General features: G+C 36.5%; 1 protein-coding gene and 2 pseudogenes across 2 annotated transcripts; 2 read left to right on the top strand and 1 right to left on the bottom strand.

Annotated features, from left to right (window-relative positions):
- Positions 1-13,856: 13,856 nt before the first annotated feature.
- Positions 13,857-17,605, top strand: LOC126627781 (cyclic nucleotide-gated ion channel 1-like; annotated as a pseudogene).
- Positions 17,606-30,828: 13,223 nt separating this feature from the next.
- Positions 30,829-68,675, top strand: LOC126630317 (cyclic nucleotide-gated ion channel 1-like; annotated as a pseudogene).
- Positions 49,911-58,082, bottom strand: LOC126627773 (cyclic nucleotide-gated ion channel 1-like). 2 transcript variants are annotated; one of them, XM_050297323.1, is made up of 7 exons: positions 57,931-58,082; positions 55,267-55,729; positions 54,963-55,157; positions 51,371-51,687; positions 51,161-51,272; positions 50,922-51,047; positions 49,911-50,648 (listed from the first exon to the last, which is right to left on the bottom strand). In XM_050297323.1, exons 1-7 carry the CDS (start codon positions 57,981-57,983, stop codon positions 50,148-50,150), a joined length of 1,767 nt encoding a protein of 588 aa, XP_050153280.1. In that variant the 5' UTR covers positions 57,984-58,082; the 3' UTR covers positions 49,911-50,147. The 2 variants fall into 2 exon arrangements, with proteins under 2 accessions (XP_050153280.1, XP_050153281.1); XM_050297324.1 differs by having other exon boundaries at positions 55,267-55,665; positions 57,931-58,069.
- Positions 68,676-72,089: the final 3,414 nt, after the last annotated feature.

Raw genomic sequence — 72,089 nt, 5'->3', positions numbered from 1 at the left:
TTGCCATTTGCCTTGAAATGGGGGTACCACCATAGACAAATATCCAAACTAGACGCAACCGTTCATGTTCTCTCAATGCATTGATTTACCAAACACAAAACACACAGCCCTAAGATCCTGTAGTACGATTTGGATTTTTCTTACGCATGCATACACTACAAAAGTAATATAGTTATTTGAAAAAGGGACTCCGGCTTATCACTTGCAGCCATGTTTCCAATTGCTTCTTGTGTTTGATTACTTTTTCTTCTCTTACTGAAATCCAACCCAACCAACCCACCCAATACATATATGAATTAATACCTAACGTTCCTTACAAGCAGTGGCGAAGCTACGTGGGAGCAAGGAGTGGGGGCCGCCACTCCCCTCGCGGGAAAAATACGCCTGGAGGGCAGGTTCAGCCCCTTCCCTCGTCGGAAATCTGACTGGTTTTCACCCCCTCCCTGTTCCGGTGGTCTGGTTGCGCAGTCCTCTTTATTTTTTAAAACATCCAGGCCTAAACGACGTCGTTTTGAACTTGGTTAAAAAAAAAAAAACGACGTCGTTTTGATATTTTTGAAAAGGATAAAAAAATATGGGGGGACCGCATATCCCCCTACTGTCCTCAGACCCGTGCCTCAATGCCTATCCCCCTTTTCATTTTCAACTTTGCCTTTGCCAATCAGAGAGCAAAGCTTGCCCCCCAAATTTCCAGCAGCTGCGCAGCAACTTGGCAGCCAACGGACAGAAAACCAACCACTCTCTAAGCTCCAGCCACCGCCAGCCGCTCCAGCCAGTCTCCAACCACTCTTCAGCCGCAACTTGTAGCCTTCAAAGCCATTCTTTAGGTAAATTTTTTAATTCCCAAATTTATAATCCCTAACCCTAATTAATTATTTAATATGAATAAGTTTTAATTGGTATAGAATCATATGGTAATGCACTAATATTGTTATTGGTTATTGATTATTGATATGATTCTATGATTATTGATATGAAATTATGAAATAATTTTTTATGGTGAAAATTAAAATTTGAATTTTTGATTCTTGATTAATTAATTGAATTATTCCATAATGTATACAATTATTCTTATTCACATGCTTAATTGAATTGAATTTTTATTTATTGAATAATTTGTATTCTTATTGAGTTATTGGTATTGATTAACTGAATTGTTGGTTGGATTAGTTATTATGCATATTAGGGGTAATTATTTGGAGCTTATGCAATTGGTTGGATTAGTTATTATTCATATTAGTATAGTGTACTCTAGGATTAAGAGTCTAAGAATTTTTTTTTTCTTTTCATTTTACAGTTATGTAATGGAACGATACTATAAGAAACAATGCTTAAATCCTCCTTCAAACATTTTGGGTAGTCCTTCTCCTTTGAATATTCCGAGTAGTCCTCCTCCTCCTTTAAATATTCCAAGAAGTCCTCCTTCGAATATTCCGAATAGTTCACAACAAAGTGAGGCCACTGAGTTGGATGAAATCCTGGCTTAAGTTCGCCCCTCCCCCTGAGAAATTCTGGCTTTGCCACTGCTTACAAGTGAATAGAAATACTAACATAATGTAGCACTAAGTGGCAAAACCTTGTATAGTGTTGAAGAAAAAAAACACAAAAAGGATCCAAATTCATAAAATAATTAGTTTTGTGGGTCCCACACACATTGCACACATGTGTCACACACCGTCTTTACTTGGGTTAATTTTTGCCCATCACTCTCAAGTGATTATAATGTTCACCACCTACGTATTATTATTAGATAAGTTTAAATTTTAAAATTGTATCTATTCTTTATCCATATCTCAAGATTTAAATTTATCCAATAATGATAGAAAAAGTAATTCACGTCACTATAATTTAAGAGTGGAACAAAAATATTCCCTCATGATTCATGAGCTAGCTGCTCCAACTTTTTTTCTGGTCCAAAAGGAGAATGTATTAGAAAGGGTCAAACCCTGTCGAGAAAAACAGAGGCTAAAAAGCAATCTAGCCCCTATGAACAAAGCAACAAAAAAAACCAGTGGTTAGAAAGGGTTAGTGGTCCGAAAGAGATTATAACAAGACATACAGCGCAACTTCTGTCCAAACCCTAGACATCCCACTAAGTTCTAACCCAGAAAAACACAAAGACAGCTAGCCGCTCCAACGTGTAACCCTGAGCCCCTCAAATAATTAACAAATAATTCAATGTGTTCACGTTGGTGGCTTACCCTGAACCAGGGCCGGTCCAAACATTTTGGAGGCCCTGGGCAAAAATAAAAAAGGTGGCCACAAACTTACAATTACGCACAAGAAAATTTATATTTTTTATGTGATTTTTTTCTCTTTTTCGACTAGGTATTTGAAGGATTTTCAATAATTTGAATAAGTATTTTTCTTTGTTGGAGAATAAGTATGTCATGCATAAAAATACAAAGTTACATTGTAATACTTGGTCAAGTGATCATAAGGAAAAGAAGATTGTCATATGGTAAAAAAGTACTAGCCTCTCTGTTAGTTCGTGTGATAGGCTATTTTCTTATATCGTCCTTATATGCTTCTAAATTAAGGTATAAATAAAATTACATTCTTCATCCTTAATATTTAAGTATATAGAATAAGACAATAAATAAGCAAAGATTATTTCCAAAGGTTATTTTATGTGTATGCAATATAAATGAGTAAAATTTTCTTTCTCTACCTTCACACAAAAAGGGAAAATCAAACATGGTAAACAAGCCATCTAATAGATCAGTATTTGCATCGTTCTCTTCTTTTTCTACTTCTTATTTTTCGTTGCATCTTTGACTTCTTCCCCTGTCTTTGTTAATTGTGATATACAAGGTTCTGTGTCACTTAGAAGTAATCAATCAGGATAAATCCTAAACTCAATCGAGCAATACTTGATCTCTAAATTGTTCAAGCACATGACTTTGACAATGCAATTTTCTGACTAAAAACCTTGTGATTTGGTAGAAGAGAAAGTTCCAGTTTTTTCAGTTGCCTGAAGGTGATCTCATTTTCTAAATAATCTCCACTCTTACCAAATTAAATTGGTAAAGACATATATTAATTTGTTGAAAGTTGAATTTGAATGAATGTCAAAAACCTCCAACCCACTTTTAACTGGTAATTATAATTTATAATCAAAGGAAAAAAGAAATTAACAATCAAACCAAAAATTAGTAAAAAATCAAAGGAAAAAAGGAATTAAGAATCAAACAAAAATTAGTCAAAGAATCAAAGGCAAAAAGAAATTAACAATCAAACAAAAAATTAGTTAAAAAATCAAAGGTAAAAAGAAATTAAGAATCAAACAAAAATTAGTGAAATTTTACAAATAAAAGGGAGAGCAGGGCCGAGTTCGAGCACGAGACCTCAATGTTATTGACAAGCAATGAAACCAGCGCCTTTACCTACACTTCTTGGCAAGTTAACCAAATTGTTTTATATTTATATGCTTACAAAAACATATATAAATACACTACCCTAATAATTTTTGTGCCCCCGATTTTTTGAGGCCCTGGACGGTCGTCCTGGTTGCACTGGGCTAGGGCCGGCCCTGCCCTGAACCTCTCAATAATTAACAAATCATTCAATGTGTTTCACGTCGGTGGGTTACTTTGAACCCCTCAATAATTTACAAATAAACCAGCATGCTTTCACAGTACATCTACAGATTCTACACTATTTGGTTTCAAGAAGTGATACAACTGAAAGTTGAGAATTAGAACAATGTTTCTACATAAAAATTACTAGACCGTAATATTAAGTGGCGAGAAAATATATTCTAAATGAAATAACGGAATTCAATAATTATGTGTTACCAATTGTAAGGATTCGAATTTTCTCCCCTCTACTCGTGTCCCCTCTTTTATTGAGCCGTTCAAAGCATTTTCAAGTTAATTTAAAGTTCAAGATTATGCCAAAACTTACCATGAAAACAAAAAACCACCACTAATAAGAAGAGAAAAAACAAACAGAAAAGAAAAAATTTAAAAATTCGGCCACTAATTGGGTTTGAGGCCCACATGGAAGAAGATAAGAAAGTTTCTTGTTTCGGCTTGCAAGTCTGCTTCCCACAGCGATTCGTACCAGTCCATTCTATTTATTGTTGTCCAAGTTTCTATGTGTTTGTTTGTTGATACAGTTCGAATCAGTGTTAGTACTGGTTTGGTATTAAGGTACTTTTATAAAAAGTATGTATATTAAAAAAACTAAGTTTAAAAAAGTGTTTGGTAAACACTTAAAAAACAACTTTTTTTTACAGTTTTTGGTAAAAAAAAACTGAAAACGTGAAACTGCAAAAAATGAGTTTATTCTCACAGCACAGCAGAAGTAATTTTTTTTCAAAGCACAGTAATACCAAACCAGCCCTTACTATTCTAAGGTATTTATTTTGAGAACGTGACGACCAATGCATATTATCCATAAGATTATATTAGTTTAGATCTAAATCTTTAAAATATTTGACAACTTAATAAACCAAATCCAACTTAAAATCTATGAACCATTAAAAACTCATTTTCTTGTTTTTATTAAGTTATCAAATATTTTAAACATTTGAATCTAAACTAATATAATCTTTTGATTAAAATGCATTTGATTCTTATAGGTCCTCAAAATGAGTACCTTAGGTGAGCATGACTCCAGTTGGAATATAGGAATCTCATCCGTTTAGTGACGAGGCCCATACTTCAGCATTTGCCCGCCTGAAACTATCTACCATCCGCCATCTCAATTTATATTCATCTGCCATATATCTGGAATCTGCCTGTTTGCATGTCCGCTTGGAGTGGAGCCTACTTGTTCACGGAGCGGAGTATGCCTACTTGTTCACGTAGCGGAGTATGCCTACTTGTTTGCATGTCTACCTAAAGAAACTTATGTCTGCATCTACTTGTTGGCAATTTCATGTTGTGTACTGGGCTGTTGGGAAATAAATTCGTTACAAACTTGTCATTCATGAGATTCGAACTCAAGATTTCTTACAACTGAAGAGGAATATCACTAGACCGTAATACTAAACAACTATATATATTCAACTTGAGTGCAAGAGGCTGATGCATCGCATATTATGAAAGTCGAATCTAATAACTAAAACACTCGTAGTATTCAATGCTACGCAACTTTAAAATCGTACATGTGTCTCTTGTTTTGCTCACTCCTCATTGATTGTTTGCAAATTGCAATATAATGTCTCTTGAGATGGGTTGGGCCTCTCATTATTCCTCTAGTTATGGATTTGGGTTCTATTGTAAAATAATTTTTTTTACTCTTATCATATTTTTACATTACATTTGTACAATTCCTCTAATAAATATGAGACCTAAATTTGTCGGTGGGTACTAAACTGTAAGACCCGTGCATATTATAAAATGACTTACGTCATATAAAAGACATGCGTCATATAAAAAGACAAACTTGAATTCTATTAGAGCAATTCCACCCCAGTGGAATTTGCCCAGGACCCAGCACAAAAACAAGGCCAGCACCCTGTCAACCAAGTCCACCCCTCAATTTGACTGGTACCCCGCCCGAGCTGGGCTCTGGACCAGCCCAAAAGAGACTGAGCAAGAAGCCGGGCTGTTGGTCTGGCGCGTGCGCTTCACGGAGGCGTGGCGCGAGTGTCCGACAGGTTTTCAGAGCGCGGGCCCGCGTGACAGGCGCACTCAGTTCCCCCCCCCCCGAGTTGGCGACGTGGCTACCTTTGTGCCGTTGGATTTCCAACGGTAAAAAAATTTAAATTTTACTTTTAAAATAGATCGTCGGATCAACGATCAACGGTCCAAGTTTTTTTCACAAAAAAGTAAAAAAAAAAAAAAAAAAAGGCCCAACGGTCAGAAATATGACCGTTGGCCACGTGGCAACTCCCTGTCTCTTGGATTTGAATATTTTTCAAATCCAACGGTCCAGATTAATTAACTATATTAAAATTCATTAAAAATTATTTAAAAAATACAGAAAAATTATTAAAAAATACATAAAATTTTGAAAAATGTTAAATTTTTTCCTATAAATACCTAACCCTCATCTTCCACCTTTACACCACATTTCAATATTTTCTACACTTTCTATACTATCTACATTTCAATATTTTCTACACTTTAAGAGAAAAAAATGTCTTCGTGGAAGCTCATTGAAGATATTACGTTGTGTGAATGTTGGGTTCACATTACTCATGACCCGATTATGGGTAATGAGATGGATAAGCGAGAAATGTGGAGTAAAATTACGAAAGCGTTTTGCGATGTACATGGAGAAAACGCCAGAACTAGTCAAGGTCTTCAAGGTCGTTGGAAAAACACCATCTCTCATGCTTCCGGGAACCTCCGTAGTGGGACAAGTTTAGCGGATCAGGTGACAATATTTTTATTTATTTATATGCATTCCACTCACATCAATATTTTGATTTATTTAATTTCGTATGTAATTTTTATGTTATTTCTTATGTAATTTTTATATGCATTCCACCTACATCAACATTTTAATTTATTTAATTTCTTATGTAATTTTTATGTTATTTCTTATGTACTTTTTATATGCATTCCACCCGCATCAAAATTGTAATTTTTATTCAATATTTTGAATTTATTTATTTGTGTTACACCCGCATTTTTTAACACTATGTTATCCCACATTTTTATAGACACTACAAGCTCAAGCATTCTACAATTCAAAGAACGGGAACAAATCATTCACTAGATGGGAATGTTGGCAAATTGTCAAAGATTGCCCTAAATACAAAATTGTGGCAACTGGTCCAGAAGTTGTCATGCACGGTATGGGTCTACATAGTTCTCCAGAACCAGACATGACCGAACAAGAAGCCGACACATTTCAAGACACGGAAGGGACGCCTGAACAAGTGCTCGAGACCCAATCGAATCGTCAGTCCCTCAGGCCCGTAGGTAAAAAGGCGTCAAAGAAAAAAGGTAGTTCTTCCAAGAATGACTACACTAAATATATGGAGGAACTTGCTCGCCAAGGTGAACTGAACATGGCACGAGAAAAGATTAGAGATGAGGAAAAAGTTGCTGCTATGGCATAAATATTAGCAGCTATTGAGGCCCGTGATGCGGCGGTTGAGAGACAAAGAGAAGTAGTTAATTGAGAGAACGAGCTGGTTAGAGAAGCACTTCATCGAGAAAATGAATTGCTTCGAGAAGAAAGGATGGCTCAAGCAGATCGTGACACTATGAGCAAGTCTCTAGTAGGACTGTCTCCGAATTCTAAATACTTTTGGACATCGGAAAAAAGAGATGTCATGCGAAGGAGGCGTGCAAGAGATGCGAAAACAAGTCAAGGGGGTTCTAGCTACTTTTGTGATAACCAAGATCCTAGCACCACATATCCTAACTCGAGAGACTTTGTATAATTTTTATGTATTTTTTATGTTTGTTCTTTCTTTTTTCTTTTGAACTTTATTTAATTTCTTATGTTTTTTTCTTTTTTTAGGTTTGAACTTTATTTAATTTCTTATGTAATTTTTATGTTATTTCTTATTTATTTTTAAAACTTTATTTATTTTTATTTAATTTATTATGCAATTTTAATGTAATTCTTTATTTATTTTTAAAACTTTATTTCTTTTGTACTTTATTTAAACACATGAAATAAGATTACATAAACTCACCAAATAAATTTAAAAACAAAACACAAAATTACATAAACTCACCAAATAAATAGAATTACATAAACTCACCAAATAAACTTAAAAACAAAACACACTACATAGAATTACATAAACTTAAAAAAAAATACAATTTATTCTTCAACCACAAGCCTCATTCTAATTATCTTCGCCTTCATGCAATCCCCACTGGTGCTCAATCAAGTCATTCTGGCGGGTTACGTGCCAGTATGGCTCTTGCACATTAGTGTACAGCTGAATGATCAATTCATTGTAACGTCCATCGTGTTCCAACGGCTAGTGTTGCCCTGGATCTTTGGTCCCATCATGAGCACAATAGATACGTGTTCTTGAGTTGTTCATCGGATCCGGCTCATATTCATCGACGGCTCCTATTGCATTTATTATTTATTAGCATATATAAATTATTACAGATTGTTAACATATACCCAACACCCCTCTCCCCCGGCTGGAATAGCGGATGTCAATGGTGGGAGCTTGCCATCGACAGCAGGCAATTAGTATATTCAGAAACGTCAAAATCGAGACGCTCAAATTATGGGCCAAGAGTTCCATACACAACTCTAGCTGAGTACATATTGTATAGCTCTGGCCGCGAATCAATATTGTTGATATTTAGCCAGGGTAGTGTTTCTAAGTTTATATATTGGTCATGTGCAATCTAAACCTTATATAGATAGAGTGCTTGATGTTAGATATGTTCTGGGAAGCAAACAACAACAAGACATTAGCACAAGTGGTTCAAGTAATTAAGTCAACTGCAAGTGTTTTATTGATAGTTTTTGAATAAAAATAACATCTCGTACAAGCTCAACAATCCAATAATATTGGGCATTTTTCGGTTGGAACGGTTGGAAGTATTTTTGCTCACCACCATTTAGTATGGTGTATGCTCACCACCCTATTTATCACCATTAGATGAGTTTGAATTTCAAGATTTGTACTTATCTACTACACGAATCTCGAAATTCAAACTCATCTAACGGTGATAAATAGGATGGTGAGCATACACCACACTAAATGGTGGTGAGCAAAAATGCACTCTTTTCGGTTCCACATCTCGTTGGAATTGTTTCGGCATGTTAATAAATCTAAGAGTTGTTGACAGTTTTGCTTCTGTGGTTATGACTAGCGAAATTAACTTATACCATTGCTTCTGCCATTAATTTTGTTCTTAGCTTATACAACCAAGTACCAACATCAACTCTATCCCACAAAGTCAGGGATAGATTAGAAGCTGAATATATGATTTGATTGTAATTGATAGTAGTTGACTTTTTTACATAATATTTACTTGATTGTAATCCCTGATCATAGGAGCACAGTTGTGTAAATATGTATTCCAACCCAATGAATGAAATCGTATATATCTTGTTCAGTCATTCTTTACATCAATCAGTTAGAAGATAGAGTTATCTAAAATAACAAATTTACAAAATTGAATACATGTGATAATAGTGGAAAATAAGATTAATCCGAAGTGTTTATCAGTTGAAAAGTTGTTGAAGAATGCAAACTGTTTCTCAGCATATTCCAACTGTTTGGCAGTAGAGTTGGGCAGGAGTGATTTTCAAAAGTCTCTGGCTTATCAAGAGTCCCTCTTCTTATACATTTCATGGCGAATTACAAGGTGCCATGGATCTTAAAGTAGAGATATGAAGTCAGTAACAGGTGGCACATATTATCTGTTCATTTTAATGGGTTGAGTTCGGATCGGATCATATTACTAGTTCATTTTAAAGAGTTTGAGACGCCACGATCCGTTAAGATTTCGAGTATGTCACGAAAATGATACGAACATGCAAACACAATACAATTGCCAGGTCTAAGGCAGACAACTAGGCAAGGTCTAGTCATCATTTCTTAATTTTAAACACCTAAAGATTAATCTTGATGATATCGCTTAAGCCAGCATTAGATGTGAATTTTTGGAACACTGAGTGCAACAAAATACCTAAGACTCTTTCATTGTTTGATTGCTCACCTGTGGGAAAAGCCAAGCAATTTTCTCCACGAGGGACGAAAACATCAAATTAACATCAGAAAAATGTTGGCTTGTACGCTCACTTGGTTTCACACTTAGCAAACGAGCAATCTTCTACATATAGTCAAACAAATTTCTACATTATAGCAATATAATAACTATCTAAGTCAAATCGTCAACTGTTTTCAAAAACTAGTTAGGTCATCAACCAATACTCTTATCCACCAAGTCAAGTTTTCAATGATAAAATTAATCAAAACATAAAAAAAATGAAAAATAAGGGTAGAGTTATTCACGTACACTTGTTACTTTTGTCTATTATTTTTTCTCAATTCTTTTAATTTGAGGCCGAAAATTAAAAAATTGTGTAAGAAGTAACGTGTAAATAGTAACAACCCAAAAATAATTGAAATTCCGAGATCCCCTTTGGTTTAATATTTGTGGCTGTGGCTGCAAGTGTGAAAAATGCCTTACACTTTGACGCTATGTGTACTGGTTAGTGTGATTTGTACTGGTTAGTGGAGGGAGGGAAAACTGCAGGAGGGCAACCATGGCACTGAATTCTAAGTGATGCAGACAGTCGTGGGCAGTGTTGATGGCGGTGATAAAATTAAAAAGAAAACTAATTAAAATAGTTTGAAATTTTTGAATTTTAATGATAAAGATAAAATAAAGGGTAAAATGAATATTACTAGGATTGGCTTTTTAGTGTAAAAATATATTTTTTCGTTAAAGTAAACAGTACCGGAAACTTTTATTCAAAGTACCCAAAATTAAAACCGAGTAAATTTGGTATCATTAAATTACATGGCATAATTAAGAGCCATTAGATGAATTTCGGTGGCTATGATCAAAAGCCTTGTATAGTGTTTTTTTTTATTATAACAATATATTTTACAATAAGACAGTAAGAAGATGGGAGAGTTTGATTAGGTCACACAATGACAATTAATTTGATATCGAATTCGTCATTCACGAGATTTGAACTTAAGACCTCTTACTTATAAGTAAGAGACAATATCACAATACCGTAATACTTAGTAATAAAGCCTTGTATAGTGTTAAAAGAAAAAACATGCAAAGGATCCAAATTCATAAAATAAATAGTTTTAAGGGTCCCACACATGTGTCACACATCATTATTAGTTGGGTGCATTTTTGCTCTCACATTCAAGTAGTTGTAATGGTCACCATCTAGTTAAGTATTAGATGAGTTTAAATTTTAAGATTTGTATTTATCTCTTACACATATCTGAAGAAAATTCATCTAACAGTGATAAAAATGATAATACACATTACCATCATTTAAAAGTGATGAATAAAAGTATTTTCGAGCCAGCTGCTTCAACTTTTCTTGGGTCCAAAAGGAGAATGTATTAAAAAGGGTAAAATCACAACAAAGGAGGCTACAAAGCAGTCTAGCCCCAGAAAAAGGCTATAAACAAAGCAAGGAAAAAGACCAAACAATGGTTAAAAGGGTTAGAGTTCCGAAAGAGATTATAACAAGACATAAAACGCAACTTATGTCCAAACCCTAGACATCCCACTAACCCAGAAAAACAAAAAAAAAGACAGCTAGCTACTCCAACATGATCAACACCTTTGCTTCATTTTCCATGTTGGTGGGTTACCCAGAGCCCCTCAAATAATTAACAGATCATCCAACATTTTTCACGTTGGCGGGTTACCCTGAACCTCTCAATAATTAACAAATAAACTTGCATGCTTTCATAAATCTTGAAATTTAAATGAAATTTAAACTCATTTAATATTGATAAATATCACCATTATTTTTTTTAGGTTTTTATGTTTTGATTAATTTTATCATTGACAACTACTTAGTGGATAAGAGTTTACGTATATTGAAGAAATTCATTTGTTGGTGTAGTGGATGTTCGGCCTTTATTTTATTTTTTTTGAACAATCGATATTATCTATACTAAGAGGGTATGGGTGAGCTAAGCCTCACAATTGGCTAATAATAATATGGTTCAAATTCGTCTTTGACGATAATCGAATCTAAAACCTCTCACTAACAAGTGGAGAGAAATCTAAGGCTATCTCTAGCCGAGCCAACCAAATGGCTATAGGCCAAAACATTCCCTCTTTGAGGAGTCGGAAAGGCGTTCTCGGCTCAAAAGTGAGTGAGAAGCAATGAGTGGCATAGGGCACCCTTGGAGATAGCCCAATTGATGAGCCAGGAAATTGGGATGATAGACTTGCCAACTTCCTCGTCGAGCTTCGCAACCATAAGGTTGGTCACGAGTATCAGCTCCCTCTGCTTCTTCCCACGCTGATTGTGGAAGGATGATGGAAGATGGGTATGTCCGATGATAGCAGATTAGGAATTTGTTGTCTGACAAGTCCTCTAGGCCGAAGAAATATTTCAAGATTTCTTCGGCCGAGCGTGTAGGAATAGGGCGTGAGGCCAGCTCAAGACCTATTGCTTCGAAAGAATTGAAGCTTGGGACTTCTGGTCGCAGCGTCAAGAAATACACTTGTAGCCAAAGTTGGAAGACCCAGAGCAGGCCGTTTTGGTGAGGGTCGATTTTCCCTACAGAAGTATTGGCTAAGAATCGACTGAGATTGGCAAGGATTGCTGGGCTAAAGGCCAGGACATGACCACTGGCCAAGGCTTCGGCGACTGGCATGTTCTCGGCTAGGCACTCATTCGACTTGGCACAAAAAATGTACTTGTTGTACTAGTAGAATAAGAAGACCCGATGCTCCCCCTTCTTAAGATTTTCGCCTTCTGAGTCGGCGAAGTGGGTGATCAAGGTGTTGTAATTCAAAAAGTTCTTGTGCAGTTTCTGCGCGTCTTCTTTCGATGGCCTTTGGTTTCCTTTCATCAAGGCTTCGACAACACGTTCCTCGAAGACTGTCTTCAGATCCAGGTCAAATTTATACCCAGAGAGAGCAGTATCGATTGGGAGGCCGGAGGGAGATGTGCTGAGTATGGCCATAATATCCATCACCGTCGAGCCAATAGGGCCAAGGGGAAGGACCATCATGTTGGTGGTCGAGCATCAGAAGCTTAAGGTAGCCATCACGAGCTCTCGATCTAAGTTTATCTTGATGGTCGAGAGTTTGATGGCATAAAAAATGCCGAGAGATTTCCACTCATTGCCAAAGTATGGCTCCATTCGAGTGACCCAAACAGCCCAGGTCGCAGTGGTCGAAGGCCAGTCACCTTAGGGTTTGGCCGATTCCCATTTCGACCAATCGTACCCTTGGAACAAAGGTTTCAGGTAGTGAGCCTTCAACATCTCGGTGATGGCTTATGGGACATCATTCTTGAAAAGTGGGCCGAAAGTTTGGTGGGAAGCACTTGAATCACCCTCAAATTAGATGATTTTGATAATGTTCTGATCGGTGATGTTTTAGCACTTGTCGCATTCCTCGGTGAGCTTGTTAATGAAAGTATTGGCTGCCATTGACGAAGATAAGGGTTTTCTAGGTTTCAAAGTATAGTTTCTTTTTTGGGTTTTGAGAGCAAATGGCAATAGATTCGAGAGATTTGAAAGCGTAAAAATCTGAATGAATGAGAGTTGGGTATTTATAGGCATTTAGGATGAAGATCAGCTGTTTTATTTTAAAAGAACAAAGGGTAGATTCGACCACAATATTATGTAATCATGATGGATATTCAAAGAATCTAGATGAAGTGGTCGGAAAGCTCGCAGATTAAGTATGCATGATTATGTGTGACGGCGAGTTTTATAGCGAAGTGACATTTCAGTGCTTGCACGACTCAAGGATGGTATCTTAACTAAACTACTCCTTCATGCAATTTGCATTTTCACAATAACAATGTTATCCCACATCGACTACACTTATGGGGGTGTAGGGGTTCTTAAGTCCTTGGGGTCCTCCCACCTATTGGACTAGTCTTTTGGGTTGGGCTCTTACGACTTCGATTAATTATCATATGTTAACGACTTGGATTATCCAAATAGGTGTAGGAGTTAGTACTTTCTGCTAATCAAAAGCTAGATGTCTTCATCAAATGCCAGTTTAATCTGCATTTCTGACATGAAGCTTGTTATTTAGTATTATTTAATTTGTAAGGTTTGCATAATTTGTTTGGTAAAACAACAAGTACATTGCAAAAAGACTAGGGATTAAAGAAAATTAAGAACCTTGGTCAATACTACCTGCAGCTAAGTCATTATAATAAAGGAACTTAAACAGCTCGTCTAAACGAAACACTAATTAGTCCAGACCCACTGCATATTAATAAGTAGAACTTTGATTTGTTTTCGAAACGGGATTTTTCTGGATCGATAACATCATCATTTGCATGAAGCATCTAGCTATTTGCTGCAGAGAATGATACCAAACTTTGGTTTCTGCCACATGAATGCGCTCTCTCTCCCTACTTGATCTACCTTGTAAACTGAAAGCCTCCTAAACTTAGCCATTCGGGTCTCATTGCTGTAAGCTTCCATGTAGCTTAACTCTTTCTCTCTCTCTCTCTCTCTCTCTCTCTCTCTCTCTCTCTCTCTCTCTCTCTCTCTCTCTCTCTCTCTCTCTCTCTCTCTCAATTTGGTTTTACTATCAGGATAGCAGGGAATACTGAATTACTAATCATCACGGAGTATCATAAACTTGATTGAGTAGTTATGGCTAACAAAAGAGAAGACTTAGATGTGGAGAACCAGGCAGAGGGGTTAGTACTTCTTTTCCTTAAGACTGCAATTTTTTTTCTGTCATTTTTTCAAATATAAGTTTGTAACAAAACTGGGACTCATACCTGTACTGGCTTTGGCTGGTCAAAATACTTCATCGATCGTATGGTTGTAACTTGTGATTATGATCCATGCACAAGCTTCACTTATAAGTTGCGTTGGGACAATTTAACTCATTTGGGTTTCAATATCACCTTACGCTTTCAATTGCCGAGCATTTAGTTTCCTTCATTTCATCTGTGTGCCTGTTTTTTCCCTCATATGCATATCCTTATACATCACACAGCCGTTATGTATGCTTCACACTAAAGAATGCGCATATTAGCTTCCATACACTCCACTAGTTTTTGTATGCATCATAAACTCTAATTGTCTCCGAAACAGTGACCTACTGCATCTTTTATGTTGCAGTTTGTTCTTTTTGTGTCGTTTCAAGATCTGTTACAGGATATCGGGCACTATATGATGCCCTAATAAAGGGAATTCATGATGAACACGGGAAATTGAAATTCCTTCCCATATGGAGTATGATATTTGTAATGTCTTGGGTGATTGCCGTCTCACTAGATCCTCTGTTCCTTTACATTTTAATCATTGATGAAGATAATAAGTGCCTTCAAATGGACAAAAAGCTGAGCACTATTGTTCTTCTGTTGCGATCACTCATGGATATCTTTTTCGCTGTGGATTTTATATATAAAACTTACGACAGTGTTAAAGTTCAAATGCACAAAAAGTTGACGGCTAATGTGGCCTCAAATACCCCGAAACTTGTGGGTTCAAGTACTCTGCAGACTGAGACCTCCATACAAACCGGAGGAAATCTGGATCGGAAATCAGAAGGAAGAGTGTTTATTGAAGTTGGCTAGCAAAGAGCTCAGACGTCGTGGTTATCTTTCTCAATCATAAATGATTTCTTGCTCTTCTTCCCATCCCACAAGTAAGAGAAACTAAACTCTAATTTCTTTTGTGCCTATTCTTAACTAGCTAGCTGTAATTAGTGGATTTCTAACCCCTTTTTATTTCTTCTCTCCAGCTGCTAATAGTAGCTACTTTTCACAATATGAGAGGCGCTGAATATGTGGAACATAGAAAGGTTATGAATGTCTTCATTCTTGGTCAATATCTACCAATGATATATCGAATTCACCGGTCATCCAAGGAAATTCGAAAGACTACTGGAATTTTGTTTAAAGGTCTATTCAAATTTTTTCTCTACATTCTTGCTAGTCATGTAAGTATCACCTTGATTGTTATTTCATTATAATATTATGTATTCACTGTTGCCAGATGAAGCTTTCCTTAGAAACGTTGCACTAACGTTGGATTTTGTTTGCGCGTTTCGGATTATATGTACCCTCAAACTCTCTTCATCAATTATTAAAAGATAACTTTTTGTTTGTTTGATTTCGTTAATGTAAAAACTCATAGAATTGGCCTTCATAAGTTTTCCTTAATTGATAAATCATTTGATTATGACTTTGTTACTTTTGTAGATGCTTTGGGCTTTTTGGTATTTCATTTTTTATTCAACGAGAGACATCATGCTGGCACAGTGCCTGTGCAAATCATAGTCTAGATCCTATTGGATGTATGGACGCTTTCTACTGTGGGCGTCGAACTACAACATCGAGAAATATAACATTTCTAAACGAGCATTGCCCGTTAGAAACTCGACTTGATGTCTTACCACCATTTAATTTTGGAATATTTCTCGATTCCCTAAAGAATAACAACTCAAAGCGTATAATGTTCGGAAAGAAGTTCCTTTACTCTTTCTGGTGGGGCATGCAAAATTTAAGATTTGCGCATATGCAGTGACGATCAACAATTTTTTGAATTAATGAATAAAAACTTATCTAGCTCAGCCACAATATCTTTCTTATCAAGTAATTATTTATTTTGCAGTAATTTTGGTGCGAATCTGACAACAAGCACGTATATCTGGGAAAACTTGTTTGCGATTCTTATTTCTGCCATTGGCTTGCTAATGTTTTTATTTAACTTCGGCATTGTGCAGGTTGGTATATGTTTTTATTTTCTATCATTTTTCTTCAGGCCTTTTGCGTATACAATTATTTGTGAATGGATTTCAAATTATGTGAGATACCTAAGTTCTTTGCTGAAACATACCTTAGTGGTATGTAGCTAGCTAGGACATAGGAGATCATTGATCGAGCTTATTATTAATGAATTCTACTTGTGGTGAGACAGACTTTAATGATGAAATCAGAAGAGATAGAACGGAAGATTCGGATGAAGAAGCTAGGTGTAAGGGCGTGGATATCTAGAAATGAATTCCCTGATGATATCAAGAACGAAATCATGAATAACATAGAGCAAATATTGATAAAAAAACAAAGACGCCAATGTCGACAACCCATTTCTTATTCTTCCCTGGCAGACCAAAAGATTTGTAAAACGCTATCTTTTCATGGATACACTTAAAACAGTATGTTCTTCAAAATCCGATTTCTCTCTATCTATTAATTGCATCCATTTTCACTTCTATGTTGTTCTGATGATATATGTCATGTGTATAGGTAAAAATGCTTAAAGGCATGGATGAAAAAGTGTTGATGTTGATTTGGGACTATCTGATGCCAGTGACGTACAGTGCGAACAACTTCGTTTTTCGAATGGGAGATCTACTCGATTTCATGCTGTTCATTATCGATGGGACAATGTGGTCCTACGCGTCTAGGGATAGTCAAGCTGGGAATGGAACCTCATCAATGGCCATCAAGCCCCTAGGGAAAGGTCACTTGACTGTTTCGCCCAAGTTCCAGTCTCCAGCAAACATGTCAAAAAGTCTGACAAAAGTAGAAGCATTTGTACTCATGGGCCATGGCCAATGACTTGAAAACTGTCTTCTCCAGATACAAACAAGATTGGGACTTCCGCAATTGTAAAAATCCTGAAGAGGTGGCAATTTCTACCTTCCGTCGTCGTTTCTATATCAAGGCGCAAGATGACAATGGTGAGATCTTGCCATATACAGCAGGCAATTAGTATCTTCATAAACGTCGAAGTCGAGGTGCTCTATTTATGGCCAAGAGTTCCATACACAACCCTAGCTAGATGAGTACATTTTGTATAAGCTCTGGCCTCAAAACAACAGTATTATTGGTTGATAATTAGTCGTACGTTTCAATAATTAAGCATTGGTAGCCACAATACCATTTCTCTCAGGGATATGTTTATGTTGGTCATGTTCTGATACATTTGCAGTTAGGAGGTTTAAGTAATTAGTCTTAGAAAGCAATCTAAAACTTATATATAGAGAGTACTTGATGTTAGATATGTTTTGACATTAGCACCAGAGTATGGTTTAAGTAAATTAAGTCAACTTGCAAGTGTTTTATTGATGGTTTTTGAAACTTAGGCTTCTTTTATTTCACGTGATGAAATAATCGATAAAGCCCAACCCCATATTATGTGAGAATCCAAAGAATTTCAAAGTTTCTGTTTTGAATCTTTGATTGGACGAAGTTACAATTGACAGCGACGTGATAGTGAAGTTTGACTTAATCTTTAATTAAACAATACGGTAGTTCATTATTTCGACGTCAACATGATAGTTCACTGTTTAAGACCGCAACTGAGTTTTTAGTGGCTTACGGCAAAAAATTAAAATGTGGCCTTTTCCGACACAATATTTTAACAAGAACAATAAAATGTACAAATTTTTATCTATATATCCCTTTTCTGGGCTTACATATTAGTTTGACTAAAATAAATATATTAATTAGTTTGAAGGGTGATTGAGAAGGAGAAAACGGAAAGGAAGAAAAAGTGGGGAATGCAACTCTTTCTTTTGCGACTCATGACGGATCTCATTTTCCTAGTGCATATTATTTATCAATTCGTCAGGCCATTAAATCTGTCGACTCACGAGAATGGCAGTAGCTGAGAAATTGTTGTGGCGTTCCATCATTACTGACATTCTTGCTCTTCTTCCCATCCCACAAGTAAGATCATTATAATTAAAGTTTGATCAATTTTAATTTGGATGTTGTTATTATAACTTCAAAAAAATCATTCTGCACTCCTTCAAGATTTTTTTCTCTTATATTTACATGTGTAAAGTGCAGGGTGATTTTTTTGGAGCGGTAATAACAACTTCTTAATTTCTTTTGTGAAATATATGACTAGCTGTATTTTTAACTAGCTTTGTTTGTTTATCTTGCCCAGGAGCTCTTAGAGGCTCTGTATATTTGAAAAATAGAAAGGCTCTAAACTTCGTTCTTGTTGCCCAATATCTTTCAAGGATTTATGGAATTCACCTATCCTCTAACTAACTTACACCTACCTATCATCCTACTCATCCTTACCATTGGACTAACTAGAGTGGTAATTCACTTTAGGGGATTTATTCGATTGAAAATTTTAAAAAATTTAATAGATTTATAAATCCATGGATTTTTATGGAGTCTTAATTGAGATTTTGAGGGATTTTAATTCTTTTAATGAATCTAGGGGTATTCAATCAAGATTTTAAGTAATTCTCTGAAATTCAAGGTGTATTCAATTAGAATTTTAAGATAGTTTATTAAAATCCTTAGAAATTCGGATGTATTCAATTAGGATTTTAAAGAAGTTTATAACATTCCAGGTGTATTCAATTAGAAATCGATTTTAAAGAATTTGAGGAAGTTGAGGAATTAGAGGGAATTGGAGAGATTTTGTAGTGTATTTTAAGTATCCACAAATCTCACCTCTTCCCAAGAGATTTTGAGGGAATTGAATCAAAATTTTACATGAAATCTCTACGAATCAATTAGACTCCATAAAAATCCATGGATTTATAAATCCATTAAAATCCCTCAAATTCCCAATTGAATACACCCCCCTTAATTGACATGTAGAGATTTCATATAAAATTTTGATCAAATTCCCTCAAAATCTTTTGGAGATATGTGAGATTTATGGATGCTTAAAATGCACTACAAAATCTCTCAATTTCTCTATAATTCCTCAACTTTTTCAAATTCTTTAAAATCAAATTCTAATTGAATACACCTAGAATATTATAAACTTCTTTAAAATCCTAATTGAATATACCCGAATTTCTTAGGATTTTAATAACTATCTTAAAATCCTGATTGAATACACATTGAATTTCAGATAATCACTTAAATTCCTGATTGAATACCTCTAGATTCATTAAAAGAACTAAAATCCTTCAAAATTCCAATTGAATACACCCCGCAAACTGTTCCTCAGCATATTCCAACTGTCTAGCAGTAGAGTTTGGGCAGGAATGATTTTCAAAGGCCTTTGGTTTATCAAGATGCCATGGATCTTAGAGTGGGGATAAGGAGTCAGTAATGAGTCGGGTCATATTACCTATTAATTTTAACGGGTCAAGTTCGGGTCAGATCATATTACCTGTTTATTTTAACGAGTTTGACATGACCTAATCCCGTTAAGATATAGGATGTCACAAAAACGACAGAAACACGGTAAACATGACACAATTGCCAAGTCTAAGACAGGTGCCTAGGTTCATTTAGAAGCCCTTTATTTATTTATTTTTAGACGCGTAAGGATTAATCGTGACGGTGGCCAGCCACCTAGCACCTAAGCTGCGCTAGACGGAAACTCTTAGAACACAAAGTGAAACAAAATTTCTGAGACTCATTTCATTGTTTGACTGCTCACAAAAGCCAAGCAATTTTCTCCATGAGGGACAAAAACATGAAATTAACATCAGAAAATCTTCACTAATACACTAGTTTGGTTTCACACTTTTTCTTTATTTTACATACATCCTTGTAGCTTTTTGTCCATTGATCTTTCTCAGTTTATTTACTTCGATAATCGAAAACTAAGAGAGGTGTGTGAGAATTAAAAATAGATATGAGTACTGGTTGCCCTGGGGTTTTGTCATTTTTGCTTACCATCTTCAAATGAGATTTTAAATTTTAAACGCAAAATTTAAATTTGAAGGCTTATGTGACACATTTTTTTCAAACAAGCAATATTATTTATATTAAAGAGAGGGGGTGGATTTAGCCTCATAATGAGCTAACAATATTTGGTTCAAAATTACTTTTGGCGAGAATCGAACCTAAGACCTCTCACTTACAAGTGAAGAGGAATATTACTAGACCGTAGTACTAAGTGGCTTATGTTGCACATTGATCTTTTTGTAAATTTTGTTTTCTATCCGAATTGTCACATCCCGGACTCGACTCCATCGTAGCACGATATTATCCGCTTTGGGCCCTGACCACGCCCTCACAGTTTTGTTTCTGGGAACTCACACAAGAACTTCCCAGTGGATCACCCATCATGGGATTGCTCTCGCGCGAACTCGCTGAACTTTGGAGTTCCGATGGAACCCGAAGCCAGTGAGCTCCTAAAAGGCCTCGTGCTAGGTAGAGATGAGAATATACATATAAGGCTTACAAGATCCACTCCCCCTGGGCAATGTGGGATGTTACATATATGATTGCATTATTTACTTTTCAAAATTGTAACTAGTATGTTTAAAACAAAAGATAATAACAAAAATTATAAAAAGCATTCATTATTCACTAAAAATAAATTTGAAGCTGCTGTCAAATTTGATAGCAACTTGCTCTGCTGCCATTTCAAGTCATGCTACATAGGAATTGACATTCGGTTGGAAAACACTAATGCTATCTTTTTAAGTTGTTATTGATTATCACTCTATTTATTATCATTCACTGAGTTTCAATTTTTGATATCTGTATCTATATTTAAATTCATTTAATATTGATAAATTAAATGGTGAGTATCAGAGTGATTGAGTAAAATATTCGTTCATTAGCCAACTAGTCCCACTTAAAAGAGGAATCTAGAAAAAAAGGATAAATGCAGCCCCAGAAAAAGGTTACAAACAAAGCAAGGAAAAAGACCACACAGTGGTTAAAAAGGGTTAGAGATCCGAAAGGGATCGTAAGGTTATTTCTTCTCAAATTTTAGTCATGCATTTTTAAGTATTCGTCTATACGTATAAGGTCAGGTATTTTTTCCTCCAATAGTAAGGAACCTATAATTTTCACCTCCAATTTTATAATTTGTTAAACTTCTGTATTCCATTAAAAAAAATTATTTGAATTTTTTATTAGCACCTCACATATTATTGAATTCACACCACATAATTTTTTTTTTATTAAATGATATATATTTTTATATGAAATGACTAACCAAACCACAAAAACCAAATTAGTTGAAGTAAAACAACCAAATTAGTTGAACAAATAAATTCCAAGAGCTAAAAGCTTTAGAAAGTAATACTTTCACAATAATTTGAATCAAATATTTCCAAACCTTGGAACACGCTCTTAATTCGGTAGAGGCGTTCACTCTACAATTTGAAGCAATCCGCAAGAATGTGGTATAACCGTCTGAGTGAGTATTTGACTAGTTAGGGATATGTGAATAACGAACTATGCCCTTGTGTGTTCATTAAGAAGCCACATTCTGGTTTTGCGATTGTTGCAGTATATGTCGATGACATGAACCTCATCGGAACTCCTTAAGAGCTCACAAGAATTGTCGCGCACCTGAAGTTGGAATTTGAGATGAAAGATTTAGAAAGGACTCGATACTGTCTCAGGGATCTTGTCCAGCTGCTAGTGGTGGTGGTAGATTTCGACGTTTATGGAAGTGGATCTGGCTCTTTATTGGGATTGGGTCGGGTCTTGAGGCTTGGGTTGCGATCAGATCTGAAGGTTTTGGTGGGAAACTAAAGAGCTAGAGTGAGATAGAGAAAGGGAAAAGAAAAAAAAGGAAGGCTCTATAGAAGCTGAAAATGATACAAACTAGATGGATTGAGACCTCAACCATAGAGATGGATAGAGACCTTAGCCATAAAATACAAGTTGGATGGATGAAGTGGAAGAGTGCATCGAGTGTGTTGTGCGATCGTCGTATGCTACTAAAGCTCAAGGGAAATTTTTTATAGGACGACAATAAGGCCAACGATGTTTTATAGCACGGAATGTTGGGCGGTAGAGCATTAATACGTACATAAAATGAGTGTAGCAGAGATGAAAATGCTTCATTGGATGTGTGGGTACACGAGAAATGGAAAAATGATAAGATTAGGAATGAGGATATATGAGGTAAAGTAGCAGTAGTCGAAATTAAAGAAAAGATGAGAGAAAATCGGTTACGGTCGTTTAGACATGTGAAATGAATAGGTAGAGGAATGACTACCGTGACAGAGGTTCAGGACCGAAGGGGTAGATGAAGATCTAGAAAGACTTTGGAAGAGACTCTAAGAAATAACTTGAAGTACTTGGATCTAACGAAAGATGTGGCACAGGACCGAGCGCAATGGCATTCTAGAATTCATATAGCCAACCCCACTTAGTGGAAAAATGCTTTGTTGTTGTTGTTGTTGTCTATAGAAGCTGGAAAATCATGCCATTTGAGGAATCAGTAGAGAGATTGTGTTTTTTTAGGTTTGTTGTGTATGCTGATGTGGATGCTGGGTTTGAATTTTAAATTTAATTTTTTTTAATATCTATGTGGGCCCAAATTGACACGCAGCATCCAATAATTGTTCACGTGGGCATCACGTCACAGATTAACGACTGTTTTAACAAAAAACTTAACTAATATATAAATGTTTCCCATAATTATCGTTTTACGTACCACAATGAGACAAAAAACTTAATGTATAAAATGTTGAAAACTAAGAAATTTCATAGTATTAAACTAAAGATACCCTAAATTTAAAATAAATAAAAAAATCAATGCACGAGATTAATAGAGGTGTGAAAAATTACAAAAATATATGTTTGTTTATCATTTCGCTCAAGAATCTTGTCCGTTATCTCAAGAAACTTGTACAAGTGGTTAAGAATATTTATTTTATCTCTACACTTGAGGTACTGTGTTTGAGTTTTCTTCCCCAATTCTTCTATCCTTTGGTGTGTGGCGGGGAGTGTGTGGAATAGTTACCTAGCAAGGCTTGGGCCCTTCGTTTTAAAAATCAGGTCACTTTTGAACAGTATGGGTTTAAGCTTTTGCATACCATTTAATGGGCCCTAAGTTCACAGGTTGTTACCCTTTTTTCAAAGGGACAACGGTGAAGCCCATATATGAAAAAGGAAAAACACACGCAGAGCTGAATGAGATAACGCAAGAAGACGAAAGCAAGTGTTTGTCGTCGGTGACAGAAGTAGCATGGGGTCATTAGTTTTCTTTGATCCCAACAACTTAAAAAACTCTATGTATGTTTATTTGTGTATTGTATTTGACCTCTATAAACAGATAAGGCAAATTAAGTTACAACATCCTCCTCGTACTTCTTTTATTTTCTTCTATCATATTTGTTTTATTTTTCTCTCTTCTTGTGTGTGACTCTATTATGCGTACCATATGCTCAATGAAATACCTTAGTTGACAAGCTTTGGCAAATCTTCAACATTACTCCACCATATCCTAGATCCACTATCGACAAGCCTCTACAAATAATAATAGTTGTCGACATATGTTGGCATAAACTTTCGGCATACGTTGGCCTAAATTGGCAGCTACTAAGTGTTGGAGGAAATGGTCCGATAAAACTTTTTTGCTTGATATTTTGAGCCCATTATTTAGAGATCCTGACTCCGCCGCTGCTTGTTGTCGTCCAGTCTAAGCAGCAGCTCAAAAGTCAACAAGCAGCTCAAAAGTCAACAAATATGGCAGTCAGTCTCAGAAACGTACGATGCTCGTCTTCGTTCGATCATGCAGCGGAGCTAGTATTAGCCGCAATGTGTGCCGCTCATCGACGAATCCAGGAAACCAACCTCAACACTAAAATCACCGACACTGACTGACGCGAGGTTTAACATTTAATTGTTTATCAGCGGAATTTTAATTAAACTAATCTTCTTGCAACTTGCATTTTCACGATAGCAATATATTAGTTGTTTGCGTGTTCTGATTAGTGATTAATTTATATATTCTCAGTCCCAAGTCTTTTTATAATGTACATGTCATTTTACCTAACCAAGTATGCAAACCTTAAAAATTAAAAATGACCGAGTCGAGAATCGGACTGAAATTAATACTAAATAACAACCTTCGTGTCAGAAATGCAGATAGAACCGGCATTTGATGAAGACATCAAGCCTTTGATTATCAGAAAATATTCACTTCTAGACCTGTTTGGATTCCACTTAGCAACCACCGTATATCCAGCCACAACATATAGGACAGGAATATCAATGATACTACCTGCGGCTAATTGACTCATTAATATAAAGGAACCTAAAGAAAAAAAGAAAAAAGAAAAAAGAAGAATACACGCAGAGCTGAATGAAATGAAGCAAGAAGACGAAGGCAAACAGTACTCGTCGTCCTCCAGTCCAAGCAGCAGCTCAAAAGTCAACAAAAAATGGCTGTCGGTCTCGGCAACGTACAGTGCTCATCCTCGTCCGATCATGCAGCGGAGATACTATGCCTGCCGCCGTCTGTGCCGCTCATCGAGGGTTCCAGGAAACCAACCCGGACAATGACGGGAGGTTGGACTTCTAACTTTTTATCAGTGAAATCTTAATTAATCTTTTCTGCAACTTGCATTTTATAACCGTTATAATAAATTGGTTGATCGCGTGTTCTGATTAGTGATTAATTGTCATATGTTCACAACTTGCATTTTATAACAATAATAATACATATCTATTGATGCTCCTGTCCTATATGTTGTGGCCGGATATATGGTGGTTGCTAAGTGGAATCCAAACAGGTCTACAGGTGAATATTTTCTGAAATCAAAGGCTAGATGTCTTCATCAAATGCCAGTTTTATCTGTACTAGCATTCATGCACGCGCGTGATATTTTTGAATCACGGTGTGCTATTCGCTATTTATACGTTTTAAATATATTTATATGCTTGAATTGCTTCTATAATTTTTTTTATGACAAAAAGAAAGTCAAATTGAACCAAGTGGATTATATTAGACCATACTAGAAGAAACCCCCCAGTGTAGATAATATTGTTTATTAAAAAAAATCATTTGACAACTAATTGAATCACATTATTATGCGCGTACGAAAGACTTTTTTTATAACTAGGACTACACGCGCTAGTGTTTAAAATAGAAAAATAATATTTAATAAACAAGTGTGTGCAAAAGGTATTTTTTGAATCACAGTCCGCTATACGCGACTTACACATTTTAAATGTATCTATATGCGTGAATTGCTTCAATAATTTTTTAATTCATTATTTTCTTTTTTATTACCGACGCTATGCGCTCTTAAGATGTTTTGAACACAATCTTCATGATTTTTCTTATTTTTTATTATATTTTCCTTTTCCTTTCAAGTGGGCACCATCAACTTTCACTCATCCTTTCATTTTTTTCTTCTTTTCTCTGTTTCTACTTATATTATATTATATTTTTATGATGACAAAATTACCAAATTACCCTTGCATTATTTGATGCATTATTTTGAGTTTTTTTAAATTTTTTTGTTTAGGGGTATTTTTGTCCTAAACTTTTTGGTGAAGCCGGTGATCCCAAAAAGGCCTCCTGACTTTATATATAATAAAGAATTCTGACATGAAGGTTGTTATTGGAACCGGATCCCCTCCTGAGCATAGGGTGGGGATCCTCCTGACCAAGTCATCCGAGCCATTGAAAATTAATCAAACGGCTACAATAATTATAACTTTTGGAGACTCCCCCTGTTTGTAGCTGTTAGATCAAATTTCAATGGCCCAGATGGCCCGATCAGGAGGATCCCCACCTTATGCTCAGGAGGGAATTTGATTCCGTTGTTATTTAGTATTATCCGATTCCCAACGTGGTCATTTTTAATTATTAAGGCTTGCATAATTTGGTTTGGTAAAACAACAAGTACATTACAATGAGAGATTGTTCAGCGTGACCAGAACACGGAGTGATACACGACGTGTCACTATAGATATGATGAAATATATGTGTTAAAATTAGATGACCCATTATGTGGCTTAGCCGAACTCCCCCACCCGTTAGTGTAAAAATATTGATGTACTAAAAAAAAAAGTTAATAACTTAAAATATACAATTTCTCACCACTTATATAAAAACACGTAGTGTACTACCCGTATTCCGATCACAATAAAAAATTTCTCCTCTTCATGGATTTTTCGCCACATTATGTTTTTACACAATTTTTATAGTGTTGGCACAAAAATTGTGCAAAAAATATGAGGTGATAGAGAGTCTATAGAGAGTCTTACCTTTGATAAAGTTAACTTTTTATAATGATAAGGAGACTCTTAAGGTGAAACTCTCCATGAACTCTCATAGTTTTACATTAATTCTCATACTAACATTATAAAACTAAAAACATTAGGTGGCAAAGAGTTCTTGGAAATGCTTATTTTTTTAGAGATTCTCTTTTAACCTTTCTCCCTTTTTTCCCCTTATGCAAGTCTCATGTCTCAAGTCTTGATTAAATACTAATTTATTTATTGATTTGTTGGCTATCCGGTTGTTGCCAACTTCCCATGTGTGAATGCAAAATCATTTTTCAATTCTTCTTAAAGTCTCAAGTCTAAAAGTCTTGATCAAATACTAATACAAATTGCATGTCACTCCCACTTCAGTTCGTCTATCGAGGAGAGAAAAAAAATGGTGAAACTAAATAAAATACCAATTTTTTTCTTTTTCTTAATTAAAACAATAATTTTCTTTGATTAATTAACTTAAATTTCAAAATAAAACTCACGTTAGGTGACTATTTTTTTTTGTCAAAAGATAAATTTTGTTAAGTTAGATGTTAGACTAGATTACTTTCATTTGTTATTTTTAATATATTAATAAGAAATAAAAAATATAGAAAAACCTTTTTTAACATAAAATTAGCTGAAGTGACAAACATTTCAAATGTTATAAAATATAGTAATCAAATTGGTTAAGTTAAAAATCCAGTGACTAAAATAAATTTAAATTATAGGGTTAAACTCTGTTTACTACCCTCATGTTTCATGGTTTTTAACATTTAGTACATCAAGTTTTTTTCATCTCAGAGTCATACCTAAAGTGTTAATTTTGGGACAGTCTCATACATCTGTTAGTCAAATTGTTAGTTCTCCCTTTAAGTGATGACGTGGTGCCCAGGTGGACAATGACTAGGTGCCACGTGTCATTAAAAATATTAAATTAATTAATTAAATAAAAGTAAAAACAAAAAAAAAAACCATCCCACCCCCTCCCCAACCCAGAAGAAGAAGTAGGAAGAAGAAGAAGAAGGAAGGAGGAGAAGAAAAAAAAAAACGAATCTGCAACCCTGAAGAAGAAGAAGAAGGAAAAAAATATGTAGGAGAAGAAGGAAAAAAAAACGAATCTACAGGAGAAGAAGAAGAAAAAGAAGAAGGAAGAAGAAAAAAAAACGAATATTCAGGAGAAGAAGAAGAAGAAGAAGAAGAAGAAGGAGAGGAAAAAAAAAAACGAATCTACAACCCAGAAGGAGGAAGAAGAAGAAGTGTTTCAGATTGCAAATTCAGTTTTTTTTTTTCCTTCTTCTTCTTCTTTTGGGTTGGGGGAGGGATGGTTTTTTTTTTTAAACTTTTATTTAATTAATTATTTTAATATTTTTTAATGACACGTGGCGCCCAATCATTGTCCACCTGGGTACCATGTCATCACTTAACGGGAGAATTAACAGTTTGACTAATGGATGTATGAGACTGTCCCAAAATTAACACTTTAGATATGACTCTGGGATGAAAAAAACTTGATGTACTAAATGTTAAAAACCATGAAACATGAGGGTAGTAAACAGAGTTTAACCCTAAATTATAAACATAGTGACAAAAAAAATTTACACTTAAATAAAAAATAATAATTGGCACATGCTAGCTATATGCGTACAAGACGTTTTGTTGGGGGTAGCAGGAGAAGAAAATTGGAACTAGATTGTCTGCCCTCCATAATCCCATCCTCTCTCATTTATGTGATCACGATTAAACCACGTTAATATTTTATATTGATTTTTTTTATAAAAATAATAAAACAAAAAGCAATGGGAATATAAAATATTGACATGGCTTAACCGTGACCACAAAAATAGGGAGGATAGGAAGGGTATGGGATGGGGAGGGCAGACAATCCAGGTCCAAGAAAATTAAGGGTTAATATCAGTTTATTACTCTGAAAATTCTTATATGAAGTTTTTTTCGTTCCAATTTGGTACCAAATATCATAATTTTGGAACACTTTCATATATCTGTTAAGTTTTCCGTCAGAACATCCGTTAATTGATGACATGATGCACACGTGAAGTTCATGAACAATGATTGGATACCACGTGTTAATATCATGTGAATATTAAAAAAAAATTAAAAAAATTAAAAAAAATAAGTCTGGGCCTCCCCTACCGTCGTTACCCACACTCCCACCCAACCCTCCATCCCTCTCTCTCCATGGCCGCTGCTGACGTCACATCCCGCCGGCCCCGACAACTCGATTACCTCCCCCAAATCTAACATAATGTTCAAAACAATCAGAAAGCACACATCGCTCCCCTCCACGCCAAGCACCGACCACACCAGCAACCACCCACGACCATCGGTGACATATGATTCCACTGGCGATACGCCATCTCTTCTCTATTTTGCTATTTTTCTTTCTCTTCCCCCTCTCGTTCTTCCCCACTCTTATTTGGGCGCGGAACCCGATGATGGTCGGCACCCTCAAATCCGCCTTCGCCGACCGTCAAGTTAAGAGTTTGTGATGTTATCGGAGTCCGTTGTTTCCTTCTCCAATGCGGGTTTCTGGGTTTTTGGGAATCTGGGTATTTTTGTTTTTCTTATTAATTTTTTTGTGTTTTATTTAATTTTATTGGTCTAAAAAGATGATATTTAAATTATAGAGGAGAGATTCTGTGGTATTTTGGGGAAGCATGGTGACAATGGTAGTCGGCCGACGCAAAAAGAAGGGACTGGTTGAGGAAGGGAGGGAGGGTTGGGTGGGGGTGGTGGTGAGATAGGAAAGCCCATATTTTTTAATTTTTTGTTTTATTTTTATTAATTTTTTAATTTTTAATTTTTTAATAACCACATGGCTCCTAGGTATTGTTCACATGGGCGTCATATTATCAGGTAACAGAGATTTTTATGGAAAACTTAAGAGATGTATGAAAATATCTAAGAATTATGACTTTAGGTACCAGATTAGGCCATCTCCAACCGATGGTTGGCCAGATGGCTCGTTTTAGCCATCTTGCCCTTCAAGATCCTACAAGATATTAATATTTTAATGAACAGTACAAGACCATTTTTGCCCCCTCTCCAACCGAGGGCCAGATGGCTCGTTTTAACCCTGTCACAAAAAATCGTCTCTAACCGAGGGCCAAAAGGCCAAACATAATTTATTATTTAAAAACTACAACTTAAATGTTGTTTAAGTTTCATGTTGTTAAATGTTTTTTTTATGTTGTATAATTTTTATGTTGGTTAATGTTATTTAATGTTGTTTTATATTGTTTAAGTTGTTTCATGTTACTTAATTTAATTTAATGTTGTATAATGACTTAGGAAGTTATAGGAAAAAAAAAAGAATTAAAAAAAAATATGAAACAAATTTTGTGAAATAGAAGTTATAGGAAAAAAATGGAATTTAAAAAATGGCCAGCCCTCCAGCATTTTCAGTTTCCGTGAGGCCCTATTAGATTCCAAAGACCTCTGGCCTAACCCTCGGTTGGAGACTGTTTTCGGGTTATTTTCGACCCTCTGGTCCACTGGACTCTTCGGTTGGAGATGGTCTTAGGATGAAAAAAAATTCATGTATGAAATGTTAAAAATCAAGAAATTTTAGGATAGTAAATTGAGATTAATTTGAAAATTAAATTATGAATCCCAATATTTTGACCTGCAGCCTTTCCGGTCTAACAACTTGGAAAGAGATCATCTCCGGATTTCTTTCATCAAAGCCCAAGGATCAAGTGATCCAGGGCCTTAAAATTTGATCCAGCAGCTAAAATTATTGTAACTTTTAAAAGGGGTCTCTGTTTTTAGCCGTTCGGTTAAATTTTAATGGCCTGAATCACTTGATCCGCGAGTTTTGATTGAAGAGATCTGGTGAGGATTTCTTTCCGAGTACAGATCCTCTTCGGATCTTAAAAAACAGAGCCTAGGGATCAAATGATCCGAGCCATTGAAATTTCATCAAACGACTACAAACAGGAGGCCCCTCTAAAGTTATAATAATTGTAACCGTTGGATCAAATTTCAACGATCCGGATTATTTGATCCCGAAGCTCCCTTTTTTTAGATCCGGAGAGGATTTGTACTCTTTCTTTCCTACCAACTTGTCCTCCTGAAACTTTAAAATAGTTCACAGGTACACAGTACAATTTAAACTCAGTTGTTTGTGTTTAAGATTTGGGTTATATTTAGAGAAATGAGCTGTTTGCCATTAGGCCAGCTTCGCTCCACACGCTCTCTCTCCCCCAACCACCCCCACCCCAACACAAACCAACCACATAACCACAATTTATAGTCCACTGTCAGGTTATTAGTAGGGTTTCTACAGGGCTTTGGAGTACTCGATCTTCTCCATACTGACGGATGGAGGACGGGGCCGTAGAAGCTGTCGCAGGAGCACTCTTTTCAGAACTGCAGGCTGCCTTAAAGCGAACAGTTAAGCGGTTAGTACTTCTTTACAATATTTTTTTTTCTTTACAATATTAGTACTGCATTTTTTTTCTTTCTAAAATAGAATATATGGAAGTCCCTAATTAAGAGGGATCTCTCTTCATGGTTGATGGAGCGGGATTGATCATAACAACAGTATTTAAAATGTCGATATCAATGAAAATATTGATATATAAATTTGTGGTAATGTCAAGTGATATATTGATCGGTTGTTTTCAATAGACATTTAAAAATGAAATTTTAGGAAATGTCAAATAATATTTTAGACGAAATATAAGAGTTTCTCTAATAATTAACCGATAAAATCTGTCAATTTTAGTAGAAATTTAAGGCTTATCTAATATGAGGTGAAGTTTTTATACTTCATCCCATTTTCATATCTTTCTCTTATTTTTCCGATATCGACCATATCAAAGAATTTTTAAACACTGTTTACCAATACAGTGTCATGTATTAACTATAGTATATGGCAATCACCATGTGATCAATACTTGGAGATTATTCGAGAATTACGATTGTACTGTGGTTGTGCTATCCCACTCCATGAATAGCAGTGGAATCTCTTCTACGAAGCTGGTCGTATGTTGTAGCTTCATCATTATGATTCTGATTGTGTTGTTAATTTGTTGTATCTTTCTGCAGTGAAGCGGAGTCATTGTGGTACAAGTTTGTTACAATATCATTTGTGGTGGCTGTGACACTGGATCCTTTGTTCTTATACATTCCAATCATCGATCAGGATAATAAGTGCCTTGGCATGGACAAAAAGTTGGGGACCGTTTCTCTTATTTTCCGATTACTCTCGGATTTCATTGCCCTGGTGCATTTGCTATATCAACTCCGTGTGCTTTTTGAAGAAGTTAGGAGGCATAGGCCACAAGTTTTCAAATATCTAGTACATACAGTAGTGGCAGTATTTATCACCCCCGTCAGTATTGACGTTTTGGCTCTTCTTCCTATCCCACAAGTAAGAGAAATGACATAAATCTGTGTACGTACATACATAAATACATACATGCATAAATATACACACATACATAAATATAGCTTGTTAATTAAACAATTTTTAGAGATACTTAACGCATTTTTAATTATATTTATTTTCTCTGATACAGCTGCTAATGGGAGTTGCTTTTTACAAAATATGGGGCTCTGGATCTTTTGGACTGCTTAATCTTATTATTAGTTGTTGTCTGCTTGCTCAATATCTACCAAGGATATACAGAATTCGCCGAGATTTCAAAAAAATCAGGAATATTAGAATATCGTTCAAAGCCATGGTCTACTTTTATCTCTACATTTTTATCAGTAAGTTTCATCTCAAGTTCACAACTTATCGAGAAATTCCGTGTCTAGAGACACAAATTAAGTATAAACAGAACCACTCTAAATAAAGCTAGATAGAATACCGTGAAAAAATATTAAGGTTTCATCATAAAATTAGAGAATTGTTATTAGTACTCCAAAAATCTTATTCTACACTCTAGACTTTCTATATTAGGAAAGAAAAATACATTTGTGTGTAGAATGAGATTTTTGGAATGTCAATAACACTTCCCTAAAACTAATTATCTCTCTCTTTCTCTCTCTCACATTTCTTTCCAACTTCCCTCTTCTTCATATATATTTTTTTCTTTTTTCACTCTTTAATATTTACACACACAAGCATATGCTAGTATTATTTATTGTTTTGCTGTTTTATTTATTTTTATTTAATTTACTTGTTTTAGTTATTATTGCTTTCCATCTATTTATTATATATAAAGTGAGAAGCGCAAATAGGTGAAGCATTCGAAATACCATAAAATGCCCTTCAAGAATTAAAGAAAATTACAATTGAACCAAATGGAGTTTAAGTAATTCATCACATTTTAATTTTTAATAAATTTTAAATTTTAAACTTTAGAAAATAAAAAAACATATACTCCCACGTGAGTGGGTGGTTACATACTTTTGCTTCATTTTTTTTAATAATTTTTAATAAAAATATATATTAGTTATTTAAATTATTCATCATTATATAAAGTGAGTACCCTAAAATGGTGAAACATTCAAAATATCATAAATTGCCCTTTTAAGAATTTAAAAAATTACAAATTGAACCAAATGAAAATTCACCGCATTTTAATTTTCAATGTGTTTAAATTTGTAAACTTTAAAAAATAAAAAACCATATACTCCCCACGTTAGTGAGTGGTTTCATACTTTTGCTTCTTTTTTTTTGAATAATTTTTAATAAAAATATAAATTTGTTATTTAAATTTAAAATTTAAAAGACATAATCTAATTGTAAGATCTCACATCGCACAGGGGTGTGGATCTTGTAAGCCTTATATGTATATTCTTATCTCTACCTAGCAAGAGGCATTTTGGGAGTTCACTAGCTTCGGGTTCCATTGGAACTCCGAAGTTAAGCGAGTTCGCGCGAGAGCAATCCCATGATGGGTGATCCACTGAGAATTTCTCGTGTAACTTCCCAGAAACAAAATCGTGAGGGCGTGGTCGGGACCCAAAGCGGACAATATCGTGCTAAGACATAATCGAGCCCAGGATGTGGTGAGGGGCCGAGCCAGGATGTGACAATGATGTATAAGAGTCAATCCCTGGCCGGAAGTGTGCCGAAGAGGATGTCGGGCCCCTAAGGGGGGTGGATTGTAAGATCTCACATCGCCCAGGGGTGTGGATCTTGTAAGCCTTATATGTATATTTTCATCTCTACCTAGCACAAGGCCTTTTGGAAGCTCACTGGCTTCGGGTTCCATCGGAACTCCGAAGTTAAACGAGTTCACGCTAGAGCAATCCCAGGATAGGTGACCCACTGGGAAGTTCTCGTCTGAGTTCCCATAAATAAAACCGTGAGGACGTGGTCGGGACCTAAAACAGACAATATCGTGCTACAACGAAATTGAGCCCATAATGTAGTGGAAGCCCAAGCTAGGATGTGACACTAATACAAAAAGACCAATTGCATACGCTTATGCGTGGGTCAAGAGGCTAATTAAGTATAATTTCCAACAAAATATAATTTATTAGGAAAAATGCATACTTTCTTATTCAACCTCGTTGTGGGTGTCAAACTGGGATTAGAGTTCACCAAAAAAAAAAAACAAAAACCTGGGATCAGACCGTACCACAACATTTTCCCTAAAATTGATGTGTCATGTCAAACTCTTCCACGTCATGAAATAATGACAATTACATATGAAAACTTTGTTACGACTTCTTCTCAAAACTTTTAAAATAATAAGGCTCGATAAATTTCTCACGAGTAATCTTTCATTTGTATAACACTTGCTCGACAACAAACATGCAAATGATACTGGTATATATTTATAAAATAAAAAATTAATAATAATGTAGCTGTTAAGCCGTTCACACACCACAAACGCAAATCTACATGATATAGTGTGCTGACGTATGTATATACGTATGTTTGGATACTTAATTAATTGAATTGATAGCAAAATTACTTGGTTGATATTAAAAAAAAAACTAATGAAAAAAGCTTGAAAACTTTGAGTTTTAACGATAAGAACAAAATAAAGACTAAAGTGAATAGTACCAGGATTGATTTTTTAGTGTAAAAATATGATTTTTCTTTAAAGTGAACAGTACCGCGGGCTTTTCGTTAAAACTCCCAAAAAAAAATCCAAACTTCAAAATTTCCATGTCCTTGGGGGCTTGTCAACAATTCCCTATAATTTGGAAAGTAATAAACATACTAATGAACATAAACGGTAAATTAAGTTTGTTTCAAATAAAATAATAAAAAAACAAAAAATAATAAAATTTAAACTATAAAAGAACAAATTGCCACAAGCGTTAGTGAATAATGAAATGAATAACTACAAGAATGGATAGGAGTGCATTTATTTGGGTCTCGATAAAACTCTACCAGAGATTTGAACCCAATCGGAAGAAAACAGTGTCCCCCACTAATATTACATCATATTCCTATGCTTTAGATACAAGACAACTTTTGAATTAATTCAGAATTCCCAATAAAATTAATTAATTAAAATTCACCGCCATCATCTTTCCCACATTGTTACTAATACAAGCAACGATTTCAGTTTTTGTTTCATCAATCAATTAATCATATTCATAAGTTATTGATCGGTTGTTATTTTTTATTTGCTCTATCAATTGTTAATTCATGTATTATTTTTAGGTATTTGGAGCCCTTTAAAGATGAAGATGTCACATTATAACTAGAATTGATTCTATTAGTTTAATATAAGTTTGTTACACATGTAATTAGTGAGTGAGTTTGTTAGGAGTGAATAGCCAAAGGCTATATATATGTAACTGTTTATTCTACTGAAGTAATGTGAAATATAACAGTTTTCTTAATCACTAAGAAATACTTTTTCTCTCTCTTCCTCAAGAACTCTGATATTCTATATGGTATCCATCGCCGTTTGCCTCACGGCCGCTTAGATCCTCATCGTCTTCGCTTCGCATCTCTGATTCTTCGCTTCGCATCTCTGATTCAGTGACTGTTCTTCACGACTTTCACCTCTGTTGTCATGGCTTCTCCCTCTGATTCATCATCTCCGTCTGAACCAGTCCCAAATTTCTCTTCTCAAAACCCTAATTTCTCAAATTCGTTGAATTCGTATGCTTCTCTGACCATTCAGAACATTGGAAGCATGGTTCCTATCAAGTTGAAGCGATCCAATTATCTGCCATGGCGTGCACTGTTTGCACCAATCTTGCGTCGTTACAAGCTTCTTGGCATCATTGATGGCACAGAGTTGTGTCCACCGCCTCTACTCTCGGATCGATCTGTTAATCCTGCCTTTGAGATCTGGTATGAGAAAGATCAGAATCTTCTGATCTGGTTGAATTCCACATTATCTGAAGATGTGATTCCCTTTACAGTCGGTGTCTCTTCTTCTCGAGATCTATGGCTCAAGCTTGAACACCGTTTTGGTGGTGTTTCTGATGCTCACATCCACCAGCTCCGATCTCTTCTTCAGGCCATACAGAAATGATCTCAATCTATGTCCGATTATCTGCAACAAGTGAAAGAAATCTCTGATTCTCTCTCGGCTGCTGGTGCACCGATTTCTGATCGAGATCTCATAGCGGCAACACTGGCTGGGCTTCCCGACGAGTTCGAATCGTTCATTGATTCACTCATGCTTCGTCTTTCGTCTACTTCCTTGGATGAATTACATGGCCTTCTTCTTACAAAAGAACTCTCTATGTCTCGTCGCAAGAAGCTCTCTTCCACTACTGAACCGTTTCAAGCCTTTTCAGTCCAGTCCCAAGCACCACTACTTCCCACTCCACCGACTCTTGCTTTTGCTGCTCAGAATTATCAATCACAGCCAAATTCCTCTCGATTCTACTTGAATCGTGGCCGTAACACCAATCGTGGATCTCAATTTAACAACAATCGCTTCCATTCCAATCGTGGTTCTCGGGGCAATTCTCGTGGCAACTCGTCACATCGCGGTCCCAATCACGGTTCTCGTGGCTCGTCTTTTTCTGGTCATTCCATTGGTTGTCAAATTTGTGGCTCCTCCAGTCATGAAGCTCTTGACTGCTTTGATCGCATGAATCCTGAACTTTCTGGTAGAATTCCTCCTGCAAAACTTGCGGCTATGTGTGCTCATTACAGCTCCAAACCATTGCCTTCCTGGCTTATTGATTCTGGCGCTACTTGTCACATCACAAATGATATTGCCACCATCAACTCCCCTACACCATACACTGGAGAGGACAAAGTATATATTGGTGATGGTAAAGGTCTGTCCATTCACCATACTGGCTCTTCTTCCTTGCACACTGCACATGCTGATTTTACATTGCGTAATGTTCTTCATGTTCTGTCTATGAAGCATAATCTGTTGTCTGCTTATCAGTTTGTTAAGGATAATCATTGTGTATTGACTCTTGATTCTGATGGGTCTATGGTAAAGGATCGTTCTACGAGGAAGATGCTTTTGCAGGGTCCCGTTAATGATGGATTCTACTCTTTGCACAGCTCATCTTCCAATGGTTTATCACCTTCCAGCTCCTCTCATGCTTTTGTCAGTATTCAAGCTCCTCTTAGGCTCTGGCATTGTCGCCTTGGTCATCCTTCTTCGGCTATATTTCGCAGATTAGTCACTACCAATACACTGGCCATCAAAGGATCATCAACTGTGGATTTCTTTTGCTCTGACTGTGCCATAGCAAAGAATCACAAGTTACCTTTTAGTTCTTCTCTTTCTTCCAGTACTCATAGCCTAGAATTGTTACATTGTGACTTGTGGGGTCCTGCTCCGGTAACCTCTGTCAGTGGTTTTAGATACTATCTCCTTATTGTTGATGACTTTAGCAAGTATAGTTGGCTTTTTCCTTTGAAAGTCAAATCTCAAGTGTATTCTACATTTGTAATCTTCAAAAACTATGTAGAAAACTTGACTGGCAATAAAATCAAAACTGTTCGTTCTGATTCAGGGGGTGAGTTTGTTAGTTCTTCCTTTACATCTTATCTGCATACTCATGGTATTCTTCATCAATTGAGTTGTCCACATACACCGGAGCAGAATGGTTGTGTTGAACGCAAACATCGTCATCTAGTTAAGACAGCTAGAACTCTTCTAGTGCAATCCCATGTTCCTCATCAATACTGGGTTGAAGCTTTCACTACTGCCTTATATCTTATCAACAGATTACCCATTTCTAAGCTTTCCCAATCCCCTTGGGAGTTATTATTCCACACTGTTCCCGATTACTCGAGACTCAAGGTTTTTGGTTGCTTATGCTTTCCTTGGTTAAAGCCTTATGTGTCATCGAAACTTGATGGCAAAAGTACCAAATGTGTCTTTTTGGGATACAGTCTTCAACACAAGGGATATCGGTGTTTGGATCCTCAAACTCAACGGGTTTACATTTCCAGACATGTCATCTTTCATGAAACTTCATTTCCCTTTTTTGATCGTTCACATTCTGTGATCTCTGATCCTTCTTCTTCTTCTACGCCTTTTGATTTAGTCTTTTCTAAATTCTTACCAACTCCAACCTGTCATTCCACCACCACTCCCATTTGTTCTGCATCGTCCTCCTCTATTTCAATACCACCCCCTCGACCCAACAACCTTCTCCCTCTCTGAACCCACCATCCACCCTGCAGCAACCATCCACCCTGCAGCAAGTTACCAATGTCCATCCCATGCTCACACGGTCCAAAAATGGTATTTCTAAACCCAAGGCTTTCAATGTCACTAATCATCCTCTTCCTTCTTCCATTGAAGTGATTCCCACTACATATTTGCAAGCTTCCAAATCTGCAGATTGGAGACTGGCAATGCAGAATGAATTTAATGCTCTTCAGTCCACAGGCACTTGGGTTCTTGTGCCTCCAACCTCTTCTCAGAATGTTGTTGGCTGTAAATGGGTCTTTCGTCTTAAAACGAATCCTTATGGCTCTATTGAACGGTACAAAGCCCGGCTTGTAGCCAAAGGCTTTCACCAACAGGAAGGCTTGGATTATCACGAAACCTTCAGTCCAGTTGCTAAACTGTTACCATCCGCATCTTACTGACCTTTGCTGTTCAATTCAACTGGTTTCTGCATCAGTTAGATATTAGCAATGTTTTTCTTCATGGGGATTTGAAAGAAGATGTGTTTATGGTTCAACCTCCCGGTTTTCAAGATCCGTCTCTTCCTCATCATGTCTGTAAGCTCAAGAAATCTTTATATGGGCTCAAGCAAGCACCCCGGGCCTGGTTTGACAAGTTGTTTCAGGCTCTTCACTCTCTTGGATTTACTCAATCTTCTTCCGATGCATCTCTGTTTGTTCTTCAAGTTCCATCCTTGGTTATTGTGCTTGTTTATGTTGATGATATACTCATCAGTGGTCCTAATGTTTCTCTCTGCCAACGTGTTATTCAACAGCTCAGCACATTATTTCCTGTCAAAGACTTAGGACCCCTGCACTATTTTTTGGGTTTGGAAGTCCACCGAACTACCACCAGTCTCTTTTTGCATCAAGGCAAGTATCTCATTGATCTGTTGCACAAGACCAACATGGCTGGAGCTAAACCCTGTTCCACTCCCCTCAGTTCCTCCAAATTAGATCACAGTGGTGTCTTGTTACCAAATCCTACTGAATATCGATCTATTGTGGGTGCCTTACAATATCTCACCTGGACTCGACCCGATATTTCCTTTGCTGTCAACCAAGTGTGTCAGTTTATGCATGCTCCCACAGTCACTCATATGCAGGCAGCAAAGCGGATTCTTAGATTTCTCAAAGGTACTGTTTCTCACGGTCTTTTGTTCAACCAGGGTCCTTTACATCTCTCTGCCTACTCGGATGCAGATTGGGCAGGCTGCCCCTTTGATCGACGGTCCACTAGTGGTTTCTGTGTATTTTTGGGTTCTAACTTGACTAGCTGGTGTGCTAAGAAACAAACCACAGTGGCTCGTTCATCTACTGAGGCAGAATATAGGTCCTTGGCTCACACAGCAGCCGAACTTACTTGGGTCTGCAAGGTGTTGAACGATTTTGGCTTCTCCTTATCTGCCACCCCAACTCTCTGGTGTGATAACATCTCTGCTATATCTCTTGCCTCTAATCCTATCTTCCATGCTCGCACCAAACATGTGGAGATCGATTACCATTACATTCGGGAATTGGTTCTTGCCAATTTAGTCAGAGTGCAGTATGTGTGTAGTCAAGACCAAATTGTAGACATTCACACCAAATCCTTATCTAAATCTCGGTTTCAGTTTCTGCAGTCCAAGCTCTCTCTTGGTACTCTTTCTCGTTCCAAGTTTGGCTTGAGGGGGTGTAAAGATGAAGATGTCACATTATAACTAGAATTGATTCTATTAGTTTAATATAAGTTTGTTACACATGTAATTAGTGAGTGAGTTTGTTAGGAGTGAATAGCCAAAGGCTATATATATGTAACTGTTTATTCTACTGAAGTAATGTGAAATATAACAGTTTTCTTAATCACTAAGAAATACTTTTTCTCTCTCTTCCTCAAGAACTCTGATATTCTATACCCTTTGGTATTTTTTTTCTATTCAACGAGAGATTTTATGCTGGCACTCTGCTTGTGTAAATCATAGTACAGATCCCAAAAGCTGTATAGACGCTTTCTACTGTGACCGTCAAACTATTGCTTCGAGGAATATCACATTTTTAAACAAGCATTGCTCAACAGATATTTCAGACGGTGTCTCTTCTGTGCCTTTTAATTTTGGAATATATCTTGATGCCCTAAAGACTGGCATCGTGGGAAATGTAAATTTTTTAACAAAGTTCTTTTACTGTTTTTGGTGGGGGCTGCGAAATATAAGGTTTGTATGACAATCAACACTTTCAAGTAGTTCCGCAACATTGTTTATAAAGTCAATCGATAATTTCGTTTCCCACATATATATTTACTTGATCTTTGATCTTGTTGCAGTAATTTTGGCACGAATCTCATGACAAGTACCTATGTGTGGGAAAACGTGTTTGCAATTTGTGTTTCTATCGTTAGCTTCATCCTGCTTGCATTTGTCGCTGCAACTGCAACTGCGCCGCCGCAGGTTGGTGTGAACTCTCTCCCAGTGTAGTTTTCTCTCATTTTATCATTTTTTTCTCAGCTAAATTTGTAAATTTGGATCTTGATGATTGGTTTGGTGATATGGTTACAAAGAGGCAGCACCAGACGCGCAAGAAGACCCATGACGCTCACGATGTCGTCTAGCACACCCCCCGACAGTAGCGGGCACTAATGGCGAGAGCTTGTCAGCTTCACCAATCAATTAGCAGCTGCAGAAACGTTCTCAATTATGGCCAAGAACTCTGGGCAACTCTTGCTCTATAGCTAGCATTGGACTCAAAACCAAACTGGTTGATAATGGTATGTTTCGACGTTTCAATAAGTTGTACGTGTTAGCCACATTAGTATTTCTATTAAGGATTGGTGATGTTTTGATGATTATATTGTTGGAGACAATTAGTTTGTACAGGTATGAATGCCCGCGCCGCGCTTTGTTGCGGGTTTTAAGAATACCGTTTAAGACAATACTATTAATATATAAATAAGTTATATAAATCAATATTTACACGTCTGGTGTTTGAGAATGTAAATCAGCAACACATTACAATGATCAAAAGATAAATGCTCATTATTCGAAATATTTAGATAAACTATGAACATGTAATAGAATCTAGATTTTCCTACTTCACTGTTTCCGGCTCATCTTCACCTTCATTATGTTGAGGTTTATGGTTTCAGCTAGTTCCTACAAATTTTGAAAAAAAAAGAGGAGTTGTTAGTGCGAACATATAAGAAAACAAAAAGGGGATATATAAGTAAAACTGAGATAAGAGTTCATTTGTGATCCTGAAGGTGCGAATTAAATTTTTGTTTCCCTCTATTTTCATCTGTTCTATCAAATGCAATAAGACTAAAATGAGTGCATTCAAACCAACCCATTTTTTCGAACTTCAGTCATACATCAAATATTCAGGGATACTAATTAAACAGAGTTGAGACATTCAAATAAATCACTTATAGCAACAAAAACAGTAAAAAAACAAATGTGTATGTAGAAATTAAAATAATAAAGAAGGTATATAATCTTTACGACGATGATGTAATAATCTATTGTGATTAATTTGACGAAGAAACAGTAGAACATATAAGTAAACAAATGGGGGTCACACAGCCAAGGGTAAGATGGAGTTTTTTTTTATAATAATGAAGGAGCATATATAATTCATTTTTCATCTGCTCTATCAAGTACAATGCGTGACAAAAGGAATGTATTTAAATTAGAAAGAGTTGGGTTAGGCATAGTTGGACAAAGAAAAGATCTTTATAGCAACAAAACCCTGACTGCAAGGAACCCAAACAACTTACATTTGTTTCTGGTCATCATTTGTGTATGACAGTTCAAAGTACTCTGCTGCTGAGTACAATTGTGTTCTCAAATTCTTCAAATCCTGAAAAAATAATGCAACGCACAAAGAAAATCACACAACCATTAGTTGCAAGGATTTTTGCACCATAAGAGCAACTCCACCGGTGGCTTTAGCCCGGTGGACAGGCAACCAAAAACACCCAATAGCCTCCCTCCCTTGCCCCAGCCCATGCGGGCGATTGGCCTCGGGGAGGCCCAAGTGAGAGGGGAGGCAGGAATCCATAGCCTGAGAGCCTAAGGCGAGCTGATGCAAGGCTGATGTCATGGTGACGTCAGTTATGTTATAAAATTAATATAAAAAATAAAAATTTAATAAAATGTAAAAAATTAATAAAAAATCCAAAAGAAATTAGAAAAAAAAAACTAATAAAAATTTTATAAAATTAAAAAAAAAATCAATTCGGACATTTCATTCCCCAGCTTCATCTCCACTGCCACCTCGCCACACTTGATCCCCGACCTTGGACCACTCTACCTCCCACGCGCTTTCTTCTTCTTTCTCTCCGTAAGTCACTGAAAAACCCACACACGGGGGAACCTTCACATGCCGTCGCCTCAGCTCTACAATGGGCACTGGAAACGGATTCATTAATTCCTAGAATTAGGTCAATTGGATCCAAAGAGGATCCATGTCCGATAAAATTAAAACTAAATTACGTGGCATAATTGAGAGCCAACAGTGGCTAGGATTAAAATCCTTGTATAGTGTTGCAGGGGAAAAAAACATGCAGAGGATCCAAATTCAGAAAATAATTAGTCTTGTGAGTTCCACACATGCATGCCACGTGTGTCGTTTTTAAGGTCAAAAAGGGGAATATATTAAAAAGGGTAAAATCCAGCCGAGAACAACAAAGAAGGCTAAAAAGCACTAGCCCCAGGAAGGGACTACAAACAAAGCAAAAAAAAAAGACCAAACTTTGATCAAAGACGGTTAGATGTCCGAAAAGAACCAGCATCCTCTCCTGAGGAATTCCCTAGGATCTTAAGGATTCCGCAATCATGTATGTTCATCGTATATCGTGCGGTCAGAAATCATTTAAAATTTAAATTTTAAAATTCAAATATGAATAGTACGTGATGAAAACTGACCGCACGATATAAAATGAACGGACAAGATTACGGGATTCCTAGGATCCCTAGGGAACTGCGCAGGAGAGGATCCTGGTTCGTTTGAAAAGGGATTTTAACATGACATAATCAAAGGAAAGGGATCATCTTTGGATCTCTTTCCTCCTAATTCATCAAATTAGAGAATCTGTACCATTGAAATTTTATCCAACGGTTACAAATAAGGGCTCACTTTAAAAGTTATAATAACTTCAGTCGTTGAATCAAATTTCAACGGCACAGATTCTCTGATTTAGTAGATTAGAAGAAAATAATTCAGGGATATCTATTTCCATATCAAATGAAACAAATGGTTATTTTCCATGTTGGTGGGTCACCCTGAAGCCCTCAATAATTAATCAATAATTCATTCACAGTGCATCTATACTATTCGGTTCCAGGACGTGATAAAACTGAAAGTTGACAGTTGAACAATGTTTCACAACAAATCCCCTGATGATATCAAGAACGATATCATGAATAGCATAGAGAGCATTGAAAAAAATACCCAGATGCCGAAGTCCACAACCCCTTCCTTACTCTTTCTTGGCAAAGCAAAAGATCTTTAAAACGCTTTCTTTTCATGGATACACTTAGGCCTGGTTTGGTACTGAAGTGATTCTGAAAAAAATGGGTATAAAAAAAAGCTAGGAGTTTTTTTGTGTTTGGTAAATATTCAGCTTCAGTTTTTTTTTCACAGTTTTGGACGAAAAAAAAGCCAAAAACACAAAGCTGCAAAACCCAGCTTTGAAAAACCGACTTTTTTTCACATCTGTTTTACATAAAAGTTTACCAAGCATTATAATACTCTTTTTTTTTTTTTCAAAAGCACTTTTACAAAAAAGTTTACCAAACACTCTGCTGCTTTATTTCATAGCTGCTTATTCTCACAGCACAACAAAAACAGTTTTTTTTCAAAGCATAAGCAATACCAAACCAGCCCTTAGAAAAGTATGTTCTTCAAAACCCGATCTCTCTCCATCTATTAATGCCATCCATTTTCACTGCAATGTCTTTCTGATGATATACGTCTGCGCGCTCATGTGTTATTGTATATGTAAATATGCTTAAGGATAGGGATGAAAAAGTGTTGACGTTGATATGCGACTATCTGAAGCCAGTGAAGTACAGTGACAACACCTTCGTTTTTCGAATGGGAGATCCACTCGATTGCATGTTGTTCATTATCAAAGGGACAATGTGGACCTACGCGTCATCGAGTGACGGTCATGCTGGGCAAGGAATCTCGTCAATGTCCATCAAGCCCCTCGGGAAAGGTAACTTCTACGGAGAAGAACTGCTCGATTGGGCATCGAACTGTTTCACCGAAGTTCCAGTCTCCAGCAAACATGTTAAAACTGTTAGTCCCATTGATATGAGAAAGAAAATCAAGGGGTTTAAATATGATTATCTCATTCTAATTAATATCGAGGTATTTTGTAATAAAATTTCACATTTGACGGATTGTGCAAGTGATAAAGTTGGGGACAATATCGGTGTCGTTAGAGTGGGGCTTGGCCCAGCGATCTAAAAATCCAACGTGGTATCTAAATGGGGTTACATGTGAGGGGGAGTGTTAAAATTTCATATCAGTGGTGGGATAGAAAACCAAGAGGTTTAAATATGATTACCTCACTCTAACTAATACCAAGCATTTGTGCTCATGTCCCAGGACTTGGAAACTGTAGTCTCCAGATGCAAACATGCTTGTGCTCATGTCCCAGGACTTGGAAACTGTAGTCTCCATATGCAAACCATATTGGGAATGTAAGGCCATCTCTAATTGAAGTCTCCAGATGCAAACCATATTGGGAATTGGTTTAAATATGATCACCTCACTCTAAGTAATACCAAGCATTTGTGCTCAAGTCCCAGGACTTGGAATAGTCTCCAGATGCAAACCATATTGAGAATGTATGGTCATCTCTAACTGAAGGGTCCAGAGGGCAAAAAATAGCCCGAAAATCGTCTCCAACCAAAGGCTAGGCCAGATAGCTCGTGGGCCCCACAAAATCTGAACGAGCCAGAGGGCGAACCGGCTGGCCATCTTTAGCCAGCCCGTTGGCTAGTCCATTTTGATTTTTTTTAATTTTTTCTTTTCCACTTGCCCAGCCTAGTTTCCTTTTTGTTTTTTTTTTCTTTCTTTCAGCCCACTTTAGGGCTTTCAATATTTGGTCACAGCCCACTTTTTACTATAGCCCTTGTCCATCGGTTAGAAATGATTTTTTGTGACAGAGCTAAAACGAGTCATCTGGCCCTTTGGCCCTCGGTTAGAGATGGAAACAAATATAGCCTTGTACTGTTAATTAAAATATTAATATCTTGGAGGGCCAGAGGGTTAAAATGAGTCATTTGGCCAGCTTTCGGTAGGAAATGGTCCAACAATCGTGAAGAGGTGGCACTTGCTACCATCCGTCGTTTCCATACCAAGGCAAAGCGACGCCTGCCCATCCCCGGCTGGAATAGAGAATGTTAATGGTGGGAGCTTGCCATCGACAGCAGGCAATTAGTATATTCAGAAACGTCAAAGTGGAGACGCTCAAATTATGGCCAAGAGTTCCATACACAACTCTAGCTGAGTACATATTGTATAGCTCTGGCCGCGAATCAATATTGTTGATATTTAGGCAGGGTATATATTGATCATGTGCAATCTAAACCTTATATATAGAGAGTGCTTCATGTTGGATATGTTCTGGGGAGCAAACAACAAGAAGACATTAGCACAAGTGGTTTAAGTAATTAAGTCAACTGCAAGTGTTTTATTGATAGTTTTTGAATAAAAATAACATCTCGTACAAGCTCAACAATCCAATAATATTGGGCATTTTTCGGTTCCACATCTCGTTGGAATGGTTTCGGCATGTTAATAAATCTAGAGAGTTGTTGACAGTTTTGCTTCTGTTATGACTAGTGAAATTAACTTATACCATTGCTTCTGCCATTTTGTTCTTACCTTATACAACCAAGTACCAACATCAACTCTATCCCACAAAGTCAGGGATAGATTAGAAGCTGAATATATGATTTGATTGTAATTGATAGTAGTTAACTTTTTACATAATATTTACTTGATTGTAATCCCTTATTATAGGAGCACAGTAATTGTGTATATATGTATTCCAACCCAATGAATGAAATCCTCATTCCTGGCAAGCATATATCTTGTGCAGTCATTCTTTACATCAATCAGTTAGAAGATAAGAGTTATCTCAAATAACATATTTACAAATTTGAATACATGTGATAATAGTGGAAAATAAGATTAATCCAAAGTGTTTATCGGTCGAAGAGTTGTAGAAGAATGCAAACTGTTCCTCAGCATATTCCAACTGTTTGGCAGTAGAGTTCAGCTTACCCTCTTCTTGTACATTTCACTATAAAATATGCCCCCGCGTTGCGGCGGAAATCAACTATTTTAGACATAACTGCATGAATAAAAACACATTTAACCTGAATAAATTCAACACAATCATGAATGAACAGAGGGACACATAAGTGAATGCGGTCAATAAGATAAGCAGGCTTTTATACACATTCAACTGACATCTTTTATCATCGTAGTCTCCAATATATACGGAAGGTATGTAAGCTGAACACAGAAAAAGAGGAAATGACATAAACGATGTTTTGAGGGGAATGCCAGAAATGAACCATGAGGGGAAACTTACACAGGAAATGACCAGATTCGCTGCAATAGAAATTAAATTAAGGAAAAATCAGGTTTCATCCCTATTTTTGCTACTCCATTGATTAAAACCTTATTCCTTTTCAATTTTTGATTAAGGTCCTTAGGTTTTAATAAACGTTATTAATTATTTCAATAATAAAATATTTTTTATTTCTAAATACATTCATTTAGTGTTAGAAACGTTACATTTAATATATTTATATTTATAGCTAAATTTTTTATCATATATTTTTATTTTTAGTTTGTACCTTTTTTTAATTTGCAACCATTTTTTTAATTTGTACCAATTTTATTTTCAGCTTTAATTTGTACCCATATATTAATTTCTTTTTTTTTGCCCATATATAGTAAACTTTTATTTGTATTTGTACCAATATTTTTTAAATTTATTTGTACCCATTTTTAATTTTGCTAAATGTACCCATGCTAATTATATGTATTTATTTTATGTTTTAAAATATATCAGCAATATTTTTTTTTTAAATATGTTAATAATTATGTGGGTACATTATTTTTTTGCTATAATTTTGTGAAGAACAATATTACTCTATTATTGATTTTTAAGTATTTACTATATTTTAAAAATATTATTTGAATTTGGTTAAATTTCATAATTTGAGGGACATTAAATGCATAAATACATGAGTTAAATATTTTAAATGATGCTAAGGGCCTCGATCAAAATATTTAAATAAACAAGGTTTTAATCTAACAATTAGGTTAGTACCGGAACCAAAATGACCCTTAAATTAATTTATGGTTAAGTCCAAGTCGTTCATTACACACATATGTAGGGAATTATCAAACAATGTTTAGTAGTTTTACATATTCCTAAAGCAAAGTGTTATCGACACTCCAAAAAGTTCATCATAAACTCCTTGATGTGCAGTTTTGTTCTTATATTTTTATACCAAAACTTAGAAATCTTGGACAACCAAAATGCAAATTGAAAAAAGACCTAGATCATGAAAACATAACAACAAATTACCTATATCAAAGAATGGAAAAGCGTCAAGAAAACACATGAAATCAGATAAAAAACATAATATCGGATAAAACATGAAGAGGGTGAGAAAGGGAACTGACATGTATGAAGATATTTGCATATGGTAGTGGCCTCGCAGTAGTGCTTGTTACAGAGATTGGAACATATCCATGTGTCTGAGTTGTGTGCATAGAAATGTTGTTGGTGGACTGAATGTACGTAAACTTGTAATCGCATTTCCAGAACCATTGACACTTTTGAACTATCATCTTCCATTGAGAAAAAGTGCCACTCACTGAGATTTGAGAAAAAAGGGAAAGAAGAACATAACCCAAAACCATCAACTTCTCGAAACCAAAACATAGCGAAAACACAGTACTTTATTCATGAACAAAACCAACCCCAGAGAACAATCAAAATTACTAACTCCCATTGGCAAATATATATATATATATATATATATATATATATATATATATATATATATATTGAGCAATTCGTGCGAAAAAAGTTGAAAAGCTTCGAACTGAGTGAGAGACAGAGAGAGTGGAGTGAGAATGGCAAAGAGAATTAAAACCAAACAAAACAGTAGAAAATCAAGTATAAAGATGGTACTTATCTTGTGAATAAGGACATGCAGACGCAGGATGGACGAAGGAGAGCACATCCAGGGTCCAACTCCTTGTCTTCCTCCTTGTCCTGTTATTCCAGCATACAAATAGCAAAACACAAAACCAGAAACCCCCAAATTTATTCATTTCTTAATTGAAATCCAGAAAAAAAATGCAAAATTTAAGTAATGCATAGAACCCAGATCCCACCCCAAATTTATGATCTGAAGGTTTTTTATAAATCAACCAACCATGAATCAAAGAAGAAGCAAAGGATTGAGTAAGGGGAGAAGAGAGTTCCACTGCGAGAGAGAGTGTTTGAGCGCAGTGGTGCTGTCAGAAACGGTCCAAAGGGACAAACCCAAACCCCCAGCCACGATCCCTACCCTTCTCCCTCAAATCCTGACGGCCCCCATGCTTTTCTCTGACTGTCCCCTCTCTCCCACTCATGAAATCGAGGATCTGCAGCAATGGCGATGAGATCCCCACTCCTCCCTCTCCCTCTCTCTTTATCACTCTGTCTCCCTCTCCCTCTATCTCTATCTCTATGTCTATCAGCATGACCTCCCATCCTTGAAATCCTCACCAAGCTATCCATACTCCTCCCTCTCCCTTTCCCCCTCTCTCTCTCTCTCTCTATCTCTCTCTCTCTCTCTCTCTCTCTCTCTCTCTCTCTCTCTCTCTCAGAGGCGGCATGGCCTCCCATCACCGAAACCCTCACCGAATGAAGAATGAAGAGGCAGTGGCAATTCTGTAAATAACGTGAAATCCACCAACAGCAGGGGTAAAGAAAGCTAGTTGCAGAATGGTAAATAATTTGCACAAAAAGATGCACTAAAAGGCGGTACGAACAAAGTCACCACCTAAAATGCACCAATGCAGATAACACACATTTCATCAGAATAAATTTAACAAAATCACAAATCAATATAAGCATCTCTAAAGAATTTAAATAACCAAGAGCATCTCTAAAGAATTTAAATAACCAAGAGACGGATGAACCAAAGCAGTTTGATTTTCACTTACATTCACTTCAACTGACATCAAAAGCCACGTACAATCAAATGGATGAACTTAAAAGTTTGTATTCACAAAATATATATATCAAAACCCAACTAATAAGAAGGTAGGACCCACAAAGTGGCTAATGATGAGGGAGAGGGGGAAAGAGAGGAGTTTGTTAGTCATATGGTGGATGTTTGATCTCAACCAATCCCTCTATAGATTAAAAGAACCGACAAAAATTGTCATTTTACAGTAATTATTTCTATACGCTTTGATGAGTCGGGCCTCTCATTAACGAATTTGGGCTTTTATTGTAAAATTAATTTTTTTACTCTTATCAAATTTTTTACTCTATATTTATACAATTTCTCTTCGTGAGTCTTATTTTCTTGTGAAAATAATGTGTACGAAATAGCCCCATTTGTTCATCACCCTAGGCCATTAAAAACTCAAAAACTGCCTTGAACACTGAACTACCGTATCAGCATCGAAATATTGAATTACCATATTATTTAATTAAAAATTAAATCAAACCACAATATCACATCGCTGAAAATTGTAAATTCAGCCGATCGAAGATTCAAAGTAAAAACTTTGAAATCCTTTGGATTCTCGCATAATTTTTTGAGGTTGGGCATTATCGACTATTTCATCGATAAAACACTTGTAGTTGACTTAATTACTTAAATCACTCGAGCTAATGTCAACATATAAATTACATCAAGCAGCACGATATATAAGGTTTAGAGCTTTCTACCACTGCTTAATTATTGAAACGTACGGCTATATTATTTTGAGGCCAGAGCTTATACGAAATCTACTCAGCCAGGGTTGTGTATGGAACTCTTGGCCATAAAGCGTCTCTACTATGACGTTTCTGAAGATACTAATTACTTGCTGTAGATGGCTAGTTCTCACTATTGTCATCCCCTATTTCAGCCAGGGACGGAGGCGGAAGTCGTTGCGCCTTGGTATGGGAACGAAGAGCAGCAGACAGTGTCGCCTTCACCTCTTCAGCATTGTTACGATTGAGCAAGTCCCCATGTGGTCTTGGGGAGACTACAGTTCCCAAGTCCTCGGCCATGAGCACAAATGCTTTTACTTTTGTATGACTTTTGACATGTTTGCTGGAGACTGGAACTTTGGTGAAGTCTGATGCCCAATCGAGAAGCTCTTCCCCGTAAAAGTCACCTTTCCTGAGGGGCTTGATGCCCATTGATGAGATTCCTTGCCCAGCATGACTATCACTCGACGCGTAGGTCCACATTGTCCCTTCGATAATCAACAGCATGCAATCGAGTGGATCTCCCGTTCGAAAAATGAAGCTGTTCTCACTGTACGTCGCTGGCTTTAGATAGTCGCACATCATCTTCAACACTTTTTCATCCATGTCTTTAAGCATTGGTATCTGTAGTATACACACATAGGTTAATCTACTGTACTCTTTAATTTGAACAATAATTTTGTAATGCATGTAACATTAACCTAGTTTTAGTAATAACAATGTGATTCTGTGTTGTTAACTAACTTAGCATTATTATATAACTATGGACTATAAACTTTAAGATTATAGTTTAATCTTATCATTATTGTAATTCAAACATCGAATGTTAATGTCATTTTGTTTTAAAACAATGTATTCCATAAATTAATGGTGAGAGATAGAGGTTGAGGAACATACTTCCTTAAGTGTTTTTATAGCTTCCTCTGTTTTTATACCTTGTCGTCTCATTTCCTCTGTTTTTGTTGTTTTTATACCTTGTCGTCTCATTTCCTCTTTTTTTGTAGCTTCCATCTGCATAAAAGCCTGTCTCGCCACAAATCAAACAATTACTTAATATACTCGAAGAACCGCAGTCTCAACTCCCAAACACAGAAAAATTGATGAAAGTTAATGTACAGAGAGATTTATATACCAACCTGCACGTTTCCAATAAGATATAAAAACAGTAGCAAGCCAGTCACTGAAATGAAAATCGCAAACAAGTTTTCCCATGAATACGTACTTGTTTCCAGATTTGTCCCAAAATTACTGCAAAATATTAGTCAACGTTGCCAAATTAGATAACCCCAAAAATTTTATTCGTTACATATTTTTCTGAAAATTGTTGACTGTCAATGGATATGTACCTTAGATTTCGCAAGCCCCACCAGAAAGAGTATAAAAACTTATTGCCGAACTTTTGATCCGGGTTTTCATTTTTAAGGGAATCGAGAAATATTCCAAAGTCAAATGGAGATAAAGCATCATCTGGAGTATCCAACGGGCAACTTTTGTTTAGATATCTGATATTTCTTGTAGAATGCCCACTATCGCAGTACAATGTGTCCTTACATCCAACACAAAAAGTGCCATTACATAATTCATAACTAAGTTTTACACAAGCATCGTGCCAACATGATGCCTCTCGTTGAATAGAAAAAAAATACCAAAAAGCTCCGAGTACCTAAATCAATAAAATGCAAATACAAAACACTAGATATTAGTCTACCTATTAGAATAAAATTAATTAATCCAAAATTTTCTCGTAATTAATGAATGTAATATCAATTGTAATTAATTAATTTAGAATTTCTACCACATATGGATTTTCTCAAAGCCTATATTTATTGCAAACATTATACATAATTAATCAAAAAGTTATATTTCTACATGGTATCATTTGTCCACCATAGTCTAGCGGTCTAAGCATATCATCTTTTTTGCAACCCAAAAAAAAAAGAAAAACCTTCTGGTCGTTCTCTTCTTGTAGGACTTTCTCACACCACCAAGAAAAAAAAATCACAGCAGCCTTTACTCCTTTATTGTAGTCTCACTCCTATAGTTTTTAGGGTTTTGTCTTGATTCTTTTTTTTTTTTATTGGCGTCTTCAACCTGTCATGTCTGAACTTCCTTCTTGCCTAAATTCTTTCTACAGCAATAGCAAGCCTTGTGGCATCCTCCTAGGCTCAACACCGCAGCTGGCCTTTTAAAGTCAGTTTGGGAGTGAGGTGCTTAAAAAAAAAATACCTATGAAAAAAATTGTGAGGGTTTTAGGTGTTTGGTAAACTGAAAAAAAAAAGCTTATTTTGGAAGTTGATGTGGGAATAAGCTGAAATCAAAGGAAAAAAGCTGAAGCTGCTATTTGCAGCTTTGGAAAACTGGTTTTTTTTCAAAACACATAGAGCTACAGTGCTCCTTTAATGAAAAGACCCACTATCAGACTGCTTTTTTTTCCAAAAGTACTTTTTCAAAAAAGTTTACCAAATACTCTGCTGATTTATTTCACAGCCGCTTATTTTCAGCACAGCCGTTTATTCTCATAGCAGTTTTTTTTCAAAGCACAGCAATACCAAACCAGCCCTAAGTCCTCCACGATGTAACACTTGTACTACCTCACAGCATACCCAAGCAGCCCGCACCGGTTTTATAGACCCGACTCGGCTCCTTCCTTCGTCGGCGCTCACTTTGCTTCCCAAATTATTATTTGAGTAAACTGTCGATTTGCCCCCTGAACTATCACCCAACTTTCAATTCCCCCCCTGAACTTTTTAATTGGAAAATTAATGACTTAAACTAATTTTTTTTGGCCAATTTCCCCCCTACAGTTAGTTTTTCATAGATTTCATCCAAATTAATGTTAACTCTTATCATGTGCAAACCACGTAACTCTCATTTGTGGACAAAATTGTCATTTCACTAGACCTTTAGATACAAAAGCTATAGAATCACACATATTTGCATAGGTTTATATTTTAGAAATCTAAGGTTTTCAATTATTTTAAAGAATGAAGCGACCGAACTACCCACACATGTTGTGCATATGCTTCCATTTAACAAAAATTTGGATAGAATGAATGAAAAATTAACAGTAGGGGGCAAATCGGCCAAAAAAAATTAGTTTAAGTCCTTAATTTTCCAATTAAAAAGTTCAGGGGGGAAATCAAAAGTTGGGTGATAGTTCAGGGAGCAAATCGGCAGTATACTCTTATTATTTCGATACCGGTGCCACTCATTAAATGATCGGACAATCCTCGACACAAACGCATGTTTTCTCTTATGCCGCCGTGTCTGCCACCAGCACCAACAATGTCCCAGCGTCTCTTGCTGCCCCCTTCCGTAGCCTGCTTTGCGCTAACCACCTTCGTTGTTCAGTCCACTCGTCCCATGGTCACTCGGCTACGCGACGGCATCTCCAAACCCAAAACTCGAATTGATAACACTGTTCGGTATCCTCTTTCTCATGCTCTTTTAGCGTCTATTTATTCTAGTAAACCCATTTGTTTTTCTCAAGCTTCTAAGCATCCTGAATGGCGTTAGGCCATGAATGAAGAAATAATGTTTTACTTCGCAATCAAACACATGGTTTCTTATTCAATCAGTCATTTTTAGCTTCTCTAACACCCATTATATTTTTTATTATCGAATTGAATAAATCAAATGAACATACGGACATGATTAAACATAGGTATGTCCGAAAGGTTAAAAAATGTATGTTTATCATTTCTCTTGTATAATGTCTAAGACAAAAATTAGTATTTTTTTTTTCAAACAAACTTTAGATTTTCTTAATAGATTAAGGAGGGTCCATTTAAAATTTTCGCACAAGACCTTCAAATTCTCAAGGACGACCTTAATCGCGGGTTATATGGCTCCTTACATTATCTTACTTGAATTTGCCTTGATATATCTTTTGTTGTCAGTTGCTCAATTCATGAGTTCCCCTTGCATTACTCATATGATTGCAGGCAAACTGCTTCTCCGTTATATCAAAGGTACTATGGATTTGGCATTACTTTGACTCCCTAACTTGCTTCTGATATGCTTATTCTAACATTGATTGAGAGAGTTGTTCAGACACTCGCGGCTCCACGGGTTACCTCATTTAACTTGGCACCGATCTCATCTCTTGGTGCCCCAAAAAGCAACCGACAATGTCTCGATCTATTGTTAAACCTAAATATAGGTCCCTTCCTCATCAACGTGCTAAGACTATGTGACTTTATTTTCTTCTTCGCGAGTTTGGAGTTTGGCTATCCTTTCCAATTCTACTTCATTGTGACAATTCCTCATGCCACATAACTTGTTACTAATTCAGTTCATCATGCTTGTAGTAGCCACATTGAGCTTGATTATCATTTTGGTCATGGAAATGTGGCTCTTTATGGTCATCACATTTGTTACATATCTTCTGTCGATCTTCTTACTAAAGCTCTTCATCAGCCGTGTCATGGTGTACTTTGTTTCAAACTCATCCAATCAGGATCATCCAAATTGCAGGGGGGGTGGTGAGTGGTGGTGGTGGTGGTGGTTGTGTGTTTTTTCTTTGAACAAACGATTATATCTACACTAAGAGGAGTGAGGAAGTGGGCTAGCTAAGCTTCACAATTGGTTCAAATTCGCTTTTGCCGAAAATCGAATTTAAAACCTCTTACTTACAAGTGAAGATGAATACCACTAGACCGTAGTATTAAATGGCATGGTGGTGGTGTTAGGATATAATTAATTAATCCGGAATCGTCCCCTTAATTAATGGAACGTAATATCAATTGTAATTAATTTAGAAATCCTACCACCTATGAGTTTTCTCAAACCCTATATATTATAAACGTTCTACATGATTAATTTAAAGAGTCATATATTTCTACACTATCATTTTCGAAAAAAACTGCATTGGTCCATAATCCAACATTAGTAACTAATGAAGTATTGGAGTATAATGACAATTGAGTTGAAACTTACATGACCAGCAAGAATGTAGAGAAACAAGTTGAATAGACCCTTAGGCCATATCCCATTCATCATTTTGAATGCCTTGGCCGACAGGTGAATTCGAAAAATCCTCGGAACATATTGACCGAGAAGAAACACATTCACAAACATTGTGTTTTCCACAAATCCTGAGCCTTCCTTTGGGTAAAACATTAGTATTATCAGCTGCAGAAAATTAAAAGATAAACAAGCGTTAGAACATAGAACCATCAATTTCAACTAGCTACCAAAAAAAATAAAAATAAAAATTAGAGTTTTAGTTAATTTCTCTTACTTGTGGGAGGGGAACAAGAGCTAAAACGTCAATTATGACGGATAACCACGACATATTCTGAGCTATTTTCCTGGCATATTGAATCAACTCTCTGGCTTCCCATTTTTTACTGGAATTTCCCCAAGTTTGTTTCACCTCCTCATTTTTCTCCATTGTCTTTTGAACAGAGTATGAAATTTCACATATCAAATGCACGACGAAAATGACATCCGTGAGTGATCGCATAACAAGAGCAACAATTTCCAACTTTTTGTCCGTGTGAAGGCACTTTTCATCCTGATTGACATTCACAACATAAAAGAACAAAGGATCCAGAGAGACAGCAAATACACATGAGATCACAAATATACTGTTCCACATTTGAAGGTAAGGCCCCTGATGCACATCAAAAATCACCCCCTGAAGCACATCATCAAAAATCTTCTTTATTTTTGTTATCCAATTTGGAGCACTCATCACCTTTCTGGGAAACACGCAACAAACAACGAATGAAATTCATATGCATTCACCCTAAACCCTAATATATGAGCCCCTCGAGCTAACAAATTAAACAAGATAAAATGAGATATAAATTCAATTATAATAGCAGCTATTAGATTTATTTCAGTCTTTCTCCGCTAAAACAAGTATCCGTCCTTGCATAAAGTAACATAATTATGAATAATAATAATTTAACAATAATTTTCAAAACTTGACTACAATATATATATAATAGAATTACTATCTAATGATCAAATATAATTCATGTGAACAGTTGTAGGGCTGCTTTGGTATTACTGTGCTTTGAAAAAAAATTGTTTCTGTTGTGCTGTGAGAATAAGCTCATTTTTTCTGCTTCACGTTTTCAGTTTTTTTTCATCCAAAACTTTGAAAATAAGTTGTTTTTAAATGTTTACCAAACACTTTTTTGAGCTCAGCTTTTTTTTTTATACTCACTTTTAATAAAAGCATCTCAGTATCAAACCAGTACGTAGACCACTACAAGAAGTCTAAATGAAATCAGACTACTACCAAAATATTTTAGAAATTTTCACTATACACAACAAAATACAAAAACTACTCTTTTTTTTTTTTTTAACAAAGGCCAAATCTCACTTTGATATTCTAGATGATAAATCTATATATTGCTATTTGTCAAATTTCCGTCCGAATTTGTATAAAGCTTCTAATTTTCTCCCCAACTTTAATTCTAGCCAATTTTTTCCTGCCCCGGGACGTTAATTATTGGAATTTTCTATCAATTTTGGTCATATGGCAAATGTTTGAGGGTAATATAGTAATTGTATCCTTCATGTGGACAACGTATTATTTTCTTTTTCTTCTCTTCCACTAGTTGACTCCATATACTTTATGTTTGAATTATTCATGGAAGTTTAATTAGCAATTACAAAGTATTGGCTTTGTGCCCAATTTAACAAAACAAGAATACATTTTTGCCCCTATACAATTGACATATGTTATCCGCGTGACCAATTGAAAAATTAGATGAAAATTTTCAAAATCTAACACCAAGGGGAAATTGACTATTTATAAAAGTTCAAAGGATAATCGGCTAAAATTAAAACTAAATGGAAAAATTGGCAACTCTACACAAGTTCACATAAATCAACAATTAAATCATATATGTATAATATATATATACATATATATATACAGAGAGCATAAGGGGAAGGATCTCCATTTTTAAAAAAAAAATGGGGATTAGGTGTGGGGCCCACTTCACATCGAATTTCAACGATCCGAACCGTCTATTTTGTTAGTCTCGATTCATAGATCATCCTTGCAAAAATTCAATTCAATCCGAAACCATTTGCCTATTTAATTATCAAGATCAAATTTCATTTTTTCTTATATAACAAAGTATTCGTTCATTTCCTTGAACCCAATTAGATGTCTTAAACATTTTCAATTTAGTTAATATTTTGCAAGAATGATCTATGAATTGAGACTAACAAAATAGACGGTTCGGATCGTTGAAATTCGATGTGAAGTGGGCCCCACACCTAATCCCCATTTTTTTCAAAAAATAGGGATCCCTCCCCTTAAGCTCTCTGGCTATCTTGAAGGAGGGCATCCTGAAGAAATGCAGGAGGGACCTCACTCCAAAGTAAGATTATACATGGTTCTGTGTATATTTGTAGCCAATCCCATAAATTAGTATAAGTAAGAGTTTGCCATTGTTAAATGTGACGCAACGTTTCCTTGAGGTCACTGAGTCTGTAGAAAGAAGTTTATCTTTGTTAAAAGTTTTCACTGAAGTCAACTCCTCGCGTCTTTGAAGTATGAATAGTAAATCAAATTGGCCGCCATATGCAACTCCGATGCCAGCTACTGCCTCTCATCCGATTAGATGAGTTTCGTCGCCTCGCCACCGGCGTCACTATGCTGTGTTGGGCGTTTTAAAATTTAAAAGTAAAGGAACAGAAGGTGTTGCAATTGCTATATATAATCAAGTATAGTGTTCCAAATAGCATAAATTTCGTACGCATTTTGGGACTCTCCATGGATCCCCAACGCTTTATCATTCCCATTGCTGCGCCTTATTGCGCAACATGGTTCGCTGCTATACTTTCAGAGTGACAAATAAGAGCAAGCTAAGAGAATTCGAAATACTGAGAGAGAGAGAGAGAGAGAGAGAGAGAGAGAGAGAGAGAGATTACGAACCCGCATGTTACTGGCTGCTTCTCGATATCTGGATTTGCTTTCTTTCCAGCCATAATAACTTAAATAGCTACGACGAGGTTTTCAGTTTACTAGGTGGAGAGAGACTAGCATGCAGAGAGCTAGCATTTGGGTTGAGTGGCAGAAGCTGAAGCTGCTAGCTGCATTGCCATTCTATTTAATAAAATTCAAGTTTGTCTTTTTATATGACGTAGGCTTTTATATGACGTAAGTCATTTTATAATATGCATGGATTTAATAGTTTAGTGGATAAGATCCACCAACACATTTGAGTCTCACTTTTATTAGACCAACTTCAATTTTTGGGTTAAAACCTATAATTTTTAACCCAAAAATAATTTTTCTTCTTAAATTTTTAGTCCGAGATTAGGATAATTTTTCCTAAAGTAACATTTAAAAAAAAATATATGTAAACTATCCAAATTTAATTTTATGAAAATTTTAACTTAAAAACATTTAGATTCCGATAAATATTGAAAAATCACTAAACTGACATCATGAAACTCATGGAACATTACAAAATAATATGAAACACATAAAATATTTTTTTTAATTACTTTAGCCGTTGGATTTAAATTTAGACCGTTATATTTTTTTTACCGTTGAATTTAATCAAATTAGATCTTAACCGTTAAATTCAATGAATTTATAAATATAAAACTAATATATATGGTGGACTAGTCCCACTAACCCAAAGGGAATCCTTGGCTAAATTTGGCGCGTAAATGAGTTTTTAGTTTTAACTCATATTTGCCCCAAAAGTTTGAGCAAATTGGAGTAAGTTTATAACCTAAAATTTGAGTTTTACCCCAATGATTAGAGTAGGTCTTAGAGAAATTAATTATACAAATTTAGTTTACAATAAGAAACCCAAATCCGTAACCAGTGTAATAATGAGAGGCCCAACCCATCTCAAGAGACATTGCAAGCAAAACATGAGGAAAGGGAGAAAAAAAAAACACATAGGTACGGCTTCAAAGCTACGCAGCATTAAATACTACGTGTGTTTTGGCTATTAGATTCGACTGTCATAATTATTAGATCTTTTATTTTCAATCCTAAATCTATATGGAGAGGCCAGTTAATATGTGGTGAATCACCCTCTTGCACTCAAGTCGAATATATACAGTCATTTAGTATTATGGTCTAGTAGTATTCATCTTTAGTAGTAAGATGTCTTGAGTTCTAATTTTGTGAATAACAAGTTCGTAACCAATTTATTTCCCAACCCGGTACACGACATGAGATCGCCAACAAGTGCATGCAGATATAAGTTTCTTTAGGCGGACATGCAAACAGGTAGGCAGACTTTGCTACGCAAGCAAGTAGGCTCCACTACAACGGACAGGCAGGCAAGCAGATTCCAGATATATGGCAGATGAATGTAGATTGAGATGGCAAATGGTTGATAGTTTCAGGTAGGCAGATCTTGAAGTATGGGCTCTGTCACTAAACGGACGAGATTTATATATTCCAACTAAAGTCATGCTTTACTAAGGTACTCATTTTGAGGACCCATAAGAACCAAATGCATATTAATTAAAAGATTATATTAGTTTAGACTCAAATGCTTAAATTATTTGACAATTTAATAAACCCAAACAAGAAAATGAGTTTTCTAATGATTTATAGATTTTAAGTTGTTAAATATGTTAAACCTTTGAATCTAAACTAATATAATCTTGTAGATAATATTCATTGGTCTTCACATGTCCTCAAAATAAAGATCACAGAAGAGTAAGACTGATTCGAACTGTATCAACAAACAAACATATAGAAACCTGGACAACAATCAATGGAGTGGACTGTGGACTGGTAGGAATCGTTGTAACTGTATCAACAAACAAACATGGAAACCTGGACAACCATCAATGGAGTGGACTGGTAGGAATCGCAGTGGGAAACAGACTTGCAAGCCAAAACAAGAAACTTTTCTTATCTGCTTCCATATGGGCCTCAAACCCAATTAGTGGCCCAAATTTTTAATTTTTCCTTTTCTGTTTGTTTTTCTCTTTTTATTAGTGGTTTTTTTTTTTTTTGGAACTTTAACGAAAAGCTCTCAGTACTATTCACTTTAACAAAAAACCATATTTTTACACTAAAAAGTCAATCCTGATACTATTCACTTTACCCTTTATTTTGTCCTTATCGTTAAAACTCAAAATTTTCAAGGAGGGGACAAGACTGGAGGGGAGAAAATTCGAATCCTTACAATAGGTAACACATAATTATTGAATCTTGTTATTCTATGTTTAAAATAATTTTTGAGATATATCTTTTCTTCATTTAATACTAGCATATGACACACTAAGTGTGTGAGAAAAAAATTTATTTTTGTTTTTGAAATAAAAGGAGAGAGGATGTTAGATCCCACATCGTCCAAGGGAGTGGATCATTTATGCCTTATATGTACATACACACCTCCATTAGCATGAGGTCTTTTGGGAGCTCATTGGCTTTGGGTTCCGTAGGAATTCCGAAGTTAAGCGAGAAATGGGCTAAAGCATTCTCAGGATGGGTAACCTAGTGGGAAGTTCTGCTTGCGTGAGTTCCCAAAAACAAAACTTTGAGGGCGTGGTCAGGGCCCAAAGCGGACAATATCGTGCTACAGCGGAGTGGAGCCTGGGTCGGGATGTAACAATTTGGTATCAGAGCCAATCCCTGACCGGAAGTGTGCCGACAAGGACGTCGGGCCCCTAAATGGGGTGGATTGTTAGATCCCACATCGTCCAAGGGAGTGGATCCTCTATGCCTTATATGTACATGCTCACCTCCATTAGCACAAGGCCTTTTGGAAGTTCACTAGCTTCAGGATCCGTAGGAACTCTGAAGTTAAGCGAGAAAGGGGCCAGAGCATTCCCAGGATGGGTGACCCACTGGGAAGTTCTGCTCACGTGAGTTCCCAAAAACAAAACAGTAAGGGCGTGGTCGGGACCTAAAGCGAACAATATCGTGCTACGGCTGAGGCGGGGCATGACTGTAACAAAGGAAGGGAGTGATAGAAAACGTGGGAGTGCGATTTTTATTTTTATTTTTTTTATAATTAGAGATATGTTAGGATTACATGTAGGTGAGGTTTTGAAAAGAAAAAAAAACAGCAAAATTTGGTTGTGTGAAATTACATTTCCGCCACATATTTCTTATTCATATTCTGTTTTAATTAGATGATTAAACTGGTAATTTCATATAATTTTGGTTGACAATGAATGTTTTATTAATTAGTAGAGATTACGATCTACTGATTTTTATGTAGAAACATTGTTCAACTCTCAACTTCAACTTTATCACTTCCCGGAACAAAATAGTTTAGGGTATCCCATCAACGTTGGGTTATTTGTTAATTATTTGAGGGGCTCGGGATAGGAGGTGGATTGTCTGCCCTCCCATTTCCATACTCTTCTCATCCCCTCCTGTTTGTGTGGTTACGGTTAAGCCACGTCAACATTTTATATTGAATTTTTTTTTATAAAAAGAATAAAACAAAAAGCAATAGGAATATGAAATGTTGACGTAGTTTAATCGTAAACACACAAAATAAAAGGGGATGCGAAGAATATGTAAATAGAAGTGGCAGACAACCCATCGCCCTCGGGATAACCCACCAACGTGGAAAATGAAGCAAAGGTGTTGATCACGTTGAAATAGCTAGCTGTCTTTTTGTGCTTTTCCAGGCTAGCGGGCTGCCTAGGTTTGGACAGAAGTTACGCTTTATGTCTTTGTTATAATCTCTGTCGGACCACTAACTCTTTTTAACCACTGTTTGGTCTTTTTAGTTGCCTTGTTCATAGTCTTTTCCTGGGGGCTAGACTACTTTTTAGCCTCCCTTGTCGTTCTCGACGGGGTTTACCCTTTTAATACATTCTCCTTTTGGACCCAAAAAAAAGAAAAAAGTTGGAGTAGCTAGCTCATGAGGGAATATTTTTGTTCCACCCAAAAATAATGGTGATGTGCATTACATTTTCTCTCACTATTTGATGAATTTAAATTTCGAGTACGGGATAAATACAAATTTCAAAATTTAAACTCTAATGATAATAAATAGGCAGTGAGCATTACAACCACTTGAGATAAGAAAAAATGCACCCAACTAATGACGGCGTGTGACACATGTGTGCCACGTGTGTGGGACCCACAAAACTAATTATTTTATGAATTTGGATCCTTCGCATGTTTCTTCTTGAACATTATACAAAGTTTGCCACTTAATACTATGATCAGATGCTATTTATTTTCACTTGTAAGTGAGAGTCTTAGTTTAGATTCTCATCAAATGCGAATTTGAACACATTATTGCTAATCAATTGTAAGACTTAGGCCACTCCCAACTCCCCACCTCGAAGAGCAACTACAGCGTTGCCAAATTAAACCACCACCTCCCCCCCACCACACCCCCCTGGGCGGACCCCCACCCCCAAAAAAAGGGCTTCCGTATCTTCTAATCCACTGGGCTCCAAGTGAGCCCAGTTGCTCACCTAGTCAATTATTAACTAGCCCAGCCCCCAAGCCAAATGACACAATGCTGACATCACGGTGACGTCAGTACACTTAGGCCTCGTTTGGCAGCTCGGACTGTACTGACTATTTCAATCGGATAGGATAAATAGTCACCGGATAGTACTGACTAAATTAGTCGAGCGTTTAGTGTAATATCGGATTAAAGATCGACTATTTAATATTGTGTTTGGTATTATACCGGATAAATTGTATTGTTATTATTTTTATGAAAAACAATTTCCATCAGTATTGAACCCATCACAGCTGACAAGCGAAAGAGCTTTGAACCCACCAGAACAAACACCCAACATCTCCAGACTCTCATCCTCTTCAGCCGGAGCTCCTCCAGCAGCGGGTACTCGGCTGTTCTTCCACCATACCCTTGCACACCAGCGACACCGAGCTCCGGTCCTTTCTCGACTCCACCATGCCCAGAACCCGTTCCAGAACCTCTGTTACCGGAGCCTCTTTCACCTGGGTTTCTTCTGCCAAAGCATTATGACAACAAAGCATTATGAAATCTTTCCTTCAACCCTTTAACAAAGCATTATGACAACAAATGGTTAACAAAAACTATGCTAATGTAAATTTCCCAAATTACTTTGACAAAAAATCCCCAAATTACAAATCGCAGAACAAAAGTTCTGCAACCAAAAAATTCCCAGGACCGGTGACATGCGAACTCATGCGGGTACCACGACGAGGAGAGATAGAAGACGAAGGAGAAGAAAATAAGGAAGACAAATCCGGGATTGGCGATGGCAACGGCAGCGACCTAGCAGAACGATCTGAGAGAGTGTGAGCGATGGAGCAAGACTGATGGAACCGACTAATTATACGAAGGTTTTTGGAAGGATAAATAAACGGGCATACACCGGATAAATGTGTGGGCCCAGTATAAGTAATACGGGTACTATTTAGTACAGAATTGCACCAAACACCTGGAACCGTATTAACTATCCTATCCGATCTCTTATACGGGCTACCAAACGAGGCCTTAGCGTCAAAGTGCAGGGCATGTTTCACAATTGCAGTCACAATATTAAACCAAACTGGATCTCGGAATTTCAATAATTTTTGGGTGGTGCAATCTACATACGTCATACGTGGATAGCATTACCCTTTTTTCTTTTTCTTTTTTTCATTTTTCATTTTTTGATTAATTTCATCATTAACGGCTTGACTTGGTGGATAAGAATATTGGTTGACAGCTTGACTTAGATAGTCATTATATTGCTATATTATGTAGAAAATTGCTCGTTTGCCAAGTGTGAAACCAAACGAGCCTATAAGCCAATATTTTGTCTTGATGTTAATTCGATGTTTTTGTCCCTCGTGCAGTAAATTGCTTGGCTTTTCCCTCAAGTGGGCAATCAAACAATGAGTCTCTCACATTTTGTTGCACTCCATGTTCCAAAAGTTGCTGTCAATGGCAGTTTAGGCTTTGTTTAGGTGTTAGGTCATCGTCACGATTAATCTTTAAGCGTTCAATAAAAATAAAGAGCACCTAGATAGGCATCTGCCTTAGACATGGCGATCTTGTGCAGTCTTTTTATTGAACAATGAGTACGCAGATTATTCATGTTAACGATGACGAATAGTAGAAAGTGCCACCTTTTCCTTCTCTTCAGGATTGTTACATTTGAGCAAGTCCCAGTGTATTTTGTATCTGGACACTACAGTTTCCAAGCCCTTGGCCATGAGCACAAATGCTTCTACCTTTGTCTGACTTTTGACATGTTTGCTGGAGACTGGAAGTTCACTGAAACTGTCTGCACTACAAGAAAAATGGCCTTTGGGCACAAAATTAGGGAGACAAATTAGGTGTTCATGTCTGTTTAAACACCAATAGTATGGAAAGTGCTCATTCTGTAATGGGCACCATGTATTGTGCCCAATGTTAAGAGAAATGGACACAATCACATTATTGGGCACAGAACCATGACTTTTGTGCCTTTAATGTCAGAAATGGAATTTTTTTATTAATTTGCAATGACACTATAAATGTAATCGTGCCCTATAATTTAATATATTTAATGTAAAGGTAGATTTTTTGTGCCATTTGTTTAAAATAATGTTTTAAACGAAATGAGAAAAGCCTCTCCTCTCTCGCTCTCCCTTTCCCAATCGAACCGAGTTTCTCTTCAACCCCAGACTCTCTTTCTCTCTTTCACCTCTCATCTTAATTCTCAACTCCAGTCACATCTCACGCAGAAACAGAATTTGCAAATCCTTCCCCTTCAAAGTTCACACACACTGTGAATTGTTGGGTCTCAACTTAAGTTTTAAGTCGAGTTCACATATTCTCAGACTCTGCAAATCCTCCTCCTTCACACAGAATCTGCAAATCAGTCGGCCTTAACTCTCATCTCATCCCCAGATCCCTTCAGTTCAGTGCCTGCATAATGTGATTCCTTCATCTCCACTTTGTTCCAGGTAAAATGGTAAGAACTTTGAACTAGTATTGGTTAATTTAGTTAATAATTTGTGATTAATTTTAAGGTTAGGGTTAGGGTTCGTTTGAAACAGAAGAGGAACTGAGCTCTTTTCTCTTTTTGGTTATAATCAAAAGGGGATTTGATTTGGTTCAGATTCAAACAAACCCATTTTTGCCTCTTTCATCTCTGCCTTTCTCAGACTCAGCCGATGGATGCCGTTTGTCAGCCGCATCACGAACTCATCTTGGATCTGGGCTTTTCCTTTGTTATTTTTCTATGATTTTTGTGTATTTTTAACAACTTTTGTGTGTGTGTGTGTGTTTTTTTTTCCTATCTATATTTCATCCTACAAGAAACTCAAGGTCTCCTTAGGGAACCTTGTAAGTGATTCACTTTTTTCTCACTAATTATTTGGAGCTTGAATTGAGATTGTGCTTAAATTCGTTTGATTTGTGTACAAGTTTGTTTTATAAAGAAAATCAAAGAAATGTGAGTTTGATAGTTGGTTTTAGGCTTTAGATGTAATATAAATATGCTAATTTTGTTGGAGTCTAATTGATGGAACTCTGCAGGAGAGTCTGAAGCCTTTCTCATCTAATTTGGATTGAAAATTGTTCTACATTGGAATACTGCATTTAATTTCTAAAGTGAATCAAGCGGTACTTGAAGGTTACAATGTGTGCACCCCCAATGATGTCAAGGCCTTGCGTAAATTTTCCTTGTAGTGTGGCATTCCCTATGGCGGTATGTGTTGTTCTTGGATTTTTTTTTTATCTGCGTATGTTTTCAGATGCTTTGGTATTGTCTTTACATTCATTATTTGATTACATTGGAAATATTTGTGATAATTATCTTATTTGTACATGAAACTAGAATTATGTACCTTTTAAATTGATGCGAGGAGAGTAATGAAACCCAAATGTGCATATGGGTGAAAAAACCCTTCTGAAATTGAGTCCTTTTGAGTTTTCGCCAAGAGATTGAAAAAGGACTCATATTTTTGGTCTTGAATGATAATGTGATATTTATCATTTATACGGCTCGTTACAAAATCAAATTTGTGATTTTCATTATTCCTAAGCAATATATTGGCTTTTAAATTCTTTAGATAACTTGTTGGTTTAAATTCTTTAGATAACTCGTTGGCGGACTACTAAAAAAAGGTATCTGGCACTCTACCCACAATGGAAGCTCACCTAAATAGTTCTCAGGTACAAATGTGTATCTACAATATTGTAACTTATAGGTACTCTCTGGAATGACAAAAGTGGAGTGAAGTTTCTTACAACTTGCTAATGTTTATACTTGAGAAATGAAAGTCCCACATAAGGTATTTCGAGCCTTACATGAAATATAAGTAGGTTTTACTCATGATATTTAGTTTTCTATCTTTTGTATTAGTATTCTAACAGTGCTTAATAAACACAGTTAATGAAATGATTAAAAGCATGTTAATATTTTGGGAAGTTTCAGAGTCTAATTTTCAAAAGAAAGAAAAAGAACGAACATTATGCATATATGAGTTTGGATGTGTTTGGACTTTGGATCATATCCATTACGCAACATTTGATGCTTTCTTTTTTCTCAAACTAGTGTGTTATTTGAATTATGGCCTCTTTTTTTTACTCTCATGGATCGTCAAATCGGAAGGATGTTGAACGGGAAAGAACCAAAGGTTTGGAGTTTGATCCACCTTTTCTTTGATAATCAAATTTCTGAGAGTTGCAATTCTCTTAGGACTAAGAATTTGTTCTGTTCGTTTGAATGATTACTTTTCTATGTTTCAGCCGTAATATCAAATAAGACTTAACCAATTAATGACACATGAAACTGAGATGAAATTAAGAACTAGGTATTCATTGTCACAATCTTGTATTCTTATTTTTCATAGTAGGCTTGGGTAATAAATCGATTATAAGTTATGTCAGCTATAAATATTGAACCATGCCAATTTAACACATTATTTTGATGCTAGTACATTATTTTAAGGTTCCAAAGCTATTTGAGCATGTCTGCATGATTTTGGATATGCAACTTATCCTTATATAAGTTACTTGTTATCTGCATTGGTGATTGATGAGATTTTTGTTTTTGTGAACTGTGCTAGATTGTTAATGGCCCTGAAATTTTGGGCAAGTTTGTTGGTGAAACTGAGAAAAATGTTAGAGATCTATTTGCTGATGGTGAGAATGATCAAATGGCTCACGGTAAGGAAAAAATATATGTCAATTGAACTTAGGTTGGTTTTTCAATAATTGCTAATGTCATTATGTCATTAATTCTCTAGGAGACTAGAGTGGTTTGCATGTGATAATCTTGATGAAATGGATGCTATTTGTAAGGTATAACTATTTCTTACTCTATACTTTATACTAAGGTTCCTTATAGGCAAGAAGGGAATGTGGTTAAGTTACATTGCATAAAGAACTTGGGTCCAACGATTGCAGCAGGGGAGGAATCTAACATTTCTAAACGAGCATTGCCCGTTAGATACTTCAGATAGTGCCTTACCACCACTTAATTTTGGAATCTTTCTCGATTCCCTTAAAAATCATAACTCAAAGCATATAAAGTTCAGAAAGTTCTTTTACACTTTCTGGTGGGGCTTGCGAAATCTAAGGTTCACAGTACATCCATTGACAATCAACAATTTTTTGAAAATATGTAACGAATTTTTTTTTGGGGTCATCTAATTCTGCAACATTGTATAAAAGGTTTAGGGTCATCTAATTCTGCAACATTGTACAAAATTTTGCAGTAATTTTGGGACGAATCTGACGTGTGTGGGAAAACTTGTTTGCAATTCTCATTTCTGTCGTTGGTTTTTACTGTTTCTATATCTCATTGGAAACGTGCAGGTTGGTATATTGAATCTTTCTGTACTTTAACTGTCAACAATCTTCAAGTATATTAAGTAATTGTTTGATTTGTGGCGAGACAGACTTTTATGCAGATGCAAACTACAAAAACAGAGGAGAGGAGACAAAAAGCAGTGGAAGGCGAGGAGACGAGACGGAAGAATCGGTTGAAGATGCTAGATGTAGTCAAGTGGATATATGAAAATAATTTCCCTGATGATATGAAGAACGAAATCACGAATAGCATAGAGGAAACGTTGAACAAAGACAAGGATACTGATGTCCACAAGCCATTCCTTATTCTTCCCTGGCAAACCCAAAAATCGATAAAACGCTTTCTTTTCATGAAGACACTTAGAACAGTATGTTCTTCAAAACTTGATCTCTCTCCGTCTATTAACTGCATCCATCTTCACTGCAACGTTGTTCTGATGATGTATGTCTGCGTGCGCGCGCATGTGTATAGGTAGATAAGCTTAAAGACATGAATGAAAGAGTGTTGACATTGATTTGCGACCGTCTGAAGCCAGTGACGTACGGTGAGAACAGCTTCATTTTTCGAGATCCACTGGATTGCATTGTGTTCATTATCGATGGGACAATGTGGACCTACGGGTCGAGTGATAGTAAAGTTGGGCAAAGATTCTCATCAATGTCCATCGAGCGCCTCGTGAAAGGTCACTTTTACGGGAAAGAGCTTTTTGATCGGTCATCAGACTATTTCACCGAACTTCCAGTCTCCAGCAAACATGTCAAAAGTCTGACAAAAGTAGAAGCATTTGTGCTCATGGCCAAGGACTTGGAAACTCTAGTCTCCAGATTCCCACTACAGTGGGCGAAGAAGGGTTCTCAAGAGGAGAGGGACATAGCAGCTTCTATGTTAGCAAAAGCATTCCGTCGAGGAAGGAGATGGCGGTACTTGATGTATTAGATATGTTTTAAGAATCAACGGACATTAGCACGAGTGGTTTAAGTAATTCAGTCACTGCAAGTTTTTTATTGATGGTTTTTAAACTTAGGCTCCTCCAATTTCACACGATGAAATAGCCGATAAAGCCCAACCTCATATTATGTGCGACTCCAAAGGATTTCAAAGTTTCAATTTTGAATCTTTGATTGGCCGAATTTACAATTGACAGTGATATGATAGTGAGGTTTGACTTAATCTTTAATTAAATAATATGGTATAGTTCATTATAGTTACTGGCAATAATAAGTAAAAACTATTCAAATTGCTCACATGTGGGAAAAGGAATAGGATCCTCTTCGGACCCTTTTTGTGAGGATCTGGAGGATCCATCAATCGTGTATGTTCGTTGTATATTGTACGGTTAGAAATTATTTTAAAATTGAATATAAATAGTACTTAACGAAAACTAATCGTACGATATACAGTGAACGGACATGATTGATTCCCGAATCCTTACAAAGTGGATCCTTATCCGTGGGAGAAGCCAAGCAATTTTCTCCGCTAGGAACAAAAACATTAAAATAACATTAGAAAAGAGTAATACTACACCGACTACACTAATCACGTATTTGTATCATTATTTATACCACATCTTTAATAGGGAAAGCGCTCTCTAACACATGTATTTTTCATTTCTAGTAGAGAGATGATACAAATTTTCTACTTTATAGGCAAGCAATTTTCTACATTAAGGTCAAGTCATCAACGTATGCTCGTCCACCAAGTCAAGTCGGCAATGATAAAATTAAAGGAAAACTAATGAAAATGATTTGAAAATTTTGAGTTTTAACGATAAGGACAAAATAAAGAGTAAAGTGAATAGTATTTTAGTGTAAAAATATGGTTTTTCGTTAAAATGAACAGTATCGTGGACTTTTCGTTAAAACTCTCTAAAATTAATCAAAACATAAAAAACAATGAAAAAATAATTGAAATTCCGAGGCCCTCATTGGTTTAAAATTGTGCCTGCGAGTGTGAGGAATGAATGAGTGTACTGGTTGTCCGAGAGGCTCTATTATTTAAGCTTTCTTTTTTCTCAAAAAAAAAAAAAAAAAAGGAAAAAAAAAGGGGCTCTTGGTTCGCGTTGGATAATGATTCAACGGAGTTGGGTCCTCTTCCGCCAGCAGGTTTGTGAGAAGAGGAGGGAAAAGGACAGGAGGGCAACCAACCATGGCACTGAATTTTAAGTGATGCAGATAGTTGTGGCAGTTGTGAAGGCGTCACAAGGATTTGGATCATCCAGATTCAAATTGTAACGATAGTAGAGATTCTCATATCTTAATTATTATCGTGTATTTAATTTTAAATTAAACACAAATAGTACTTGATGAAAATTTGTTGTACGATGTACGATGAACGGTTAGAATGTAGGGATTCCTAAGATCTCCATCAAGTGGATCTGAAAAGGATCCTCTTCCGGGGTCACAAAACTAAAACCAAATAAATTTTGCATCACTAAATGCAAGTGACTTTTTACCACAATGGTAACGATGAGTGTTGTCATTGCATCAATACGTAAGTTTGAACGCGGTCGACTCTCTAATCTAACAAATTTATAGTTTGACTAAAAAAATTGCTAAATTAGGTGGCATAATTGAGAGCCATCAGATGAACTTCAGTGGCTAGGATTAAAAGCCTTGTGTAGTGTTGTAGGGGTAAAAAACCATGCAGAGGATCCAATTCAGAAAAGAAATAGTCTTGTGAGTCCCACACGCGTAGAACACACGTGTCATTTTTAGAAAAAGACCAAACATTGATCAAAGAGGGTTAGAGTTCCCCAAAGGAATTCAATAATTAATAAATAATGCTTTCATGGTGCAGTAACAGGATTCAATAATTAAGTGTTGCAAAGGATTCGAATTTTTTCCCTTCAAGTCTTGTCCCCTCTTTCTATTTCTAAAAGAAAAGCAAGAATTTTTTAGGTTCCTCGAAAAGAGGGGTTGCGGTGCGCGGTGAGGCGCGTGTGATCGGAGATTTGTCGGTGCCGAGCTCCTTTCGTGCCTCGTTCTAGGAGGATCTCAAAGGCATTCTTCCCGTGAGTGAGACGAGAGAATTGATTAATACTTAAGGAGTGTGTGATGAGTGAGTGCAGGGCTAATGGTGGTTCTCAGTGATTTGGGGCAGATCTGTAAGCTCTCCCCCCAGATATATCGGCGAGAAGTGCAAGGAGTTTGCACTAGTACGTGTGGGGGACAGCCGGGGGAGTGGTTTGTCACTTGTATGGCGGGGAGTACCAACAGGAAGGAGATGGAAGAGCTGGGCTCAAGATTTGGATCTAAGCTGAGGTAGTCCAAGAAAGAACGCGGAGGCATCATTATAGCGAGGAAGGATGTTGAAGGCGCTATTCTTGGACTCCAGTATACCTTGATTGTTGAAGTCCTCACCTCTAAGGAGGTTAATGGGGAGGTTTTTACGGATTGCTTCATGTCACTTTGGAGGGGTCGGAAGGGGGTTTCAATTAGGGACATTGGAAATCGAAGATTCCTAGCCAGGTTTGCCGGCCAACGAGATCTACAGAGAGTGGTGGAGGCAGACCAGCCGTGGACTTTCAAAAATGACCTGGTAATGGTGGTGGATCGAACGGAAAATGGCCAGAATCGATGGGCACCTCTGACTGAGGGCACTTTCTGGGTCCAAATGCACAATGTTCCGGTCTTAAGCATGACCCAGGCAGTAGCAGAATCAATCGGAGGACTGATGGGCTTAGTGCGAAAGGTGGACAAATCCAGAAGCAGGGATTGTATTGGAAAATTCCTCCGAGCGAAAATCAGTTTCAACGTTCGTGCACCCCTCATGCGTGGGACTTTTGTGAACTTTCCCGATGATGGTAAGGTTTGGGTTGATTTCAAATATGAAGCTCTACCCAAGTATTGTCTTGTCTGTGGAATGCTTGGACATACTACTAGAATGTGCCACAAAACCCAGACTGCTGGTAGGGATGATGGTGAGAGTCCAGAAGAGATGAAAGAAGAACTAACGTTCCGGGGTCTGGACGCAACATATGACTTGCGAGGTAATCCTCTGAGCTCTGGAGGAAGGAGAAAGATATCTCAGGGGTCAAATGGAGGGCGAAAAAGTTCGGATTGATGGCAGGATGAAAAGAGCGATGATAGGGATGGGGGATGGCGATCTGGTCGATCATCCACAGCCTGTGGAACAGGAACCCAAGCACAACACTTTGGATCCAGAGCCCATAATGAAAGTGGATATACAGACAAAGCAAATGAAGAAGAGATGGATACTGCTATCTCCCCAAATAAACCTCGAAGGTCATCAAACAAATAAAAAGGTGATCGTTTAGCGCTAGCTTCTAAAATCCATAACCGAAGGAAGGGGGAGGAAATTGCTAGGGAAGCTAGAGAATTAGCGTTTGACGCTGGC

The sequence above is a fragment of the Malus sylvestris genome, chromosome 7 (assembly GCF_916048215.2).
Source record: "Malus sylvestris chromosome 7, drMalSylv7.2, whole genome shotgun sequence".
In the NCBI taxonomy this organism is placed as follows: domain Eukaryota; kingdom Viridiplantae; phylum Streptophyta; class Magnoliopsida; order Rosales; family Rosaceae; genus Malus; species Malus sylvestris.
The sequence above is the reverse complement of the archived record's forward strand: the minus strand, read 5'-3'. Positions and strand labels throughout refer to the sequence as shown.

Coding starts and splice junctions, on each gene's coding strand:
- LOC126627773 (XM_050297323.1), bottom strand. CDS start 57,983: ATGGCTGGAAAGAAAGCAAATCCAGATATCGAGAAGCAGCCAGTAACA. Junction 51,273..51,370: donor TGGGGCTTGCGAAATCTAAG/GTACATATCCAT, acceptor AATATTTTGCAG/TAATTTTGGGACAAATCTGG. Junction 50,649..50,921: donor CTATAAAAACACTTAAGGAA/GTATGTTCCTCA, acceptor TGTATACTACAG/ATACCAATGCTTAAAGACAT.